At 38.2% G+C, this 72,089-nt stretch overlaps 5 protein-coding genes and 1 pseudogene across 5 annotated transcripts in view; 4 read left to right on the top strand and 2 right to left on the bottom strand.

Annotated features, from left to right (window-relative positions):
• The first annotated feature begins 5,550 nt into the window (after nucleotides 1-5,550).
• Nucleotides 5,551-6,969, top strand: LOC132710011 (vomeronasal type-2 receptor 26-like). The gene has a single exon (XM_060685322.2). It carries the CDS (start codon nucleotides 5,551-5,553, stop codon nucleotides 6,460-6,462), a length of 912 nt encoding a protein of 303 aa, XP_060541305.2. The 3' UTR covers nucleotides 6,463-6,969.
• Nucleotides 6,970-15,209: 8,240 nt separating this feature from the next.
• On the top strand, nucleotides 15,210-16,121 carry LOC132710009 (vomeronasal type-2 receptor 26-like). The gene has a single exon (XM_087893381.1). It carries the CDS (start codon nucleotides 15,210-15,212, stop codon nucleotides 16,119-16,121), a length of 912 nt encoding a protein of 303 aa, XP_087749507.1.
• Nucleotides 16,122-27,974: 11,853 nt separating this feature from the next.
• LOC148113780 (uncharacterized) lies at nucleotides 27,975-29,585 on the bottom strand (annotated as a pseudogene).
• Nucleotides 29,586-39,329: 9,744 nt separating this feature from the next.
• On the top strand, nucleotides 39,330-40,260 carry LOC132710027 (vomeronasal type-2 receptor 26-like). Its single transcript, XM_060685342.2, has one exon. The coding sequence runs from the start codon at nucleotides 39,349-39,351 to the stop codon at nucleotides 40,258-40,260; it is 912 nt and encodes a 303-aa protein (XP_060541325.2). The 5' UTR covers nucleotides 39,330-39,348.
• A 3,759-nt stretch (nucleotides 40,261-44,019) lies between these two features.
• On the top strand, nucleotides 44,020-60,678 carry LOC132710026 (vomeronasal type-2 receptor 26-like). Its single transcript, XM_060685341.2, has 6 exons — nucleotides 44,020-44,219; nucleotides 46,418-46,595; nucleotides 49,749-50,609; nucleotides 51,133-51,360; nucleotides 55,028-55,154; nucleotides 55,861-60,678. Exons 1-6 carry the CDS (start codon nucleotides 44,020-44,022, stop codon nucleotides 56,754-56,756), a joined length of 2,490 nt encoding a protein of 829 aa, XP_060541324.2. The 3' UTR covers nucleotides 56,757-60,678.
• Nucleotides 60,679-69,387: 8,709 nt separating this feature from the next.
• LOC132710025 (vomeronasal type-2 receptor 26-like) overlaps nucleotides 69,388-72,089 on the bottom strand; it is a 22,730-nt gene continuing 20,028 nt past the window's right edge. The window contains exons 5-6 of the mRNA XM_060685340.2: nucleotides 70,994-71,120; nucleotides 69,388-70,294 (exon numbers count right to left, since the gene is read on the bottom strand). Coding sequence (XP_060541323.2) covers nucleotides 69,399-70,294; nucleotides 70,994-71,120 — 1,023 coding nt within the window. The 3' untranslated portion in view covers nucleotides 69,388-69,398. The remainder of the gene's footprint in view (nucleotides 70,295-70,993; nucleotides 71,121-72,089) is intronic.

Here is a 72,089-nt window from a genome sequence, read left to right as displayed (position 1 = left end):
CAAATGCAATGACCAGACCAACACAGTAGTTTTCATTGGAGGACGACATATTAAAACATGTCTCAACATGGCAATCACTCTGTGCAACTACAAATTTCCCCAGGTGAGACAAAAAATGGATCAATATGAGAGGACACCAGCTATTTATTATATTCAGAACGTGGGTCACTGAAATGAAAATTAGAGCAAAACCATGAATAAGACCATCTTGAAAGGACTGTCCCCTTTTGCTTGATGAGCAACATTGTAGATGTCATATAAGACTAATTTTTAAGCACCCTCTTTTTGTATCCCACAAAAGATTGGATTAAGTAAACACACATGCATTGGTTTTTATTATTATTAATATTATTTTGGTAGATATCCTTTATTTCTATGTTCTTCTGACTTTCTCCCTTTAGATCTCATATGGATCAGCTCCATTGGTAAATACTGAAACAGCAATGTTTGTCAAATGGATGTTCCCAGATGAAACCCATCAATTTAAAGCAATACTTCACTTATTGTTGCATTTTGAATGGACCTGGGTTGGGTTAGTTTTTCTGACTGAGGAAGAAAGAGAAAGATTCATTCAGAAGAGACTTTCCATGTTTTCAGAGAGAGGAATCTGCTTTCACTTTATAGAATGTCTTCCCCAGATGATATATGGTAATGCAGCTGCTGAGTGGATGGAAAATGCAGATAAAATATTCTAAGTGATCATGGAAAGCACCGTCGTTGCAGTTATCTTAAGTGCTGAAAATGCAGGCATGGTGATTTTGAGAATAATGTTCAATTTTTCCAATTATGATAATATTCCAAAGGAGAGAAAGGCCAAAGTTTGGATCATGACAGGCCAGATGGAATTCACATCCATTCAAATGCAAAGCCCATTGCCCATTGATTTTCTCCATGATGCACTTTCTTTTGCAATTCACTCAAAGGAGCTGACCGGATTTTAACAATTTATGCAGAATAAAGACCCAAACTTAGAAAAAGATGATGGGCTTATTAGGGATTTCTGGAAAGATGCATTTGAATGCTCCTTGTCCAGTGATATTAGAGATGAGAATGCTGAAAGGATCTGCACTGGAAAAGAGAAGCTGGAGATTCTTCCTAATTCTGTCTTTGAGACCAATATGAATGCACATAGTTACAGTGTCTATAATGCAGTCGATGCTGTGGCACATGCTCTGAAGGCCATGCGCTCTGCCAAACTCAAAGGGGGACAAAAAATGAATGAGAGTAGATGGAAGCTCTTCCTACAATCACCCTGGCAAGTAATGTTGGCTAATACAAAATTTGGGGAAATCACCAAGTACCAGAATAGGAGACTGGTTTTGTGTTTTGTTTTGTTTTGTTGTGTTGTGTTGTTTTAACAGTTATAATTCTTTATAGATAGCTTTGAAAGCTATATAGAAGTAGTTGATATTTTCATATGAAAGAAAATGAAAAAATAAAATATAAATCTAAGGTTTAGATAAAGACACAAGAATTTGTAACATATGAACTATTTTTATGTCTAAAATGGTATGTACAGGATGTTATTCAATCCATTATATTTGACAATTTTACATGTAGAAAATGAAAACTGCTTTACTACTGAATAGCATTATTACTCCTCACCAGCTTAATTTTTGAATTACTAAGATTCAAAGGTGTTAAATGTACGTATTCAAAAGGCAACTATACTTAGTGCTACTTCCAGTGAATAACAAAGTTGTCAATGAATGGCATGAAGAATATTTCAAGTTTATTTATTTTTTTCAAAAATAACACCTGGCATTACCCCTGGATGGAAGTAAAAGACATCTTGACCTAGAATTGTCTGTCTCAGAGAATTCTACCTTGCCTGCATTAAGTCTCTTTTCATGACCTTGTAATCCCTTAATTCAGGGTAGTCTGGAACAACTGAATGGACCTGAGTGTTTACTGGCCGGATGCCCTTCCTGACACCACACATTGTTCACAGCAGCTATTTTCTCTTTAGGCCCTCATAGAGAAACAGTTTTCACTGTCTAGGATTGAACTCTTAACCTTCTAAATTGGATGCAGGGGTCTTCACCACTAGGTCACCATGTCATTCTCTATCTTGCCTTTTATATGGCAGAACACTGAATTCCCCATTTCTGAAATGCTCTATCAAAGCAAAGTGATTTCCCAGATCTATCCCTTTCTTGATTTTCTGTTGGAATTCTCATCTCACAGTTTTTTAGCTGAGAGTTAAAAATGTATTTGATAAAAATATATTTTTTTACCAGTTTGAAATAGTTTGACCGAGGCAAAATAGAACAGCTTACTTTTCTTTAAGCCTAGGCCAAATTGAAAGAAACAAATTGAAATTTTCCCATCCCCTTCAAAGAGTTCCGATAACTTTCCTGTTTCTTTCCTCTTTTTTGTCATTTTTCTTTAGCTCCACCATTTTTTGCAACAAGTTTCCTTTAACAACAGTGTTGGAGATCAGATTTCTTTTGGCCCCAATGGTGAATTAGAAACTGGGCTTGATATTTTAAATTGGGTCACATTTCTAAACAAGTCCTTTCTGAAAATCCAAATTGGAAAGATCGACCCCAAGGCTCCCTCAGAAAAGTTCCTCACTATTTCTGACAAGGAAGCCATTTGGCCTCTCATATTTAACCAGGTAATGTCTCATTTCCCCCTTTTCCTGAAGTTGTTAATGCTCCAACACTGGAAGTTTTTAAGAAGAGATTAGATAACCATTTGTCTGAAGTTGTGTAGGGTTTCCTACCTAAGCAGGGGGTTGGACTAGAAGACCTCCAAGGTCCCTTCCAACTGTGATATTCTGTTCTGTTCTGTTCTATCTAATTATTGGGAATGATCAATCGATTAATGTAATAGGTATGAAATAAGAAACAGTTGAACATTCAGCAGTGAATTTACACCAGGAATAAAACTGGAAATTGCAACACCAATGTTTGGATTACATATGAAGAGTTAGCATATGTGTAAGTGATGAAAAGAACAATCCGCCAAAAATAAATTCTTTCTGTGAATTTTGGTTTTATTAACAAGCAGGCATTACCACTTTCCATCTGTAACAAAGAATGTCTTCTTGGCCATAGCAAGATAAAAGTGGAAGGAAAATTTTCCTGCTGCTATGACTGTAAACTATGTCCAGAAGGGAAAATAGCTGATCAATTGGGTAAGGAAAAGATTATATTAAATGTATCAATTGTAATAAATATAAATGGGCGTTTATTTTAATAAATAAATATTTTTAATAAATATTATGGTGATTGAAAATATTGAGCGTGACCTCATATTGAAACATTTTATTTTTTTAATAATATTTTCTTAAATTTTGAATACAAATAATACAAACATAATACATATAGCTCTAAATACAAAAATGTATCATCTGCAAATAAACTTATTTTAGTTTTCTTATGTACACCAATTCCTTCAATCAATGAATGTTCCCTAATTGCATTTGCCAAAACCTCCATCAAGAATGCAAATAAAACTGGGGATAAAGGGCAACCCTGTCTCATTTCCCGGTGTAAGGTTATTCTCTCTGTAACACCATCATTTATAACTATTCTCGCTTTATTCTCTGAATATAGTTGATTTATCACTTTTCTAATATTTTTTCCAAAACCTAACTTCTCTATTAATATCTTCAATGTAGGCCATTCCACACAATCGAAGGCCTTAAATACATCTAATGGAAATAAACCTGCCTTCAATTTTTTATATACTATTTTTTATATACAATTTTTTATATACAATTCTTTATATACTAACCTTTATTTAATACCCTTCTTACTACATCTGACATTTGTCAGCCTCTTAAAAATCCAGACTGGTCATTTTAAATATAATTTTATATTTAAAAATTTGAATATAAATATATTCAATCTATTTGCCAATATTGCTGTAACAATCTTAGCATCCTGATTAATAAGGGATATTGCTCTATATCAGTGATGGCTAACCTTTTTGCCGTCGCGTGCCAAAAGCGGGGGGAGCGCAGAGGTGTCACACGCATGCATGCCTATACCCATGATTCAATGTGCCTGCCCTCCCGTGCATGCGTGTGCAACTCCCCATGCACCCCCTGCTTTTGGCACGCGATGGCATGGTGGGCCCAGTAGGCCGATTTTACACCCTCCCCAGGCTCCAGAGCCTGGCTTTCTTTGAGTCTGGCTTTCTTTGAGCCTGGGGAGGGTGAAAATGGCCTTCCCCAACCCCCGGAGGCCCTCCAGAGGCCGAAAATAGTCCGTTTTCTGATTTCCGGTGAGACCTGAAGGCCCGTTTTTTGTCTTCTCCAGGCTCCAGAGGCTTTCTAGGAGCATGGGGAGGGCAGAAACAGCCTTCCCCACCCCCCGGAGGCCCTCTAGAGGCTGTAAATGACCCATTTCCCAACTTCCAGTGGGACTGGAAGGCCCATTTTTTGCACTCCCCAGGCTCCAGAGGCTTTCAAGGAGCCTGGGGGTGGGGACAAAAATGGCCTTCCCCACCACCCCTGGAGGACAAAAACAGCCTATTTCCCAACTTCCGATGGGCCCGTAAGGCCAAAAATTAGGCGGCTGGTGCGCACATGTGCGCTGGAGTTGATCTAATGCAATCCTCGCATGTCCACAGATATGGCTCCGCATGCCACCTATGGCATGTGTGTAATAGGTTCGCCATCACGGCTCTATATAATGCTGGGTTTCTATGAACTTTATCTGGTTTCGCTGTCAGTATTATCAAAGATTCCTTCCAGGAACTTGGAATATTTTCCCCTTCCATTATTTTATTAAACGTTAACTTCATCTTTGGTACCAATAGTCCTGTAAAATTTTTATAATATATTAGAATGGAAATAAAGGTAATATTGCTTTGGTAATTTGTCAATGGTTTATACTAATTTTTACATTCTTTTCCACCCAAATAATTGATTGATTGATTGATTGATTGATTGATTGATTGATTGATTGATTCTGGAATGTATATGGGTGCCTATCTCATATAGTAAACCTCGGTGGCTTACCAAAATCTTTAGAAACACAAGTCACCAGGTAACAGAGAAATCAGGCTCCTGAGTGAACTCCCATTCTAGCCTAATGCTTTAGGGGAACAATAAAATTTTCCTAACCTGCTACCAGGATAAAAGGGTAGAGAACTCACATAATTCATGGAAAAATATTGGAAAAAAGTGGACACTACCGACCAGATACAACTCTGAACTCCCCTAATGCAACATTTAACACAAAAGAGCTGGAACATGCCTACTTGTCAGACTTATTGAAAAAGACAAATGCCATTGAAGAAAGGTGGTCTAGCCTATAATTTGGCCAGGTGATATCCAGGGATTTAGTGGTGATAATCAGAAAATTGAATTGCATAGAGTAAACAATTAGGAACCAGTATAGCTCATGCAGAGTAATAGAACTAGGTGAGTTAAGTGCATGTCCAATGCAAACCAGTTATGCTTTTGAAATTGTCTTCAAGGGCAGCACCATATAAAGGTCATTCCAGTAATCAAACTGAGATCTCATTAAGTCTACAGATGGCTGCAAAATTGGAATATACTGAAAATGAAATGATGAGATAATGTTTCTATGAATGGTTTCTTTTTCAGACTTAGATGACTGTTTCCCTTGTCCAGAGGATCAACATCCAAACAAGGATAAGGATAGTTGCCTTCAAAAAAGTATAATTTATTTAACTTATCAAGAACCTTTGGGGATTTCTTTGGCAGTGATTGCAGTCTCCTTTTCGTTCATCTCAGCTGCAGTGCTCAGGATATTCACTAAGTATCAGGACACACCTATTGTGAAAGCCAATAATAGGAACCTCACTTACAGCCTTCTTGCTGCTCTCCTGCTCTCTTTCCTTTGCAGTTTGCTCTTCATTGGGCAACCTACTCAAGTGAAATGTCTCTTGCGACAAACTGCTTTTGGGGTCATCTTCTCTGTAGCTCTTTCTTGTATATTGGGGAAAACAATCATAGTGGTCCTTGCTTTCATGGCCACCAAACCCGGATCCAAAATGAGAAAATGGGTGGGGAAAAGGCTGGCTATCTCTATTGTCCTATCTTGCTCCCTGACACAATTCTGCATTTGTGTGGTGTGGCTCACAATTTCTCCTCCCTTTCCAGATTCTGACATGCACTCCATGGCTGAAGAAATTGTTCTACAATGCAATGAAGGTTCAACCACCATGTTTTATACAGTGCTTGGCTTTCTGGGGTTCTTGACTGCTGTCAGTTTCACTGTGGCCTTCCTAGCCAGAAATTTGCCTGACACCTTTAATGAAGCCAAATTTATCACCTTCAGCATGTTGGTCTTTTGCAGTGTCTGGGTGTCATTTGTTCCTACCTATTTGAGTACCAAGGGGAAATACATGGTGGCTGTTGAGATCTTCTCCATTTTGGCTTCAGCAGCTGGATTACTGCTCTGCATATTTTGCCCCAAATGCTATATCATTGTTCTGAGACCTAATCTGAATAAGAAGGAGCAACTAATGAAAAAATGAAACTGATTTTAACACCATATCCCTTGAATGAAACCTTATTGGTTGCTTTCAGCATGTAGGGATTCTTTTGCCCAATTTGAGGTTCTGTCTTTTTCCGTCCATCACCACATCAACAGGACATACAAAGCAATAATTCATTTCAGAACCTAGAATGTTCCATTAATCTTTTTTTAATGTTAGATAATCATTTGGAGACCTAATTAGAATAGTAAGCAATAGCTAATCAAGAGCAAGATAAAATATGCATGAATACAAAAGTGAATTGATTTAAATCCTGCATCCTATGAGCTTCACTGTTAAAATATTCCTCAGTGAAAGGAAGGCAGGGCATAAGAAAAACATTCAGAATATCTTTTCATACCTGGTCCATAGTTACCATATCCTGTGCCTTGCTTAGCTTGAAGGGTGACATCCAGCTTGAATTGCAACCAGTGTAATTAGACATAATCCATGTAGCTCCTGAAGTAGTTCTATTATATAAATTAAAAGTATGAGATTGTTTAGCAATTCTGTATTTCTGTATCCTTATTTCTTCTCTTTCTATCCCTAATCATATATGGACAATAACATCTTATTAAGGACATGCAATTCTTCACATTGTTTTTAACTCAATAATTGGTGTATGAATAGTATGCCTACCCCACATCATTCTCTCTGTCTCTCTCCTACACAGAGACACACACACACACATTTATTTTAAAAGAAGACACAACAATCCTTTAGTTCTATGGTACTTGGAGGAAAGGGGCAGTACCTGTGATATCATATCACCATTAGGTATCTCATGACATCATTCTGTAAATACTGCAAACTTTGGTTGGTGATATCACCATTGTCTGGGGGACACTCAGTTGGAAGCTCCTTTAATGTCCTTAATAAATTGCCAATTGAAATGGTACACATCTATCTATTCAGGGTCACCTGCTTTCAAACTGTTGTGTCAGCAGGAGCTGGAGCGAGTGATGGGAGCCCATGTGAACAAGAGGTAGCAATCTGATGTTGAATGTGATCCTGCTGATTATCAAACTAGTACCTAAAACATATGAGCCTCCATGCTCCATGTAGCTCGTTGAGACATAGTTGGCTAAATGGTGATAGAAGATGAGATGAGATGAGATTCTTGCTCTTTTTGGAAAGCCTAAATACACCTTAACTCATTGACTAGTACCATCACTTCAGCATTACTTTCCTCTTTCAAATGATTACTCAGCAAACATTCTTTAGTTTCTTTATGACAAATGTAAGAGCTTCAAGTACTTGGGAAGTATTATCTTGAGCTATGAATTTTGTGATACAGAAATTGAGTCCAGGATTACCAAGACTAGCTAAGCTCTGGGGCAGCTGTGTAGCATAGTGATACAGTGTCCATATTTTCACAAAACTGAAAGAGACTTCTGGTTATCCCTTCTCTCTTGTAATGATGTGAGTCCCAGGCTCTATACTGAAAACCAGTCAAACAATTGAAAAAAAAAACAAAGAGAAAAGAGAAGAGAAGAGAAGAGAAGAGAAGAGAAGAGAAGAGAAGAGAAGAGAAAAGAAGAGAAGAGAAGAGAAGACTCCCAAAAGTTATTCTGATATTTGGGTGTTGTCAAAAATGCTCCTGATTGCTACAGGATCTTGAGAAAAAGAGATAGCAGGAGGAGCATTCAGAAAATGCTCATCTGCTCTTTCAGGAACTGTAAATCCACCATAACAGGCTCAACTCGAAACTCAGAGCCTCATTTCTGATGGACTACATCTTTTACATTCCAAGATAATGTCTTTCTGGAGACTGAATAATTGTTATAGTACTCCTTTTCAAGATAGATCCTTCCTTCCTTCCTTCCTTCCTTCCTTCCTTCCTTCCTTCCTTCCTTCCTTCCTTCATTATTTCACACTTCTTTGCTTCCCATCTCCTTCAGAAATGGGTGGTGTACCATTTCATCAATAAAATGAAGCTTTAAAACCAGAACAATTTAAGATTGTTTTTAAAAACCAAAGTGTTGTATTCAGCAAAGTGTTAATAACAAAATTATTGAGAAAAATGACCCCAACAGAACTGTTTCCATTCTTTTCCTTTCTATAGTTCTATTATGCTTTCATCTCAGCACATGAACTCCCATTCCCCCATATTTATTTCACGTCTTCCAAATGTTCCTAGCCAGGGGTGGGTTCTATTTTTTTTTACTTTCTGTGGGCGTGGCTTATTTTGTGGGAGTGGCTTGATGGTCATGTGACAAATCTTTAGGATTTGGCAGAGGTACTGGTCTACCAGGCTTTTAACTGCTTGCAGAGCTGTACCGGTCTACCCATTTATCTTTGCAGGCACTGGTCTACTCATGAATTTTTGTAGGCACTGGTCTACCCATTTATTTTTGCAGGCATTGGTCTACTCATGTATTTTTGCAGGCACTGGTCTGCCCATTTATTTTTGCAGGCACTGGTCTACTCATTTGTTTTTGGAGGCACCGGTTTACCACCAATCTGCCTTTTACCACTGATCAGCTGTAGGGCCGCCCTTTGAAGCCCCAGGGCAAGAGTTTAAACAGTTTTTCCTTATAGCCCATCAGCTGGGACTCAGGAGGCAGCAATAGATTGGGGGTGGGGCTAAATAAAAGGTAAGACTAACGCATGGGGGGCATGGGGTGTGGGGGTCAGAACCGGTTCGGTGACATCATTTCGTCACTTCTACCGGCTTGACGGAACCGGGAGGAACCGGGTGGAACCCACCACTGTTCATAGCAGTGCAGCACTGTCTATTGACATATGATAAACATGTTTCTTCCTGATATTTCTCAAAGTATCATTGCAAAGAATGGTAGTGATTAGTAATGAAGAATAGTTATTGTCCCTTCTTCTCCAAATCTTAAGGGAATTCCAGCAAACACTGTAAAAATGATGAGCTTGGATTAAGACATTGCATTATATTAATATCTGCTTAGAAATACAGACATGAATGTGTGTGTTTGGGGGGAGGGAGAGGATTTGTGTTTCATCTGTGATATTTCATTAGAAGATCTCCAAAGTCCCTTCCAGTTCTGCTATTCTGTTAACTTTAGATAAAGTTCATTACCTTAACTTTAGATACACTTAATGAGTTAGTTGAATGGTAACATGGGAGGTACTATTTCATGTCTACAATGAGTACATATTACAATGAATTTGTTATATTCAGAACATTAGTTTTACTTTTTTCCCCAACTATGATGAGCATTTCTCCTCCCTTCACTTGTAGATTTAGTAGTCCTCTTCCAATTGTTCATAAATATTACCAATCTGGAGATTTAATCATTGCTGCTATTATTTCTCAGGTTTTCTTTCTTACAAACGAGATCACTTTTCAAAGGTTTCCTTCTTATGATGTCCTAGATCAGTACCTGTAAGTATCCTACTACTCTCCTCCTCCTCGTACTACAACCTCCGTTTCCGGCACATTGCCACCTAAAAGATGCATTTTCTTTCATGTTTAGGCTTAAAGGTATTGGTTGCTAGTCACTTGTTATAACCTGTTCCAGTGACCGTATGTAGTCCTTTTTTTTTTATTGTAGACCTATCCTAATACTGATGTTGAAATTGAGATCAATATTATTAGTTTTAATCATAAAGTATATGAATTTCATTGCCTTCAGGAAACTTCCTTCATTCAACAAAGTCCCTTGATGAAAGTAGAAAGTTTGACTAATCTAAATATTGCAGGAGCTCTCTGGTTAATCTTGAGCTTTTTTGCCTCTCATTTCATCCAGATATAAAATAGAAACCCTCTAGGGCATATATTAAGCTATCATACATCTAGGGTGTGAAAAGAGAAGTGGCTTTATTCTCTCAGAAAATATGGATAAGATAGAGATAATGCTCAAATCACATAGAGACATAGGAAACTGATGGCAGAAATGTTTTGTCTGTGTCATATGTTTATCCCCAGCGAGTTTTAACTCAGTTACTGATGACTGATCCACTAGCTCCTCTGGAAGTTGGTTACGGATCCACTACTCTTTCTCTGAAATAATAAAATTAGTTTTGAACTTCACTCTTGTCACTGTAAGATTATATCCCCATGTTCTTATGTTGTATTTAATATTGAGAATATTGTCTTCTAGAACTTTATTCACACTCTTTAATTCATTTAAAAGTTTCAGTCATGTACCCCCTTTCCTTCTGCCCTCTAGGATGAATATATTTGTTTCCTCTAATATTTCCTGATATATTTTCTCTCTGTTCTTGTAGCCTTTTTGTTGCCCATCTCTGGACTCTCTCAACCTTATCGATACATTTTTTTTAAGGTGAGGTCTCCAAAACTGAACACAATATTTCAAATATGGTCTGATTAAATGTTACCTTAGCTGAACGTTAAGTTGCCACAAGTAGGTCAGTGTTTCCTAGTTGATACAATCTAGGGCCATTTGTTAGTGACCAAATTGCAGGTGTCCAGAAGAAAAAATAAGCACTAATTTATATTATATTTATGTATAATTTATATGTATACATTACAACAGCTGTCCAATTCTGAAATAGAAAAATATTGACAGATTCTAACTCTCGCTGAAGGTTCATCACTCATAATTACCAGCACACTTTGGCTCTGGCATTTGCTGTAAAGGAGATCAATGAACATTCTGGGATTTTACCCAATGTTAGCCTTGGTTTCCATATCGCTACTCACTATCCTGTGGAAATTACAATTTATCATTTAGCAATGGAATTTCTATCTACAAAGGATAAATTTATACCCAACTACAAATGCAAGGACCAGACCAACACAGTAGCTGTCATTGGAGGACCCCGTAGTAACACCTGTCTCAACATGGCAATAACTCTATGCAACTACAAAGTTCCCCAGGTGAGACAAAAAATGGATCAATATGAGTTGCTCGCCAGCTATTTATTATATTCAAAACATAGGTCACTAAAATGAAAATTTGAGAAAAACCATGAATAAGAACATCTTGAAAGGACTGTCCCTTTTTGCTTGATGACCAACATGGCAGATGTCATCTAAGACTAATTTTAAGCACCCTATTTTTGTATCCCACTCAAACCAAGATATTGGATTAAATAAATACACATTAATTGGTTTTTATTATCATTTTTATTTTGGAAGCTATCCTTCATTCCTATGTTCTTCTGACTTTCTCCATTTAGATCTCATATGGATCTGCTCCATTGATTAATACTGAAACAGCAATGTTTGTCAAATGGATGTTCCCAGATGAAACCTATCAATTGAAAGGAATATTGCACTTATTGTTGCATTTTGGATGGACCTGGGTTGGGTTAGTTTCTCTGTTTGAAGGAGAAAGAGAAAGATTCATTCAGAAGAGACTTTCCATCTTTTCAGAGAGAGGAATCTGCTTTGATTTTATAGAATGTCTTCCCCAGATGAGGTATGGTAATGCAGCTGCTGAGTGGATAGAAAACGCAGGTAAAATATTCAAAGTGATCATGGAGAGTACAGTCATTGCAGTTATGTTAAGTGCTGAAAATGCAGGCTTGTTGCCTTTGAGACTCATGATCTATTTTTTCAATTATGATAATATTCCAAAGGAGAGAACGGCCAAAATTTGGATCATGTCAGCCCAGATGGAATTCACATCCATTCTAATTCATAGACAGTTGCCCATTGATTTTCTCCATGGTGCACTTTCTTTTGCAATTCACTCAAAGGAGCTGACCGGATTTCAACAATTTATGCAGAATAAAGACCCAAACTTAGAAAAAGATGATGGGCTTATTAGGGATTTCTGGAAAGATGCATTTGAATGCTCCTTGTCCAGTGATATTAGAGATGAGAATGCTGAAAGGATCTGCACTGGAAAAGAGAAGCTGGAGATTCTTCCTAATTCTGTCTTTGAGACCAATATGAATGCACATAGTTACAGTGTTTATAATGCAGTCTATGCTGTGGCACATGCTCTGAAGGCCATGCGCTCTGCCAAACTCAAAGGGGGACAAAAAATGAATGAGAGGAGATGGAAGCTCTTCCTCCAATCACCCTGGCAAGTAATGTTGGCTAATACAAAATTTGGGGAAATCACCAAGTACCAGACTAGGAGACTGGTTTTGTGTTTTGTGTTGTTTTGTTGCGTTCTGTTGTTTTAACAGTTAGAATTCTTTATAGATAGCTTTGAAAGCTATATAGAAGTAGTTGATATTTTCATATGAAAGAAAATGAAAAAATAAAATATAAATCTAAGGCTTAGATAAAGACACAAGAATTTGTAACATATGAACTTTATTTTATGTCTAAAATGGTATGTACAGGATGTCATTCAATCCATTATATTTGACAATTTTACATGTAGAAAATGAAAACTGCATGAAAAATGAATGAGAGGAGATGGAAGCTCTTCCTCCAATCACCTTGGCAAGTAATGTTGTGTAATGAAAAATTCGGGGAAAATTAAGAATAAGAATAGGTTTTCGGTTTTTGTTCTGTTTTCTTTTGTTTTAACTATTATAAAGCTTTACAGATAGTTTTGAGGACTATATGGAAATACTGGAAACTTTCATATCAAAGAAAATAAAAAATAAATATAATTCTAATCCTTAAATGTAGAGACTGTTAGAAATATGTAACATTCCAACTTTCTTTTATGTCTAAAATGGTTGTGCAGGATCTTATTCAGTCCATTATATTTGACAATTTTTAATGTAGAAACTTGAAAACTACTCTGCTACTGAATAGCATTATTATTCCTCACCAGCTGAATTTTGGAGTTACTGAGTTTCAAAGATCCCAAAGGTGCTTCTTCAAAAGGCAAAGGAACTTTCTTTATCTTTCTTGAACGTGTTTTGCTTCTATTCAGAACTGAAGAAGCTTCTTGGATGAGAAGGAAAACATCTTCAAGGAAAAACAAAGAAAGTCCAGTTGCCTTTTGAAAAAAAACACCTTAGGGACAACCAATGCTTGGATGACCAAGAATCTCCTTAGATATTAAGATTCTAAGGGAATTATAATAATAAAATAATAAGAAATCTTGTGAAAATAGGAATAGTATTACTCCAAGTGAATAGCAAATTTGTCAATGAATCGCATGAAGAAAATCTCAAGTTTATTTAGGCCAAATTGAAAGAATCAAATTGAAATTTTCACATCCCTTTCAAAGATTCCTGATAAGTTTCCTGGGGTTGTTTCCCCCCTCTTTTTTTCTTCTTCCTTCAGCTCCACCGTTTCTTGCAACAAGTCTCCTTTAACAACAGTGCTGGAGTACAGGTTTCTTTTGGCCCCAATGGGCAATTAGAAACTGGATTTGATATTTTCAATTGGGTCACATTTCCAAACAAGTCCTTTCTGAAAGTCCAAATTGGAAAAATCGACCCCCTGGCTCCCCCAGAAAAACTACTCACCATTTCTGCCAAGGATGTTGTTTGGCCTCTCATGTTTAATCAGGTAGTTTCATTTTTCCCTTTTCATGGACTAATAATTTTGCTATGTTAAACTATCCATTTTACAGTACTCCTTTTTCAGTCAAGCCTGTTCAAAGACCACATTATAGATGTTTGATTTGATTTGACACCAACAAGAAATGGGACCTTAAGTAGAACATACTCAGAGGGATCTCAAGTTAAAGGTTTTCCCACATCAGCATCTGGTACATTGCCCGAAACTAATCCTTAGAATTTTCATATGCATAATTGATGAAAAGAACAATCCACTAAAAATAAATTCTTTCTGAGAATTCTGATTTTATTTACAAGCAGGCATTACCTCTTTCCATCTGTAACGAAGAGTGTCCCCTTGGCCATAGCAAGATAAAAGTGGAAGGAAAATTATCCTGTTGCTATGATTGCAAAATATGTCCAGAAGGGAAGATAGCTGACCAATTAGGTAAGGAAAGGATTATATTCAATGTATCAATGATATAATAGATATAAATGGGGGTTTATTTTTAATAAATGAATATTTTTAATAAATATTATGGTGATTGAAAATCTTGAGCTTCACTTCATATTAATGTGAATCAATGAAACAATTAAATTAATTTTATACTTCGTAATTTTGCATTGTTAATTTTTTTCCATAGTTTTTACTTGTTTTTACTTCATATTCTCTCCAAATGATTGATTGATTGATTGATTGATTGATTGATTGATTGATTGATTCTGCAATGTCTGTTATTGCCTATCACATATAATATAACCTATGTGGCTTACCACAATATTTAGAAACACGGATAATAATTTAAACAAAAGAACCTTGCCACCAGGTACCAGAAATTCAGGCTCCTGAGTCAATCCCCATTCTACCATAATACTTTAAGTGAATAACAAGGGTTTCCAAGCTTGCTACAAGGATAAAAGAATAGGAAACCCAAATAATTCAGATGGAAGAGTATTGGAAAAGGCTGAATGCTATAGACCAGACTAAACTCTAAACTCCCTGACAGCAATATTTCAGACAAGATCTGGAGCATGCCTACCTACCAGACTTATTGAGAAAGACAGATACCATTGAAGAAAGGTGATCTCACCTATCATTTCATCCAGTGACATCCAGGCATTCAATGGTGATAACCAGAAATTTGAATTGCAAAGAGTAAGCAACTTGGAGCCAGTATAGCTCATGCGGAAATAACAAAACTAGGTGAGGTAATTGCAGGTCCATCACATTGCAGATCAATTATGGATTTTGAAATGGTCTTTGAGGGTAGCACCATATAAAAGGCACTCCAGTTATCAAATTGGGATCTCATTATGTCTATAGAATACTGTAAAATTGTAACATACTGAAAATGAAATGAAGATGATTCAAAACAATAATGCTTTTATGAATGGTTTCTTTTTCAGACTTAGATGACTGTTTCCCATGTCCAGAGGATCAATATCCAAACAAGGATAAGGATAGTTGCCTTCCAAAAAGTACAATTTATTTAACTTATCAAGAACCTTTGGGGATTTCTTTGGCAGTGATTGCAGTCTCCTTTTCTGTCATCTCAGCTGTGGTGCTCAGGATATTCATTAAACATCAGGAAACACCTATTGTGAAAGCCAATAATAGGAACCTCACTTATAGCCTTCTTGCTGCTCTCCTGCTCTCTTTCCTTTGCACTTTGCTCTTCATTGGGCAACCTGACCAAGTCAAATGTCTCTTGCGACAAACGGCCTTTGGCATCCTCTTCTCTGTAGCTCTTTCTTGTATATTGGGGAAAACAATCATAGTGGTCCTTGCTTTCATGGCTACCAAGCCTGGATCCAAAATGAGAAAATGGGTGGGGAAAAGGCTGGCTATCTCTATTGTCCTATCTTGCTCTCTGACACAATTCTGCATTTGTGTAGTATGGCTCACAATTTCTCCTCCCTTCCCAGATTCTGACATGCACTCCATGGCTGAAGAAATAGTTCTACAATGTAACGAAGGTTCAACCACCATGTTTTATACAGTGCTTGGCTTTCTGGGGTTCTTGATTGCTGTCAGTTTCACTGTGGCCTTCCTAGCCAGGAATTTGCCTGACAGCTTTAATGAAGCCAAATTTATCACCTTCAGCATGTTGGTCTTTTGCAGTGTCTGGGTATCGTTTGTTCCCACCTATTTGAGTACCAAGGGGAAATACATGGTGGCTGTGGAGATCTTCTCCATTTTGGCTTCAGCAGCTGGATTACTGCTCTGCATATTTTCCCCCAAATGCTATATCATTGTTCTGAGACCTAATCTGAATAAGAAGGAGCAACTAATGAAAAAATGAAACTGATTTTAACACCATATCCCTTGAATGAAACCTTATTGGCTGCTTTTAGCATAATGGGATTTTTTTTGCCCAATTTGAGGTTCTGTCTTTTTCTGTCCATCACCACATCAATAGGACATACAAAGCAATAATTCTGAGAAGTTCACTTCAGAAGCTAGAATGTTCCCTTAATCTTTTTTTAATGTTAGATAATGATTTTGAGCCCAAATCAGAATAGTAGGCAATAGCTAATCAAGAACAGGATAAAATATGCATGAATAAAAAAATGAATTGATTTAAGAGCCTGATTTGGGAGCCTGGGTGGCTCTGCAGACAAGGCACTGTAATTTAACACCAGCTGTCTGCAATTAAAGTAAGTTCGAATCTTGCCAGGCTCAAGGTTGACTCAGCCTTCCATCCTTTCTAAGGTAGGTAAATTGAGGACCCAGTTTGTGGGGGCAATAAGCTGACTTTGTATAAAATATACAAAAGTATGAAGGCTATTGCTTAACGCACTGTAAGCCGCCCTGAGTCTCCGGAGAAGGGCGGCATATAAATACAATTAAAAATAATAATAATCCTGCAGCCCATGAGCTTCACAACATCTCTGTCAAAATATTCTTCATTCTCCTCAGTAAAAGAAAGGCAGGCCATAAGAAAGGGATTCAGAATATCTTTTCCTCCATTTTGCTGGGATTAAGTTGATCTTTCGAATAGTTTTGACAGATTTTCAAGGTTTTTTGACATTTACTTCCCTAAAAATAAAGGTCATTCCACAAATGCAAGGGATTCAGATTTTTCACCCTGCCAACTTTGGAAGTGTGACAGAAAGCAATGATATGGCTGTATGTTTCAACATCTTATCTGCTTTTTTTAGAGAAACAGAAGAACTTTTCTGAACATAATGTCAGACTCCATCTCTTATCAGCCAGACAAGGTACAAGGGAAGTCAGCCAATCAAGGTCTTGAACACATACACCCCCAGCCTCAGGACATTTTGTGAAATTTGTAGAGCCAAGCTGACACATGGTACTCTCTCCTTAAAAAGAATGGTGTCGACAGTTTAAATGAGTCCTGTCCTTTGTTGCCAATAGCTGCACCTTGTCAGAAAATTTGCACCAACCTCAGATTCATTATTTAGTGTGGGCGATCTATGTGCTTCTGGAACCTCAGTTTTTTTAAAACTTGATCCTTGGCTTATATTAGTGTGCACTAACTCAGTTTTCGACTAATCTCTCTCCTGGAAGATCTTTCTAACCCATACCTGGTCCATAGTTCTGTGCCCTGTTTAGCTTGAAGGGCGACATCCAGCAATTTGAATTGCAACTAGTGTAATTAGAAATAATCCATTTAGCTCCTGAAGTAGTTCTATTATATAAATTAAAAACATGAGATTGTTTAGCAATTCTGTATTTCTGTTTCCTTATATTGTCTCCTCTTTCTATACATAATCTTATATGGACAATGACATCTTTTTTATATTATTATTGAAAAAGTTTTACAAATACAAATTTTTCCCCTTCCCCCCCCTTTCCCTCCCTAGCCCTCCCTTGCCTTCCCCTCCCCCCATGGCTTCCCCAGGATGAAATCCAGATCCAAATCATATTATATAATACTTTACCGCCCATCTACTCTACCCCCTGTATGGTATACATTTCTTCCTGACATTCTAGTATACTATCCCCTGTAAACTATACATTTCTACACAACATTAAACTAAAAATTATCTGTTACTTCCTAGTTTAGTATTTATTCTGCACATAATCTATCCATGTCCTCCACTCCCTTACATAGATCTCTTGTGTCCAGTCTATTATATATGCTGATAACTTCACCATTTCTGCGAAACTGGCCAGCTTCAGAGTCCATTCTTCAATAGTAAACATAACATCCCTTTCAGTATTGAGCAATCAGTAACCTAGCCTATCACCATATACCATATCAATTTTGTCTCACCCACTTTCCCGCAGGTCCGCCATATATAATAATTTATAAAGTCTAAACAATCACATCAAGTCCTTCTCCCAACAGTATATTTAGTGTCTTTAGTTGTCATCTGCTCCCATTATTGAAAAGTACTTTTATATATAAAACCCCCCCGAGTGACTTTATATTTATATTCCATATGATATCTTCTGTAAAGTCTTTCATCTAGATTATTAATTCCATTGACCATGTTAGGTAACAACCAGATCAACTGCAAATGCCCTTGTTACATAGTCCTCTTGCCTCATGACTATTCCCTTCAACGTACACATAATCCATCTTTCTTAAAATCTATAATAGAAAGTTCCAATTCACTCAATTACAGGCCTTCTCCACATCCTAGAACACCAGCACTGCAGGGATCTGTTTATTCTTCTCAAGATAGTCCAATAAATCTATAATTTGCCTCTCATTGTCTTTCATATATCTGCCTTCTATAAATCCTGCTTAAACATGATTCGGTTCTTGGATAACTGGCATTGATCTGTTGGCTAATAACTTTACAAAAAAAAATTTAATCCATATTCAAAAGAGATATTGGTCTAAAATTTTCTAGTTTTGTGGAACCTGCTTCTTTTCTTGCCTTGTGCTGGTTTAAACCTCTGCTGTTGTTGTTTTTCTGGAATTTGTTTGTATGCTGTTCGAGTTATATGCTGATCTTTAACTTTGTGGGACATCAGATCAAGATCCAAAGCCACGTCTCTTGTGTTTTTAGGTGGTCCACCTATAACCTTTAAAGGATGATCCGAGAATGGGTCATCCAAAAAGCCCCCTGTAGTTCCTTGTATTTCCATTGGCTCCACCTCCATCTGCTTCCACTGGGCTTCAATCTCTTGTTCAATTTGCTTTTCTTTATCTCCCTCCTGTATTCCTGACGCTGAAAATATACATGGAGATGTTGGGCCAATTTTAAAAACACTGCGATAAAATTCTTCTGCTTTTTCAACAGTATTTAATCGGTATCTTTCTCCTTGATACGTCAATCTTATACCAACTGGAGCATCCCATCTATATGGATTTTGTTGTTTCTTTAGTTCAGTCACCAAAAATCCAAAATCTTTTCTGTCTTTTAGCATCTTAGGTGGCAACTCTTTATAAATCCCAATCTGCCTTCCATCCACTTGTAGGGTAGAAACAAAATACTTTTGCAAGATGTCACTTCTTATTCTTTTATCTGTAAAGTATATCACTACATCTCTGGGCAATTGCCTTTGCGTTGCCACGCAAGAATTCACTCTGTAAATCTTGTCAATTTTGGACAAAACCTCTTCAGGGCTAACCTTTAACATCACAGCCAAAGCATCAGCAAATGCTGATCCTTTCCAGAGAAGGATTTGTATCCTTCTCAAATCTCTGTTGTTTTCCTTTATCCCCCTCAGTTTTACAGCAAATTCCATAAATTTGAGCTGCATCATTGTCACTTCATTTTCAATCCTTTGCATTTTATTATCCACATTATAGATCTTATAATCAGCTTCCTTCATTTTAGACTCTACTTCTAGACTGATTTCTTCCATTTTTTTTTATCAATCTGGACAATTACTTCTGAGAAGCCAGTCCAGACTGTCAAAATATCTCGCTTCATCTTATCATACTTTTCTTGAATCACCTCCTTAGTTTCCTGTTGAAATTTCTCAAACTTCTGGTCCATAAGCACATCTTGTCTCATCAGAGCCGCAATAATAAATTCCTTCAAGTCTTGGTTCTGAGTCTGCAAGCTTAAAAACTGCTCTTGTGACTTATGAATAGGAGAAACCCCCCCCCCCATACAGCTTTGTTATCTGGCTTTGAAGCCATTCTGCCACGCAGACAAACTCTTTTTTAAAAAGGAAGTCTTCTCTCCCTTCTTACCAGCACAGAATCCTCTCAGAGTTAATCAAGTCTCTAAGGGAGATAGAACATAAAGACAGTTTGGGAAAAAAAGACTTTTTCCTTTTCTTCTAACCAGCGCTGTTATTTTAGATACTTTGTAGCATACTGAGACAATCAGGCATATCCACTTTCGCTTTCAGTTTTTTTTCTTTTCAAACAGCTAAAGCCGGAGGCCATTTTAAACTTTCACTCTTTCTTCACTCTTTCTTCATTCTTAAATTCAATCACAGGGCTATTATATATAATTGCAGTTTTGAGTTCCAGATCCAGATTTCACCCTGTTTATTTTAATAAATCCTTTGACTTTCGCTTGTTACGTTGGTCGCGTCGTCTGGCTCTGCTACATGCAGAGTTCCCCCGAAGTCCGGAGCCATGGCAAGCTGGATAGGGAGCCTCATCCTGTTTCCTCCCCAGAAGCAAAAAAAAAAAAAAAAAAATCTGCGGACTTCACAGGGGGCTCTACCTGACCTCACCGGCTCTTCTCACATTACCTAAAAGAAACAGAGTTTTTAGAGCTGCCTCTCAGCTTTGGAGGCGGCTCTTTACGGGCGGCGGGGCTGGCAGTCCTAAAAGACCATCTGGTGACGATGGCGGCGCCAACCGGAAGCCCCGAACAATGACATCTTATTAAGGAGATGCAGTTATTCACGTAATTTTTAACTCAACAGTTGATGTATAAATAGTATGCCTACCCCACATTTGTCTCTCTCTGTCTCTCTCCTAAGCACACACACACACATTTATTTCAAAGAAGACACAACAATCCTTTAGTCCTATGCAAATAGGTACTTGGAGGGAAGGGACAGTCCCTATCATGTAGTTAAAAGTGGAAACACTATATCAAACCCTGCACCAGTTAACATTCTAGGACCAACACTCTTTCTGCTTTATATTAACGACCTTTGTGATGATTTTGCAAGCAGCTGCATCCTCTTTGCCAATGATGTAAAACGATTTAACACCACAGACAATTCTACTACCGTACAAAATGACTTAGATTATGTATTTGAATGGTGAAGCAATTTGCAACTCCAAATCTCTGCTAACAAATGCTCAGTCCTGCACATTGGCAATAAAAATCAGAACATCAAATACAAGCTAGGCGGAAATGCTCTAAAAGATGACCCACACTCTGTCAAGGACCTAGGAGTACTCATTTCAAAAGATCTAAGTCCCAGAGCTCACTGTAACAACATTGCTAAAAAGGCATTAAGAGTTGTCAACCTTATTTTATGAAGTTTTCTCTCTGGTAATGCTGTACTTCTAACTAGGGCATACAAAACATTTGCCAGATCTATCCTTGAATACTTCTCACCTGCCTGGAACCCACACTGTATTTTACACATTAGTACATTAGAGCAGTGGTCCCCAACCCCCGGTCCGCGGACCGGTGCCGGGCCGTAGAGTACCTGGCACCGGGCCGCGCAGCGGCCGGGGGACATGAACGCTGCAGCGCAAAGGCTCCTGGGCCGTGCGCAATGGGCCGTGCGCAAAAGCTCCTGGGCCGTGCCTCCACCCCTGCGCGCGCTCAGCGGGCCGCGGCGATAAAAAGGTTGGTGACCACTGCATTAGAGAGAGTCAGAGGTATTTTACAAGAAGACTACTCAACTCCTCTGCTCGCAATAAAATGCCTTATACCACCAGGCTTGAAATTTTAGGCCTGGATAACCTTGAACTAAGCTGTCTATGTTCCGACTTAAGCTTAGTACACAAGATTATCTACCATAACATCCTACCTGCTAATGACTACTTTAACTACAATCTCAATAATCAAGGGCCATCAATAGATACAAACTAAATGTAATTTGCTCTAATCTTGATTGCAGAAAATATTACATTAGCAATAGAGTAGTAAATGTCTGGAACACTCTACCAGATCCTGTTGTTAGTTTCTATGTGTTTATGGCTATGTTTTACCTGTTTATATCCATTAATTTGTGCCATTTTTCCATGTGTCCAAGTCTGTCTATACTGAGACTTGTTTCCTTATACTTGTTGGCAAATAATTAAATAAATAAATATCATATTGGCATTGGGTATATCATGATATCATTCTGCAAATACTACAAACTTTGGTCAGTGATATCACCATTATCTGGGGGACACTCAGTTGGAGGTTCCTTTAATGTCCTCAATAGGTTGCCCACTGAAATGATACTCATCCATCTATTCACAATCACCTGCTTTCAAACTGTTGTGTCAGCAAGAGCGGGAGCGAGTGATGGGAGCCCGTGTGAACAAGCGGTAGCAACCTGATCTTGAATTGATCCTGCTGATCATCAAACTAGTACCTTAACCATATGAGCCACCATGCTCCATGTAGTTAGTTAAGACATAGTTAGCTAAATGGTGATAGAAGTATTATCTTGAGCTATGACTTTTGAGATAAAGAAATTGAGTTCAGGTTTAGCAAGACTAGCTAAGCTCTGGGACAGCTGTGTACCAAAGTGATACAATGTCCATATTGTCAGAAAATTGAAAGAGACTTGTGGTTATCCCTTCTCTCTTGTAATGCTCATCTTGTAATGATGTGAGTCCCATGTTCTATACTGAAAACCAATCAAACAATTAGAAACAAAGAGAAGAGAAGAGAAGAGAAGAGAAGAGAAGAGAAGAGAAGAGAAGAGAAGAGAAGAGAAGAGAAAAAGAAAAAGAAAACTCCCAAAAGTTATTTTGATATTTGGATGTTCTCAAAAATGCTCCTGATTACTACAGGATCTTGAGAAAAAGAGACAGCAGAAGGAGCACTCAGAATATGCTCATCTGCTCTTTGGGAAGCCATAAGTCCACCATAAAAGGCTCAACTCCCATCCCAGAGCCTCATTTCTGGTGGACTACATCTTTTACATTCCAAAATAATGTCTTTCTGGAGAGAGAATAATTGTTATAGTACTCCTTTTCAAGATAGATCCTTCCTTCCTTCCTTCCTTCCTTCCTTCCTTCCTTCCTTCCTTCCTTCCTTCCTTCCTTCCTCCCTCCCTCCCTCCCTCCCTCCCTCCCTCCCTTCCTTACTTCTTTCTTTCTTTCTTTCTTTAATTAATTCATTCATTCATTATTTCACACTTCTTTGCTTCCCATCTCCTTCAGAGAGGCACTTCTGGGTGGTGTACAATTTCATCAATAAAATGAATCTTTAAAACCAGAATAATTTAAGATTGTTTTTAAAAACCAAAGTGTTGTATTCAGCAAAGTGTTAATAACAAAATTAATGAGAAAAATGACCCTAACAGAACTATTTCCATTCTTGTCTTTTCTATAGTTCTATTTTGTTTTCTTCTCAGCACATGAACTCTCATTCCCCCATATTTATTTCCCATCTTCAAAGGTTCATAGCAGTGCAGCAGTGTCTATTGAGATATGATAAACATGTTTCTTTCTGATATTTCTCAAAGCATCATTGCAAAGAATGGTACTGATTAGTAATTAAGGATAGTTATTGTCCCTTCTTCTCCAAATCTTAAGGGAATTCCAGCAAACACTGTAAAAATGATGAGCTTGGATTAAGTCACTGCACTATATTAATATCTGCTTAGAAATGAAGACATGCATGTGGGGGTGGGGGAAGGATTTGTGTTTCATGTGTGATATTTCATTAGAAGATCTCCAAATTCCCTTCCAGTTCTGTTATTCTGTTAACTTTAGATAAAGTTCATTATTTTACCTTTAGATTATGATCCTATGGTAACATAGGATTTACTGTTTTATGTCTACAATGACTACATATTACAATGAATTTGTTATATTCAGAACATTAGTTTTACTTTTTTTCCCAACTATGATGAGCATTTCTCCTCCCAACACTTGTAAATTTAGTAGTCCTCTTCCAATTGTTCATAAATATTACCAATCTGGAGATTTAATCATTGCTGCTATTATTTATCAGGTTTTATTTCTTACAAATGAAATCACTTTTCAAAGCCTTCCTTCTTCTGACATCCTTGATCAGTACCTGTAAGTATCCAACTACTTCTCCTCCTCCTCATACCACAAACTTCTCTTCCCCCCACATTGCCACCTAAAAGCTGCATTTTCTTTAACTTTTAGGCTTAAAGGTATTCGTTGCTTGTCAGTTTTTATGACCTGTTCCTTTGACCGTATGCAGTCCTTTTTTTTTATTGTAGACCTATCCTAATACTGATGTTGAAATTGAGATGAATATTATTAGTTTTAATCATAAAGTATATGAATTTCATTCCCTTCGGACAGCTTCCTTCATTCAACAAAGTCCCTTGTTGAAAGCAAAAAGTTTGATTAATCTAAATATTGCAGAAGCTCTCTTGTTAATCTTGAGGTTTTTTGCCTTTGATTTCATCCAGATATAAAAGAGAAACCCTCTAGGGGATATTTTAGGCTATTATACATCTAGGGTGTGAAAAGCAAACTGGCTTAATTCTCTCAGAAAATACGGATAAGATATAGATAATATTGAAATCAGATAGAAACATAGGAAACTGATTGCAGATTTTTTTTTGCCTGATGTGATCCCTAGCAAGTTTTAACTCAGTTACTAATGACTAATTCACTAGCTCCTCTGGAAGTTGGTTATGGTTCCACTACTCTTTCTGTGAAATAATAAAATTAGTTTTGAACTTCACTCTTGTCACTGTGAGATTATATCCCCATGTTCTTATGTTGTATTTAATATTGAGAATATTGTCTTCTAGAACTTTATTCACACTCTTTAATTCATTTAAAAGTTTCAGAGATGTACCCCCTTTCCTTCTGCCCTCTAGGATGAATATATTCGTTTCCTCTAATATTTCCTGATATATTTTCTCTCTGCTCTTGTAGCCTTTTTGTTGCCCATCTCTGGACTCTCTCAACCTTATCGATACATTTTTTTTAAAGTGAGGTCTCCAAAACTGAACACAGTATTTCAAATATGGTCTGATTAAATGTTACCTTAGCTGAATGTTAAGTTGCCACAAGTAGGTCAGTGTTTCCTAGTTGATACAATCTAGGGGCATTTGTTAGTGACCATATTGCAGGTGTCCAGAAGAAAAAATAAGCACTAATTTATATTATATTTATGTATAATTTATATGTATAGATTACAACAGCTGTCCAATTCTGAAACAGAAAAATATTAACAGTTTCTAACTCTCGCTGAAGGTTCATCACTCATAATTACCAACACACTTTGGCTCTGGCATTTGCTGTAAAGGAGATCAATGAACATTCTGGGATTTTACCCAATGTTAGCCTTGGTTTCCATATCGCTACACACTATCCTGTGGAAATTACAACTTATCATTTAGCAATGGAATTTCTATCTACAAAGGATAAATTTATACCCAACTACAAATGCAATGACCAGACCAACACAGTAGCTGTCATTGGAGGACCCCGTAGTAACACCTGTCTCAACATGGCAATCCCTCTATTCAACTACAAAGTTCCCCAGGTGAGACAAAAAATAGATCAATATGAGTTGCTCACCAGCTAATTATTACATTCAAAAGGTGGGTCATTGAAATGGAAATTTGAGCAAAACCATGAATAAGACCATCTTGAAAGGACTGTCCCCTTTTGCTTGATGAGCAAAATTACAGATGTCATCTAAAACTAATTTTAAGCACCCTATTTTTGTATCCCACTCAAACCCAGAGATTGGATTTAATAAATACACATGCATTGGTTTTTATTATCCTTTTTATTTTGGAAGCTATCCTTCATTCCTATGTTCTTCTGACTTTCTCCATTTAGATCTCATATGGATCTGCTCCATTGATTAATACTGAAACAGCAAAGTTTGTCAAATGGATGTTCCCAGATGAAACCTATCAATTGAAAGGAATATTGCATTTATTGTTGCATTTTGGATGGACCTGGGTTGGGTTAGTTTTTCTGTTTGAGGAAGATAGAGACAGATTCATTCAGAAGAGACTTTCCATGTTTTTAGAGAGAGGAATCTGCTTTGACTTTACAGAATGTCTTCCCCAGATGAGGTATGGTAATGCAGCTGCTGAGTGGATAGAAAATGCAGGTAAAATATTCAAAGTGATCATGGAGAGTACAGTCATTGCAGTTATCTTAAGTGCTGAAAATGCAGGCTTGTTGCCTTTGAGACTCATGATCTATTTTTTCAATTATGATAATATTCCAAAGGAGAGAACGGCCAAAATTTGGATCATGTCAGCCCAGATGGAATTCACATCCATTCTAATTCATAGACAGTTGCCCATTGATTTTCTCCATGGTGCACTTTCTTTTGCCATTCACTCAAAGCAGCTGACCGGATTCCAACAATTTATGCAGAAGAGAAACCCAAACTTAAAAAAAGACGATGGGTTTATTAGGGATTTCTGGAAAGATGCATTTGAATGCTCATTCTTCAGCGATATTAGAGATGAGAATGCTGAAAGGATCTGCACTGGAGAAGAGAAGCTGGAGACGCTTCCTAATTCTGTCTTTGAGACCACCATGAATGCACATAGTTACAGCATCTACAATGCAGTCTATGCTGTGGCACATGCTCTGAAGGCCATGCGCTCTTCCAAACTGAAAGGGGGTCAAAAAATGGATGAGAGGAGATGGAAGCTCTTCCTCCAATCACCTTGGCAAGTAATGTTGTGTAATGAAAAATTTGGGGAAAAGTTATTTATTTATTTATTTATTTATTTATTTATTTATTTATTTATTTAAACTTATATACCGCCCTTCTCCCCCGGGGGACTCAGGGCAGTGGACAGCCAGAAATCAAAACACATATAGTACAAAAGTTAAGAAAAAACTAAAATAGATTAAATCAGCGGCATTACCAATTTAAATCTACAAAATCAAAAAATTCCCAATTTAAAACCCAAGAACCAATAAAATTAAAAGATTAAAAATCCCCATTAAAACCATTTAAACTAGGCCGGCTTGTTGGAATAAATAAGTCTTCAGGGCCTTGCGGAAAATGTGGAGGTCCGGGATCAGTCGTATTTCAGGAGGTAGCTCATTCCACAGGACGGGTGCCCCCACAGAGAAGGCTCTCCCCCTGGGGGCCACCAGCCAACGGCATCCTAAGGAGGCCCTCTCTGTGTGAAGGTATTGGCTGGTGGGAGGTTATCGGTAGCAGCAGGCGGTCTCACAAGTATCCTGGCCCTATGCCATGGAGCGCTTTAAAGGTGAGAACCAACACCTTGAAGTCCACTGGGAGCCAGTGCAGCTCGTGCAGGAGAGCGCCCTTTTGCTCCCATAATCACCCGTGCGGCTGCATTCTGGACCAGTTGGAGCCTCCGGGTGCACCTCAAGGGGAGCCCCATGTAGAGAGCGTTACAGTAGTCCAGGCGAGATGTGACGAGGGCATGGGTGACTGTGCATAAGGAGTCCCAATCCAGAAAGGGGCACAACTGGTGTATCAGGCGGACCTGATAGAAGGCCCCCCCCTGGCCACGGCCGTCATATGCCCTTCCAAAGACAGCCATGAGTCCAGGAGGACACCCAAGTTGTGATCCCCCTCTGTGGGGGTCAGTAACTCACCCCCAATAGCCAGCGATGGCACCAGCTGGCTATACCGGGATGCTGGCATCCACAGCCACTAGGTCTTGGAGGGGTTGAGTCGAAGCCTGTTCCTCCCCATCCAGACCCGCACGGCTTCAAGACACTGGGACATCACTTCGAGGGCATCATTGGGGTGGTCAAGGGTGGAGATGTACAGCTAAGCATCATCAGCATACAGTTGGCAACGCACCCCAAAACCATGGATGATCTCACCCAGCGGCTTCACATAAATGTTGAACAGGAGCGGTGAGAGGACCGACCCTTGCAGTACCCCACAAACAAGGCGCCTCGAGGTCGACCTCTGCCCCCCTGCCAACACAGACTGCGACCTGTCAGAGAGGAAGGAGGAGAACCACCGCAACACGGTGCCTGCCACCCCCAAGCCCTCCAGCCAACGCAGCATGATACCATGGTCGATGGTATCAAAAGCCGCTGAGAGATCTAACAGGACCAGGACAGAGGAGCAACCCCTGTCCCGAGCCCTCCAGAGATCATCCACCAATGCGACCAATGCCGTCTCCGTGCTTACCCAGGTCTGAAGCCGAACTGGCATGGATCTAGATAGACGGTTTCATCCAGGTACTTCGGGAGCTGTAGTGCAACCACACTCTCAAAAACCTTTGCAGTGAAGCGAAGGTTGGAGACCGGATGGCAATTTGCCAAAACAGCCGGGTCCAGAGAAGGCTTCTTGAGGAGGGGCCTCACCACTGCCTGTTTCAAGGTGGCAGGGAAGAAACCCTCAGTCAGAGAAGCATTTATAATCCTCTGGAGCCAGCCTCGCGTCACCTCTCGGGTGGCCAATACCAGCCAGGAAGGACACGGGTCCAATAAACATGTGGTTACGTTTAACCTCCCCAGAATCCTGTCCACGTCCTCAGAAGTCACAGGATTGAACTCATCCCAGATAACATTCTCAAGGCCGGCCTCAGTCACCTCGCCAGAATTTACCCAGTCAGAGTCCAAGCCTTCCTGAATCTGAGAGATTTTATCGTGCAGATGCTGTGTAAAATCCTCAGCCTGCCCTTGCAAGGGGTCCTCTTGCACTCCCTGATGTAGGAGGGAGCGGGTCACTCTAAACAAGGTGGCTGGGCAGTTATCTGCCGATGCAATAAGAGTGGAAAAGTAATTACACTTTGCTGCTTTTATCGCCACTAAATAGGTCCTAACATGAGACCTAACTAGTGTTCAGTCGGATTCAGATCGACTAGCCCTCCAACCACTCTCTAGGCATCTTTTCTGGCACTTCATCTCCCTCAGCTCCTCAGAGAACCAAGGAGCCGGGCAGGTTCGGCATCGGGTCAGAGGCCGCAAAGGCACGACTCGGTCCAGAGCACCAGTGGCTGTCCTATCCCAGGCAGCCACCAGGTCTTCAGCTGAGTCGTGAGCCAGAGTTACAGGCACTGGCCCAAGCTCCTTCTGCAACCTATCAGGATCCATCAGGCGCCTGGGGTGGGACCACCTCATCGGTTCCGCCTCCCTGCAGTGGGGCTCGGCGGTCAGAAAGTCTAGCCTCCAGAGAGAATGGTCCGACCACGACAGGGGTTTGATAACTATATCCCCAACATCCAGGCCATTCAACCACTGACCAGAGACAAAAACCAAGTCCAGAGTGTGTCCTCCTGTGTGAGTAGGGCCAAGAATTAGTTGTGTCAGATCCATGGCTGTCATGGAAGCCATAAACTCCCGAGCCAACCCAGACGCCTCACTGGCAGACGGCAGGTTGAAATCCCCCATGACCAAAAGCCTGGGGGTATCAACTGCCACCCCGGCAATAACGTTGAGGAACTCGGGCAGGGCCGCTGTCACGTGGCAGGGAGCCAGGTACGTGATCAGCAGGCCCACCTGCACCCCATGGCCCCACTTCACCAGGAGAGACTCATATCCAGCAATCTGAGGTACAGTGGCCTCCCTTGGATCAAGACTTTCCTTTATAACGACCGCCAACCCCCCACCCCTACCCTGGGCCCTTGGCTGATGAAATGCGCGGAAACCTGCCGGGCACATCTCTATGAGGGGAAACCCCCACTCTTGGCCCAGCCAGGTCTCTGTAATACCTGCCAGGTCCGCACCCCCCTCCTGAATAAGGTCGCAAATGAGGGGGGCTTTATTCACCATGGACCTAGCATTGCAAAACATCAGCCTAAGGCCCGGGCACTGCAACTCTGGACAGCCCGGGGAGCGAGAGGAGTCCTGGGGGCTGAGGCACACCAGCGCTTGAAGATAGTGGAAATTAAGAATAAGAATAGGTTTTTGGTTTTTGTTTTGTTTTGTTTTAACTAATATAAAGCTTTACAGATAGTTTTGAAAACTATATGGAAGTACTGGAAACTTTCATATCAAAGAAAATAAAAAATAAATATAATTCTAATCCTTAAACATAGAGACCATTAGAAATATGTAACATACTAACTTTATTTTATGTCTAAAATGGTATGTGCAGGATCTTATTCAGTCCATTATATTTGACAATTTTCAATGTAGAAACTTGAAAACTACTCTGCTACTGAATAGCATTATTATTCCTCACCAGCTAAACTTTGGAGTTACTAAGATTCAAAGATCCCAAAGGTGCTTCTTCAAAAGGCAAAGGAACTTTCTTTATCTTTCTTGAACGTGTTTTGCTTCTTTTTTATTATTTTTTTCTTTTTAATAGTTTTTATTAATAATAAAAAGAAAAAACAAAACCAACATAAATACATTGAAACAACATACAAAACGAACACACATCAATTCAGTCCAATGACTGACTCTTAGAAGATATTACAACGGTGGGTTATTTTTCATATTTCTATTTGTATCAATATCTACAGTCACCTATTTACTTAGTTATGTATGTACATATATAGTTGACTCCTTATTTACTTCTATGCATTTCCATTGAATAGTCGAAAAATCATCTTTATATTCCTATTTTTGCCTCCAGCCAGCTGTACCATCTTTGCCATACTAAATAGTAATCAGTATCATCTTTCTCTTGTATTTCTTTTGTGAGCTTATCCAATTCTGCGCATTCTGTAATTTTAGCTATTATTTTGTCTTCTGTGGGTAACTGTTCAGATTTCCAATGTTGGGCAAAGAGTATACGTGCTGCTGTGAGGATATGGATAATCAGATATTTTATTTCTTTGGTATATTGTGCTGTGATTATTCCCAATAAAAAGGTTTCCGGCCTCATTTCCAGTTTTTGTTTCGTGATTTCTTCAATCATTGTTTTAATTTGTTGCCAGTATTGTTTTGCCCTTCGGCATAGCCACCAGAGATGATAATATGTCCCTTTCTGTGATTTACATTTCCAGCACATCGGAGATGTATTTGGGAACATCTTGGCTAGGCGCGCCGGTGGGAGGTGCCATCGGTAGAACATTTTGTAAAGGTTTTCCTTGTAGGGTATAGACAATGTCATCCTGTAATTTATCTTCCACAGATTCTCCCACTTATCCAATTCAATAGTATATCCTATATTTTTGGCCCATATTATCATATTCTCTTTGACAACCTCCTCTTCTAATTTATATTTTAATAGGTACTTATAAATTTTGGTAATCATTTTCTCATCTGTACTTTGTAATATTTTATCCAATTCATTTGGTTCATTTTGGAATCCGAATTGTGCCCGATCAGTTTTATATCTTGATTCTATTTGCATGTATGGCCACCAATCAATGTCTATACCCTGATTTTGTAATTCTTGTCTTGTTTGTAATTCTCCTTCACTGTTCAGTAATTCTTTATAAGTCCTCATTTTCTCTATATCCATGGCATTGGGATAGATTAGTGCTTCCATTGTCGATAGCCATCGTGGGATCTTGATATAATGTTTCCTAATATCTTGCCATGATTTGTACAATGATTCTCTGATAATATGTTGCTGGAAATATCCGTGGTGCTTGTCCTTTCCCTCCCACAGAAAGGCGTGCCATCCGCGTTGTAATTCAAAGCCCTCTAGTGATAGCATTCTTTTATTCTTAAGGTCTATCCAGTCCCTTATCCAGTTTAGCGACGCTGCTTTATAATATAACTCCCAGTCCGGTAGGCCTAAACCTCCTTTTTCCCGAATATCTTGCATACAATTTATTTTGATTCTGGCCCTTTTCCCATTCCAGATAAATTTTGTTATTATTTTATTAAGGTCCTTAAAAAAGTTCTTTCCTGGCCAGATTGGGGTTACTTGAAAAAGGTAGAGTAATCTAGGCAGTATATTCATTTTTATGGATGCAATTTTCCCTAGGAATGACAGTTGTAATTTGTTCCACGTTTCCAGGTCTTTTCTAATTTGTTTCATTAATTTATTATAATTGTCTTCTCTAATTGTTATTGCTTTAGCAGTAAGCCAGATTCCTAGATACTTTATTCTCTTTACAATTTGTATTCCTAATTTGTCTTCTAGTTTTGTCTCCTGTATCTTTGTCAAATTCTTTGTTAATACTTTAGTTTTTTGTTTGTTAATTTTAAGCCCTGCGACTCTTCCATATTCCTCTATCTTCGCTAGAAGTTTGGTTCCTGTTGTTTCCGGTTGTTCCATTATAAATACCACGTCGTCAGCGAAGGCTTGCAATTTGTACTCTTCTTTCCGTGTTCTCAAACCTTTTATTTCGGCATCTTTCCTGACTTCGTTTAGTAATATTTCCAATGAAATTATGAACAATAGTGGGGATAAAGGGCAGCCCTGTCTCACACCCTTTTGTATATCCAGATTTTCAGTCATATCTCCATTAATCATAATTTTGGCCGTTTGGAGGGAATATACTCTTCTAATCATATGTAAAAATTTAGGACCAAAGTCCATGGTTTCTAATTGCAATATGAGGAAGTTCCAATTTAGATTATCAAAGGCCTTTTGTGCGTCTAAGAAGATTAAAGCTACTTGTTTATCAACTCTTTTCTCGTAATATTCCAGGACATTGATAATTGTTCTTATGTTATTTTTGATCTGTCTTCTTGGAACAAAACCGTTCTGATCTGTATGTATATATTTATGAATAATTGTTTTCAGTCTTTGCGTTATAACCAACATGAAGAGTTTATAATCTACATTGAGCAATGAGATCGGCCTATAATTTTTAACTTGTGTGGGGTCTGTATCTTCTTTAGGAATAAGTGTAATAATGGTTTCAGTCCAGGATTTGGGAATTTCTGCTTCTAATAATGCATCATTGAGGACTTGGAGTAACAGTTCATCAATTGCATTTTGACAGTTTTTATAAAACTCCGTTGGTATTCCGTCCGGGCCTGGGACCTTGTTGTTTTTTTGCTTTTTCCTTGCTTCCACCAGCTCAGACATCGTAATTGGTCTATTTAATGCTTCTCTGTGGGACTCCTCTAATTTTGTAATGTTTATTTTACATAAGTATTCTTTAATGTCTTCATCCCGAATCTCTTCTTTCTTGTAAAGACTTTGAAAAAAATCTTTGACTATACGTTTTTTGTCTAGGTTGGTATGGTATATTTGTCCTGTTTCGTCCTGCAATTGAAATATTGTTCTCCTTTCTTTTTCTTTTTTCAATTTATACGCTAACCAGCGCCCCGTTTTGTTTGCATGCTCAAAATGTTTCTGTTTTGCTAATTTGATTTTCTGTGCGATTTCTGTCTGGGTAATCAGATTGATTTTATGTTTAGTAAGGTTTAATTTTCCTTTTATTGTTTTGTTATGGGGCTCCTTCTGCAATTCTAATTCAAATATTCTAAGTTCTTCTAACAACTTATTCCTTGACTGTTGTTTCTCTTTATTTATTTATTTTTGCCATATACGCAATTGTAAGACCTCTTATGTATGCTTTAATTGTGTCCCAAAGGTTTTGAAGCGATGTCTGTTCCTTAGTGTTTATTTGTAGGAACATTTTAACCTCTTTCTCAATCATCTGTATATATTCCTTATCTTTTATTATTCCCGTATCCATCATCCACCTCCTTTGCTTTCGATGTCCTTTCCATATTATTTTAATGGGGTTATGATCTGCCCAGGTGTTCACTGCTATTTCGATATTTTTTACCTCCTCTCTGAGGTCTGAAGTCATCCAGGCCATGTCGATCCTAGACCATGACTGGTGTGGGTTCGAATAATATGTATACTGTTTCGTTTGCATGTTTGCCTCTCTCCATACGTCATGTAGGTGTAGTTCGTTGATCATGTCTTTAAAAGGTTCCGGTAGAGTTTTCTTTCTGGTTTTACTTTGTTTATTACTCCGATAGTCTTTTTCTATGTCCATGATTGCGTTGAAATCTCCTACCAAACAGATAGTTTCGTATTCCAGGTCTTTAATTATATTGTGTAGCTTTTTAAAAAAGTCATTTTGGTTTCCATTGGGTGCATATATGGATATTAATAATATTGTTTTGGATCCTGTTTGTATTTCTATTATTAAGAAACGTCCTTCTGTGTCTGCATATATTTGTTTTGTTTTTAGGTATTTCTTCACATATATTACGACTCCTCTCTTTTTTTGGTCTCCTAGAGCTGCATATAGTCTTCCTAATCTTTGGTTGTCCAATAGTTTTTGATGCTGTCTTTTGATATGTACCTCTTGGAGTGTTATAATATCTATTTCTAGCTTTTGAAGTTTTGTAAATGTCTGTTTTCTTTTAGCTGGTGAATTAAGTCCGTTTATATTGATTGAAATAAGTTTTAGCTCTTTTTCCATCTCTCCTTATTTATCTATCCGTTGTTTGCAGTCTTTTTGTGTTTCTAGTAATCATTTGGGTCTTTTCCCTCGCTCCCTCTCTCTCCATTCTTTCTCTTTCCAATCTTCTCCCCTCTTCTCGGTCTCTTTCTTCTTTCTCTGTCCGCTGTTCCTCTTGCCTCTTAAGTTCCTCTTCTTTTCTGCTCTCCTGCTCCTCCTCCAGCACGAAGTGTTGGTCAAAGAAGTCCTGTGCTTTTCCTACGTTATCAATTCTGTATTTTTTGTCTTCCCAGGAGATTAGTAGACCCTCCGGTATTAGCCAGCGGAACTTTATTTTAAATTTATTCAACTGTGCCGTTAGAAAGTTGTAGTTCCTTCTTTGGTCCCTTGTCCTTTTTGGTATCTGTTTGAGGGTTAAAATTTCTTTTCCCTTATACATAGCTGTATCCTCTCTCATCTTCCTATAGATCTCTTCTTTTAAAGATTTTTTTGTGAATCTGATGTGTATTTCTTTTGGTAACTTATTTCTCCGGGCGTAGTTCGTGTAAACTCTATAGATTTCGTCTATTCCACTTCGTATCTCTTCCTTGTCCCTCTGGGTCACTTCTGAAAGTATCTCGGTCATGATTTCTCCTAGGTCCTCCTCCTTTTGCTCTTCTACGTTCTGAAACCTTAAGTAGAAGGATGCCTTCTCCATCTCAAGATATGATACCGTGTCCTCTAGGTCCTTATTTGTGGCTGCTTGGTTATATTCCATCTTCTCCATTCTCTTGTTCGTATGTTCTATTCTCTCCTCCACCTTATAAATCCTCTGTTCATTTTCCTCTATTTTATGTTGTATCTTTCCTATCTTCTCATCCATGTTCCTAATGTTATCCTTTATCTCTCCCACATCCATCCTAAGTTCCTCGTGATTTTTCCTTGTCTCCTCATAGTTGTAGGCCATGGTCTCTTGCATTTTATTCATTCCTTCCTGAATCATCATTAATACGGAGTGAATGTTTTGCATACTAAGGGTGGGAGTTGCTTTATCTTTTTCCGTAGTTTCAACTGTTTTTTGTTGTGCTGGGGAGGCCATGAGTATCATCTGGCTTGATGGTATTTTCTTACTTAACTTAGAGATTGTTGTTGAACTTGTAGTTGCCATTTGTATTTCTTTTATTATCTTCTCCCAGAATTTCATATACTGATTACTATTTGGGCCGTTCTATTTCTTTTGGTATTTATGTTTGATTGGTGGCTTTCAGTAATCCCAGTAATCCCAGGGAGATAAGCAACTAAAATGAGTTTCCTTGTCACACTATCACTGTCTATATATAAGTTTATCTAAAAATTCTATTTTTCACTTTTCAATATTTTACAGAGTTCTTCAATTCATGATGGATATCTGGCCTATATTACTCTCTAAACATGGGGGTGAAATATAAGAGGAGGAAGTGAGGGAAAAGTCTAATACTTCAGCAATTCATCAGTTAGCTATCCTTATAATTAATTACTTACTATCTTATTCAAATTTATTATTAATTACTATTTATCAAATCAATTACCCTTAATTTCAATCCTAGATTCAATTAATCTGTCTAATATAATTTTTCAAAACTAAACATACAAAACAATCTGATATTTAACTGCCAAGATAAAATATAGCTCTAAGATAAGTATAAATATATATTTAGAGTAAATATGAAATTAAGTTAACAGTTATATATATAGTATATAGGGTTATATATGAAATTTCACAAACGGTACATTTAATATTAATGCTTTCTATGCTTCTTAATCACTAATTTGTTATCAGCTTATAATACAATTAATTATACTTTACAGTTGATTCTTCTTCTTCTGGATCACTCTCTTCTCTTTTTTTTTTTTTTCAAATTTGTATCCTTGTTATTTATTGTTCAGAGTCTAATGTCCCAATACTTTTAGATTGAGTGTCCAGTGTCCACCAAAGCTCCAAGACTCCCAAGTGTCCACCTTTCAGCAAAAGTAAAGGGTAAAATAGTCCAAGTCCCAATGTCTAAGTCCAAACCTCCAAATATCCAAAGTCCAAACCTCCAAATATCCAAAGTCCAAAAGTCCAAAAGTCCAAAGAAAAATATTCCGCTTAAGTTGATTTGATTTAACTCCAAAAGTCACTAGCTTCTGCTTTAAACTGAGTTTTTCTGCCGCTCTCTCTTCCGGTATCGACTGCTTGTTAATTGTCTCGTTGTCACCTCCACAAAGGGCAAAGTCTATCAAATTAATCCCTTTCTCTCCTTAAATTCCGTCTCTCCTCTGTAGCAAAATATTCAAAATCCAAGCTTCTCTGGGATCTCTTTCTCCTCCTGAGTTTCCCCTGGATTTCCTCCGCTTTCGCCGGTTGTAATTTGTGCGCTGTCACTGTCAAGATGGAAGCCGTCTCCGCTTATTTCTCAGTGGCCGCTTGTCTAGCGAAGGTTCGCTTCTTAGTTGGAGTTTTATCTTCTTCCGCCTTCGATTCTCACATTATGGATTGTAAATATACCTTTTGAGCTCTTTTTCTTCCCGATCTTTCCACCGAAGTCTTCTTTATTTGATTTTCGCTTCCCTCTTAGTCAGCTGTCAACGTTTCTGGCCAGCCGGGGTGGCTGGTTTTTCCCCGATCAGGATTAAGGGGGATTTCCTGAACCTTCGGGGGGATTGCTGCCCTCCCCGAGGTCCTCGGAGTTTCCCCTTATTTCTATTGACCTCTCCGGGGTCAATAGTGCCTAAATCAGCTCCTAAATCGGAGATATTAGGGACTTGGAGAACAGAGGTCCGTTCCTTTCATCCCTAACACGCTGACGTCACCGCCGGAAGCGAACGTGTTTTGCTTCTATTCAGAACTGAAGAAGCTTCTTGGATGAGAAGGAAAACATCTTCAAGGAAAAACAAAGTAAGTCCAGTTGCCTTTTGAAAAAAAACACCTTAGGGACAACCAATGCTTGGATGACCGAAAATCTCCTTAGACATTAAGATTGCAAGGGAATTATAATAATAAAAAAATAATAAGAAATCTTGTGAAAATAGGAATAGTATTACTCCAAGTGAATAGCAAATTTGTCAATGAATTGCATGAAGAATATCTCAAGTTTATTTAGGCCAAATTGAAAGAATCAAATTGAAATTTTCACATCCCTTTCAAAGATTCCTGATAAGTTTCCTGGGGTTTCCCCCCTCTTCTTTTTTTCTTCTTCCTTTAGCTCCACCGTTTCTTGCAACAAGTCTCCTTTAACAACAGTGCTGGAGTACAGGTTTCTTTTGGCCCCAATGGGCAATTAGAAACTGGATTTGATATTTTCAATTGGGTCACATTTCCAAACAAGTCCTTTCTGAAAGTCCAAATTGGAAAAATCGACCCCCTGGCTCTCCCAGAAAAACTACTCACCATTTCTGCCAAGGATGTTGTTTGGCCTCTCATGTTTAACCAGGTATCTCTCATTTTTCCCTTTTCATGGCCTAATAATTTTGCTGTGTTAAACTATCCATTTTACAGCACTTTTATCAAGCCTGTTCGAAGACCATAATATAGATATTTGATTTGATTTGACACCAACAAGAAATGGGACCTTAAAGAGAGCATACTCAGAGGGATCTCAAGTTAAAGGTTTTCCCACATCAGCATCTGATACATTGCCCGAAACTAATACTTAGAATTTAGAAATGTATACACATCCAAATGTGACAAAACGAGGGGGAACTGCCACCTATAAAGATATTTTGAATGAGAAAGGAGAATTAAAAGCGAGTAATACTTTAAAGGAAGAAGGAATCAAATTGGAATGGTGGGCGTATCTCCAAATTCAATCTAAATTTAGCAAAGATAAAAAGGAATGGGGCATAAAGCAAGAATCATCAGAATTAGATGAAATTTTATTTAGCAGGGAAGGCAAGACCATAAGTAAACTATATTATTAGAACAAGATATGATTGAGGAACAGGTGAAAGAAACGATGATAATTTGGTGTAAATATTTTGGGCACAATATCTATTTGGACAATTGGCAAAATTTATGGGGAAAAAATTAAAAATCACGCTAGCAACTTCCTATAAGGAAAACCTCTATTAGATATTCTATAGATGACACCTCCCCCCCCACAAGATTAGCACAAAGGTTTTCCCACATCAGCATCTGGTACATTGCCCGAAACTAATCCTTAGAATTTACATATGCATAATTGATGAAAAGTACAATCCACCAAAAATAAATTCTTTCTGAGAATTCTGATTTTATTTACGAGCAGGCATTACCTCTTTCCATCTGTAACGAAGAGTGTCCTCTTGGCCATAGCAAGATAAAAGTGGAAGGAAAATTATCCTGTTGCTATGATTGCAAAATATGTCCAGAAGGCAAGATAGCTGACCAATTAGGTAAGCAATGGATTATATTCAATGTATCAGTGATATAATAGATATAAATGGGGATTTATTTTTAAGAAATGAATATTTTTAATAAATATTATGGTGATTGAAAATCTTGAGCTTCACATCATATTAATGTGAATCAATGAAACAATTAAATTAATTTTTAGACTTCATAATTTTATATTGATAATTTTTCCATATTTTTTACTTGTTTTTACTTCCTATTCTATCCAAATGATTGACTGATTGATTCTGTAATGTATATGATTGTCTATCACATATAGCATAACCTATGTGGCTTACCACAATATTTAGAAACATGAATAATAATTTAAACAAAAAACCTTGCTACAGGGTACCAGAAAATCAAGCTCCTGAGTCAATCCCCATTCTACCATAATACTTTAAGTGAATAACAAGGGTTTCCAAGCTTGCTACAAGGATAAAAGGGTAGGAAACCCAAATAATTCAGATGGAAGAGTATTGGAAAAGGCTGAATGCTATAGATCAGATTGAATTCTAAACTCCATGACGGCTATATTTCAGACAAGATCTGGAGCATGCCTACCTACCAGACTTATTGAGAAAGACAGATACATTGAAGAAAGGTGATCTCATCTATCATTTGGCCCAGTGACATCCAGGGATCTAATGGTGATAACCAGAAAATTGAATTGCAAGGAGTAAGCAACTTGGAGCCAGTATAGCTCATGCGGAAATAAGAAAACTAGGTGAGATAATTGCAGGTCCATTGCATTGCAGATCAATTATGGTTTTTGAAATGATTTTCGAGGGCCACACCATATAAAAGGCATTCTAGTTATCAAATTAGGATCTCATTATGTCTATAGAATACTGTAAAATTGGAGCATACTGAAAATGAAATGAAGATGATTCAAACAATAATGCTTTTATGAATGGTTTCTTTTTCAGACTTAGATGACTGTTTCCCATGCCCAGAGGATCAATATCCAAGCAAGGATAAGGATAGTTGCCTTCCAAAACGTATAGTTTATTTAACTTATCAAGAACCTTTGGGGATTTCTTTGGCAGTGATTGCAGTCTCCTTTTCTGTCATCTCAGCTGTGGTGCTCGGGATATTCATTAAACATCAGGACACACCTATTGTGAAAGCCAATAATAGGAACCTCACTTATATCCTTCTTGCTGCTCTCCTGCTCTCTTTCCTTTGCAGTTTGCTCTTCATTGGGCAACCTGACCAAGTTAAATGTCTCTTGCGACAAACTGCTTTTGGAGTCATCTTCTCTGTAGCTCTTTCTTGTATATTGGGGAAAACAATCATAGTGGTCCTTGCTTTCATGGCCACCAAGCCCGGATCTAAAATGAGAAAATGGGTGGGGAAAAGGCTGGCTATCTCTATTGTCCTATCTTGCTCTCTGACACAATTCTGCATTTGTGTGGTGTGGCTCACAATTTCTCCTCCCTTCACAGATTCTGACATGCACTCCATGGCTGAAGAAATTGTTCTACAATGTAATGAAGGTTCAACCACTATGTTTTATACAGTGCTTGGCTTTCTGGGGTTGTTGACTGCTGTCAGTTTCACTGTGGCCTTCCTAGCCAGAAATTTGCCTGACAGCTTTAACGAAGCCAAATTTATCACCTTCAGCATGTTGGTTTTTTGCAGTGTCTGGGTATCATTTGTTCCCACCTATTTGAGTACCAAGGGAAAATACATGGTGGCTGTGGAGATCTTCTCCATTTTGGCTTCAGCAGCTGGATTACTGGGATGCATATTTTCGCCCAAATGTTATATCATTGTTCTGAGACCTAATCTGAATAAGAAAGAGCAACTAATGAAAAAATGAAACTGATTTTAACACCATACCCTTTGAACGTAATCTAATTGGTTGCTTTCAGCATATAGTTTTCCCTTCTGCATTTTGAGGTTCTGCCTTCTTCCTTCCATCTCCATTAATAGGACATATAAAGCAATAATACTGTGAAGTTCACTTTAGAATTTAGAAAACTTTCCTTAATCTTTTCTTTGAAATATTAGATAGTGATTCTGAGTCCTAATCAGTATAGTAGGCAATAACTAATAAAGAAGAAGATATGGTTTTGATCGACATGATATAAAAAAAAAAATGTCCAGATTCCAGAAAGAAATACAGAGAAGAGCCACAGAGATGATTAGGGGACTGAAGGCTAAAACAAGAATGATTGCTGGAATTGGATATGTCTATTTAATGAAAAAAGACTAGGAGTAACATAATAATAATTGGGTTAACAGTAAAACAGTGCTTTTCCCCCTCACTTTGTTTCACCTTTATAAAATTTTTACCACTGTACTTGGTCTTGCTTAACAGATATCCTTGAGTTTTCCTCAATGTTCTGCTTTCTAGTTTCCCAGTGCTTCTGTCCAAAACACCAATTCCACTATAGTATTGTATGTGTGTAACTGCTCAGATCACATTCTGCACAGAAAAGAAATTTCTATCAGGTAAAACCAAAGTTTATTTGGAGACTAAATATGCATTTTAGACAGAAGCATTTCTACTATTTCTATTATTGGGATATGATTCTATTCTTTCATTCTATGTCACTTTTTCCTTGATTGATTAAGTTTGGCACTAAATTCATCAGTGAAGAATAGAAGTAGAAATAGAATGCAAAACTGCATTCAGTTTTGGTCGCCACGATGTAAAAAAGATGTTGAGACTCTAGTAAGAATGCAGAGAAGAGCAACAAAGATGATTAGGGGACTGGAAGCTAAAACATATGAAGAACAGCTGCAGGGACTGGGTATGTCTAGTTTAATGAAAAGAAGGACTAGGGGAGACATGATAGCAGTCTTCCAATATCTACGGAGCTGCCAGAAAGAAGAGGAGGTCAACCTATTTCCCAAAGCACCTGAAGGCAGGATGAGTAATAATGGATGCAAACTAATCAAGGAGACAAGCAACCTAGAGCGAAGAAGAAATTTCCTACCAGTTAGAATAATCAGTGGAATGACTTGCCTTCTTAAATTGTGGGTATTCCAATACTGGGGGTTTTTTAAGGAGAGATTGGACAACCATTCATCTTAAATGATATGGGGATTGGACTAGAAGATCTCAAAGTCCCTTCCAACTTTCTTACTCTGTTATATTAAAAATATTTTAGTGATACAATGTGCATTAAGGTAAACATGAATGGGTTTAAATACTGCAGCCCATGAGCTTTGCAAAAAGCTCCCCTCCCTGCCAAAAAGAAAGAAAAAGTTTATTTTACATAATTTATGAAATTAAAGCATCTCTGGTACATGTGAAGCCAAACGTTTATCATGTTTTTGTGTTTTGAGATTCTGACAATAATAAAAAAAAAAGGGATAACATGAGGGATTTATTTTTCCCTTAAAGATATTCCAATATTCCCTCTAATCATTTTCTGAGATACAGGAGAATCCAAATTAACATCCCTTTCCACAATTCTGAAAGTTTGAGAGTCACTTTGCTTTATCAGGTATGGTGCTAGGCCAGAAACAAAGGAACTAGGTGCTCTTGCCCTCCTTTAGCAATGAAAGCCTAGGATCGTGATGGCGAACCTGTGGCATGTGTGCCAGAGGTTGCACACAGTGCCCTCTCTGTGGGCACACGAGCCGTTGCCCCAGTTCAGCTCTGCCGCGCATGCACATGTGCCTCCTGCTGGCCAGTTGGTCTTCGTGTCTCTGCTGCACATGCACGGGGGGGGGGGCAGGGCGCATGCAGAGCACATGCACGCATTGCCTTTTGGCACACAGGCTTTGGGCACTTGTCCAGAAAAGGTTAGCCATCACTGGCCTAGGACATCAGAGGTGGTATTCAGCCAGTTCGGAGTGGAGTGGAGTGGAGTGGAGGGGAGGGGAGGGGAGGGGAGGGGAGGGGAGAGGAGAGGAGAGGAGAGGAGAGGAGAGGAGAGGAGAGGAGAGGAGAGGAGAGGAGAGGAGAGGAGAGGAGAGGAAAAGATTTATTTTATTTATTAAATTTATTTGCCTATGAAGTAATAGGAGTACTAGAATAGAATAAAAAAAAGAATTAAAGAATTTCAGATGAGCATTGTTGCCCTTCCTATCTTGGTGGATTGGTGGAGACAGCAGGAAAGGGGGGGAAAGATATGATTTTGGACACAAATGCATGCCGCTTTCACAAATGTAGCTTCATATGCATGCGCACCTGCACACTCAGCCACTGCTTCCATGTGCCAGTTCCAAACGGGCTGTGGCCCAACACTAAGCCGCAGTCGGGGACCCCTGCTCTGAATGAAAGCTAAACTCCCTTTCCGATATCCTTTGTCAAGAAATCTTATTGCAGACTGCAAAATATCAATTGTGCATAAGTTGATTGGTTTGATCAAGTGTAGGCTTATGTCACTAACCAAGACAAGAAAAAAAAGCATTATATGCAGTGGTGGGTTTCTACCGGTTTGCCCAAGTTCAGCTGAACTGGTAGTAGCAGCATCAGGAGGCTCCACCCACCCGCCCGGACGTCTCTGCACATGCGCAGAAGTGTCGTGCATGCGCGTCAGTGTGCGCGCACCCACGAGCAAACCGGTAGCGACCAAAATTGAAACCCACTACTGATTATGTGTCTACAAGGAATGTAAGGATATGGATTTAAAAAATGACTTGAAATGAGAAAAAGAACCAAGTTTTTCTTTGCAGCAAATACAATGTGGAAAAATATGGGTCTCCCATATTTTAGAAAATTTTCTGTTCTGAAATTTATTTATTCACTTTATAAATGTAGCCCAATTAAAAACTTGTCTCTACTGGCCTTCCTTCCTTCCTTCCTTCCTTCCTTCCTTCCTTCCTTCCTTCCTTCCTTCCTTCCTTCCTTCCTTCTTTTTCCTTCCTTCCTTCCTTCCTTCCTTCCTTTCTTTTTCTTTCTTTCTTTCTTTCGAACCACCCACTGTTTCCATCCCAAATGACTCTGAGCCACTTAAAGACCTGCTCCCATTAACAAAGTTAAAAAGAAATGTCAATGTCATGATATAATTAGATTACAAATACAATCACCCAAGTACTGAAAGGCCTCTCAGAAGAAGAAATAGAGGAGGTGGGGAACATATAACATGATGGGTCAACTTCTCTTTGCTTCTTTAGAAAAAGTTTAAGTGGGGTAGTTCTAGCAAAATGTTTCATGTTTGGCATTTGTTGACTGGAATTGCCTTTTTTTTCTGTCTCTCTCTCTCTCTCTCTCTCTACTTCCAATATTGTTTTCAGTTATGACCCTTTTGTTCAAGTCCATCAATATCATCATTCTATTTTCCTACTCAAAGTCTCTGGGGAGCTTCGCTGAACGTCTATTGATTTCTCCTATAATTACCCATAGAGTCTTAGCTTTGTAGCTTCTTTTCAAAACCCTGGGGATGTCCAAGGGACAATCCAAAAGAACAGGTCAAGATTGGAAATTTTATTAATTGTGGGACCCGAGAGCTAGAAACGTGACAATCTGTTCCTTGAGAAAAGATATATATGGAAGCTATTCTAATTAGTGAGAGGGGTTATTATTATTATTATTTTGTCATGTTTCATTGCTGCAGACAGAACTAGTTCATATGTGGTGACACAGGTATTCTTGAAGAAGATGATATTTTTCATTGCAGTAATGGCAGGGTTACTGCCAGGGTTGACATGCCTTACTCCTCGGATTAATGCATGTGCTATGGGGAAACCTCCCCGTATGAAGCACAAGTATTTTTTGTCAGGCGATTTTATAATGGCTGGGATACTATCTCAGTTCTACATGTTATCTGATCCAGTGCATTTCAGAAGGCATCCCTCTGAAGAATTGGTTGATGAGCCCATGTAAAGATTTTCTCTTCTTAACTGTAGCATATCTCAAATCAGATATTATTCTGTAATAGGATGCTTGGACTGACATAATTAGTATTATTACTTGCTACATAAATTATTTCTTCTGTTTCTTGCCGGTTACTTCCTTCATTCTAAATACAGATTGCTACCCACTGATATTTCTCACCTGCCAAATAAATAATAAACACACTTGGTGTTTTTTGGATTAAAAATCCATATTAAAGCTTTTCTCACTTACTTACTTTTGTACAAATCACCAATGCTTTAGTATCGAATCACTCTTTGTTGCCCATTGAATGTCAACATTTCATGATTTAATGGTTGCTGTGAATATTAGGGAACGATGGTACTATATAGCACTTTAATCTTGATTTCAAAGAGCACAGATGTAGGGTCTGTCTGGCCTAATGTAAGAGCTACCTCTATACTTAGGATAAGGAAGCTGCGTGAAGGGACTCATATATAACATTTACCTTCAAGCATGCTTCAAAACAGATTTTTCACTTAGTTGCTCTATCTGATCTTTATGGAGAGGTTCATCAGCATAGCCTTATATCAATTTGAGAATATTTATTTATTTATTTATTTATTGGTTCGATTTATATGCCACCCTTCTCCGGAAACTCAGGGCGGCTTACAATGTGTTAAGGAATAGCCTTTATACTTTTGTATATACCTGCTTAGTAGGGCTTTCGCCCCCGCCCCCCAAGCGGTGTTCTTTTTATACAAAGTCAGCTTATTGCCCCTACAATCCGGGTCCTCATTTTACCTACCTCGGAGGGATGGAAGGCTGAGTCAACCTTGAGCCTGGTGAGATTTGAACTTGCAGTAATTGCAGGCAGCTGGCAGCTAAGTGCTACTTAACAGCACATTAGTCCGCTGCGCCACCAAGAATAGAGAAATATTACATTTCTCTATTCTTTCTCTCTCTCTCTCCCTCCCTCCCTCCCTCCCTCCCTCCCTCCCTGTCTCTCTCTCTCTCAAAAAACCAACCAGTGGGAAAATAGAACAGCTAAAGATAGGAAACTAGAAGCATGTCTGACAATTACAGCTAGATGATAATAAGATTATTAACGTAAAGCAATTTACATGTTTCCTTTTGAAAATTCTATACAATGAATGAATCATAACAGCCAGTCTTCATCTAGTGAAAAATTGTACTTCTATGTTTTTCCTAAGAGCATTTTCTCTTTCCTCTAAAATAACGTGTTGGACACTCTGAAATATTTCTGCAGACAATTTCCATTATTATGCAAGTGTTTTATTAGATTCCATACTCTTACATTACCTCTCCTGTAATTTACACATCGTTCATATGATTGAGTACATCTGTAGAAATGGAAAACATTTTTGAGGCATTTACATGATTTCCTGAATGGTAGTGTGTACAATCAAGTTTTGTGTATAGTGTTTAGCTGAAAATAAAGTATATGTAATGTCACATTCTGTGGGAAATGAAATATGTTTATAATGAATGAAAGAGCCATAACAGTCAGCCTTCATCAACTAAAAAAAATGTACTTTTATGTTTTTCCAAAGAGCATTTTCCCCTTTATCAAAAATCATGTTTTAATACTTTGAAATATTTTTGCAGACTATTTGAATTCAAGTATTTCATTAGATTTCATACCGTTATATTAGAACATTGTACAATTTCTGAGTGCATTTAAATAATTAATTTAGGCATTTACATTATTAATTTAAATTTGTAGTGTTCAGTTGATATATTAAAAAAGATCTGGGTGGGTCAAATAGCCTTATTGAATGCTTTGTTCTTTACATACAGTAGTTTATACACTGCTCAAACAACTAAAGGGAACACAAAACTGCTGTATGTAACGAACAAAGTGTTTGGTGGGGCTGTTTCATTCATTCAGATCTCGGGTGTCTTCTGCTTGTGTTCCCTTTATATTTTTGAGCAGTGTATATACCATTATAATGTATTATGTTATTCTAATGGTTTTATTTGCATTTGTCATAAACGTGTACACAATTTTCTTTCAAAAAAAAAAGTATGTGTAATGTCACATTCTTTGAGAAATGAAATATGTTTTGGAATATATCTCTTCTTGCAGATTTTTCCTACAGAACTATCAACATATTCTGGCATTGGCTTTAGCTGTGAAAGAGATCAATGAAAACAAACACATTTTACCCAATGTGACTCTGGGTATGCACCTCTCTAATAGTTATTTCATGGCGAGATGGACATACTTGGCTTCAATGGAGCTTCTCTCAACACGGGGCAGATTCATCCCCAATTATAAGTGTGATTCTAAGGATAGGGCAATATCTGTTATTGCAGGATCTAACTCTCACATCTATCCCTACGTGGCAAATGTTGTGAATGTCTACAAGATGCCCCAGGTAAGATTTGCCCTTGAATGAAATGTAATGGGTTGTGAGAAGAGCCTTGAGAGCCAAAGTCCAGACAATGATCTGATCAAAAGCATCTGAGCCCTAACCAGAAAAGAAATTTTGGAAAGCAACTCAGAACGGACTCTTTCTTGTTCTTTCGAATGTAAAGGGAGAGGAGAATTCTTTTAGACTTGAAAAATCAGAAAACCAAAATCATGAATACTAAACATTCTTTTATTGTAAGTTTCCGTTACAGAAGCCCACAAGTTTGAAATCAATGCTCCCCATCCTTTTACATTTTACATCCTTTTACATTGTAAACAAGTTACATTTACAAATGCAAGAAAACAATTACATAATTATTTTATGTTAAATTTTGTAATTTGGAAATAAAGTGGCCATTCAAACAGAAATGGGAAAAAAAATGTGGTGGCTAGATGAGATATTTTAGATACTGTCCTTGATACAGTCTGAATCCAAACAATTAATAGACTATGATTTCTTGACTGACTTATAAATACACTTTATAGAAGTATCGATACATTTTTGTGAATACATTTTCTTACCATGTTTTAATAATCACATTCATTCATGATTAAGAAATTCAAGGTGTTATTATTTGGGAAATCCTTATTTTGCTCTTTAAATTGCAGAATGGTTTACCTTCCTCCCTCCTGAAATCAGCCTAGCTAATGGCTTAATTAGAGATGAGCAATTCCATTCACTAGAATGTGATATCAGTAATTATAATTTAATCAGATATTAAATGTGGTAAGATTGTGGGACATTTGATATGTGGAAAAAAATGGATCTCTTTAAACCACAAAACTTTTGTTTCTCCAATTTTGAATTGGAGTTTTTGAAAATGGGAAAAGTGATCCCAAGATATAGCACCAGTTGCAATTTAGATCACAAAAAGGTTGCTACTCCACATTTTCAAAACCCTGTTCGAAAAGAGGGGAGGGAAATTCTTTGATTTGTAGTATGCATTCTCTTGGGATTGCTATAAAATAAAATGGAAAGTTAGCAGCAGATGCATGACCCAAATGTGAAATAACTGAAGTGAAAAGAGGAAATTCATTCTATGTGCTTCAGAGGTGCTTTTTTCAAAAAGCAATTGGACTTTGCTTTACCTTTCGCTTCTCATTCAAGAAGCTTCCTCACTTGATCAGAACCAAAGTTGGTTTGGCTGCAACTGCCAAAAAAGCCAACACAGTCCTAGGCTGCATCAACAGAGGCATAGAATCAAGTTCACATGAAGTCTTAGTATCACTTTATAAGGCCTTAGTTAGACCACACTTGGAATATTGCATCCAGTTTTGATTACCATGATATAAAAAAGATGTTGAGACTCTGGAAAGAGAGCAGAGAAGAGCAATTAAGATGATTATGGGACTGGAAGCTAAAACATATGAAGAACAGTTGCAGGAATTGGATATGTCTAGTCTAGTGAAAAGAAGGACTAGGGGTGACATGGTAGCAGTGTTCCAATATTTGAGGAGTTGCCACAAAGAAGAGGGAGTCAACTTATGTTCCAAAGCACCAGAAGGCAAAACAGAAACAATGGACGGAAACTAATCATGGAGAGAAGCAACCTAGAACTAAGGAGAAATTTCCTGACTGAGAACAATCGACCAGTGGAACAGTTTGTCTTCAGGGGTTGTGAGTGTTCCATCACTGGAGGCTTTTAAGAAGAAATTGGACATCCATTTTTCCTAAATGGTTTAGGGTCTCCTCTTTGAGCAGGGGGTTGGAATAGAAGACCTCCAAGGTCCCTTCCAACTCTGATGATGGTGGTGGTGGTGGTGATGATGTTGATCAGGACTGAAGAAGCTTCTTTGATGAGAAGCAAATATATGCTTCCTCAGAGAAAAGCAAAATCCACAGGATCCAATCTGGGTCAATCACGAGGGCCAGAGTTTTTGTCTTCCAAGCTTTTGGACTCATGTTAGAGCCCATCTTTGGGGAACTTCTCTCTAGCAGATTGTGTGCTGTTCTATGTGTGGTATTTATAGTGCTTGTTGTAAGTAGTTTTTAAGATCTTGATTGGGTTTGTTGATGGCTGGCTTTTACGTCATTTGCTGTCATTTGTTTGTGTTGCCCTGCCCTCACCTTCTAAGTACTTAATAGGCTGGTGGTAAATCAGCACTCCTGTTGAAGTCCAGTTGCCTTTTGAAAGTCCAGTTGCCTTTTGAAAAAACACATTTGAGACAACCATGACCTGATTGAGAATCTCCATAGACATTCACTCTGCCCTTCTAGTAACTGGTGTATAGCAACATATATCCATATTTGAATGTATACTCATATGCATTCACATTAGGATGCAGGAAGTATGAGATGGGAACTAAGCAAAGCTGGAGGATGGGTAGGGTGCACATTGAACACAAAACAGTGTTCTTATGCTGTTCATTTGAGATAAGATCTCATCTGCATCTCACCATGACTTCATTGCTTTATTATTTATTTATTTATTTACTTACTTATTTACTGTTTTCTATGAAAAGAAAGGCTAATGAAATTTTGGGATAGATTTCCTTCCTTAATCCCAACCAAACCATTTTAGCCTTTAATATTTCTGGTCCATTTTCAGTATAACTTTGCCTGAATTAATGCATTTCTGAGGTCTCTGGCTTTTTATTTATCCTACGAATATGAAAATTCTGCACACCAGTTCTTTCTGAATATGATTACCATATTTTTTGCTTCATAAGACACACCTAGGTTTCAAGGAGGAAAAGATGAAAACAAAATATGAACATGGAGCACCATCTCACTGTGAATATGGAGCATTGAATATGGAGCAGTAGTGTAGTGACGGCAGGAGGCAGAGCCTGAGAGGACCACAGATAGGTGTCCTCTCATGTGCCAGCTCCACCTATTGATTCCTGCACTGAGGAAAAGAGACAGAAGAGGCGGGGTTCAGCACTGTAAAAGGACCCCACCATCGCGGCCCAGCTGCAATTCACCATATTCACTCCATAAGATGCGCAGACATTTCCACCCACTTTTTTTTGGGGGGGGGAGGGAAATACATCTTGTGGTGTGAAAAATACAGTATATCTTGGTTATTATGGAAGATCATAAATTAAGAGCAGATATTTTTCAAAAACAATGAATATTTCATTTTGGAAAATCATGTTCCCTTTTTTCTATATTCAGCTGATATATGGATCTTCTCCAACGATAGATGACAAGATACAAACTGTTTTCTTTCATCGTTTTTTCCCAAATGGTGACCAACAGATTATGGGTATTCTCCACTTGTTGCTGCATTTAAGGTGGACATGGATTGGACTGGTTCTCCAACCTGAGGAGAGTGAAAAGAGATTCATACAAGATGCTATTACTTTGTATTCTCAGAAAGGTATCTGCTTTGACTTCATGGAAGAGATGGGCAAGGAAACATTTTCTAATGATATTGCAGAAGCACTTCAAGACTTTGGTAAAATATACACGATTATCATGAAGAGCACTACCAATGTCATTATCCTCTATTGTGAAAACCAAGTCACCGCCATTTTTAGAATGTTGCCCTATTATACAGAATTGGAAGAGATGTCCATCGAGAGAAAAGATAAAGTTTGGATATTGCCAGCCCAGATGGAGTTTACATCCCTTCCCTTTCAAAAAACTATCACTATGGAGATTTTCCATGGTGTTATAACTTTTGCAATTTCTTCCAAGGAGATTTCTGGATTCGACAAATTCCTTCAGATGAGAAATCCAACTTCTGAAGTGGAAGACCATTTAATGAGAGTGTTCTGGGAAAAGGCTTTTGAATGCTCATTTTCTAAAGATAATGCAGATGAAGACGTTGGAATGCTGTGCACTGGAGAAGAGAAGTTGGAGAATCTACCCAAGTCTGTGTTTGACACCACCATGACTGGGCAGAGTTACAGCATCTATAACGCAGTCTATGGTGTGGCACATGCTTTACAAGCCATGCTTTACCCCCAGTCCAAACACAGAGCAAGGCCAAAAGTTGGGAGAGAAACATTGTCGACTCAAAAAGCATGGCAGGTAACAAAAGGATAAATTAAACATTTCCTATTGCTCTTCTTTCTAATGCAATGAGCTCTACCACTGTAGATATGGCCAATGAAAATATCAAACTGATGATTTTTAAGTCTTGTATGACTCAATTTTCCTCATCCTTCCAAGATTTAAAAAGTTTTGCAATTGAGAATAGATAAAACTTATAATAATATGGAGGGAAAAGTTTAGATGCTGCAGTATCTGTGTGGTTGATAGAGGAACATTAATTCTATGAAAGTGCCCAATTATGTTAAAGGGATGACACATAAGTTAATACCAATGATTCTTTCTTTCTTTCTTTCTTTCTTTCTTTCTTTCTTTCTTTCTTTCTTTCTTTCTTTCTTTCTTTCTTTCTTTTCTATCTATCTATCATTTATCTGTCTATCTAACTAACTATCTATCATTTATCTATCAATCATCTACCTTTCCTTTCCCCTTCCCTCCCCTCCCCCTCATTTTCTTGTCTTTTCGCTTCCCTAATTAATTGACTACCTCTGCTTCTGTTTAGCTCCATCACTATTTGAGAACCATCTCATTTAATAACACGGCAGGACAGAAAATTTTCTTTAATGAAAATGGGGATCTAGAGACTGGATTTGACATTATCAACTGGATCACATTCCAAAACGAGACCTTTGTTAAAGTCAAAGTTGGAAAGATTGTCCCAACAACTTCTCCAGATAAGCTATTCACTATTTCTGTACAAGACATCACCTGGCCTACCATGTTTAAACAGGTATTTCCTGCTCTGATTTCATACTGTGTGTTCTTTCCCTTCCCTTCTTGTTCACAGAATTATTGATTTGAATGGATGTTACCCTTAAAGTTGTCAGACCAGAGACAACAGGGAGCTTGAAATACAAAGACTGAAATTTTAAGCCAGGCTTAAAATAATTTTCTTAAAATAATTGTCAAATTTTTATGGTTTTAGCAGAACTTAATTCAATACCTAGAGTCTTTTTTTTTTTTTTGAATTTCAAAATTGCCTTGATACACGCACACACACAAAAGACACACACAAGTTAAAGTCATTAAAGCTACATATGATGTAATTCACAACATTTCAACACGGATGGTGTGAAAAGTTTACTGCCTTAAAGTTTAAAGTGCATGCTGAGAGATTTGTATCACAAGAGGATATGTTTGGAAAATCCATGGTTTATTTTGCCAATCATGCTTCTGAATATTATCCAAGCTGCCTTTCCAGAATCTATGCAATTTGAAGTTACCTTTCATTTTAAAGGGGGACTATCTTTTCTGAAATCCTTGATGTTAATGTCATTGAAAAAAGTTGTGAAAAAAGAAGTAAAAAATCATTTGATTGACGACATATTCTAGCTAATGGTTATTATATGCTGGGTTGGCTAAAGCTGATCTGCCTCTTTGGAAGGCATGTAGACTTCTGCTTCTCCCTTTTCAGTTATGGCTGTAGTAGTTTCTGAGTGTCTTTGCTCAATCCATCAACAGTTTTGGTCTCAGCTCTTTCACGTACAACTGGCTGCTGTAGCTCTCCAACACTCCAACTCTCTTTTATCTCTTCTACTGCCACCCACCGATCTTCTTTTTAAAGTTATATTTCGTTTCTTTCCTAGGGTTAATTTCTTCTATATCTATTCTGCATTTCTACCTCTTTTTTTTCCTTTTCTTGCTGTCTGTTGTATATTCAAGCAAGCATGGAGGTAGATCTACTCTTTTATCTCTTCATTTTTAATCCAGATTTTTCATTTTGCTTTTTGCTTTCTGAACCAATCTTCCTCCTAGGACCAGCAAAAGAATGAGCCATCTACCATTTTGAGTAGATAGGAAATAATAAGTTTATCCTCACCCTGTGGCTAAGGAACTAGGAATGCTATTTCTAGTCACATTTCCTTTCCCTCTTTTAGAAGCAAAAAAATTCTCCACGTTTGCTGGTTCACTCTGACAAGTATCCTCATATGCCATCCTCAAACTCTGCTTTCCTCAGTATCTTATATACTGGGATTCTGGTCTGTCAGATTAGCTCTTTTATTATGGTGTGGGTGGGGTTCAGAAGTGGAGTGGTGACTCGAGCCTTTAAAAAAGGAATTCAGCCAAGGAATAATGAAATGGTGAATACAGAGATAAATATGATGGATGGGTGGATGGATAGATGGATGGGTGGGTGGATGGGTGGGTGGGTGGGTGATGGATGGACAGTTAGATGGATAGATGGATGGATGGATGGATGGATGGATGGATGGATGGATAGTTGGCGTGGTGGGGGGTGGGGGATGGTGGAGACTCTGCCAAATTCTGGTTTATACCACAAATGGCAGGAATAATGATAAAACTGTGGCTCCTAATTTGCATCTTTCTCCACAAGTCCTTGAAAGCCATAGTCACCCAAAGGAAAGCAGTTGATGTTAATATTCCTGGCATGGATGAGAAGGAAAAAAGAAAAGTCAGGGATCATGTTAACCATGGTCCACAGAAAATGCCTCACCATTGTTAAAGACAAAGTAGAGAAATGCATTGAAACTCAGGAGAAAAAGATATTAATCTCTCTTTCCAACTAATTTTTGTTTGAGATATTTACATTCACCTAGCCAAATATCTTCACATCTCCAATTCTTAGTGTTCCTACCTTCAGTTTTGATTCTAGCTCTCATTTCCTTCAGCACATTCACTGATTTGTTATAAATGCTCTAAAACAACACATTTTTGGACGTCTACACTACAATTTTTACAGATAGTCCTTGAGATATGACCCTAATGGAGCCTGCCCATATGACCCTATTAGGGTCATATGTCAAAAAAATTCATCAAATGGGTCAAACTCAATTTAACACATTTTAAAAATTAAATTTGTTAATTGACCACTGCCATTGTTAACTTAACCTTGTTAAATTAATATTAATTAACATTAATAACATGTTAATAATATATATATATGATTTAAAATAAAATAAACATCCTAGATCAACAACAGCCACCAAGATTAAATTAAAGGTAAGGGTAAAGGTTCCCCTCACACATATGTGCTAGTCATTCCTGACTCTAGGGGGAGGTCCTCATCTCCGTTTCAGAGCCAAAGAGCCAGCTCAGTCCGAAGATGTCTCCGTGATCATGTGGCTGGCATGACTAAACACCAAAGGCACATGGAACGCTGTTACCTTCCCACCAAATGTGGATACTATTTTTCTACTTGCATTTTTTATGTGCTTTCAAACTGCTAGGTTTGCAGAAGCTGGGACACATAACAGAAGCTTGACCCGTTATGCGGCATTAGGGATTTGAACCATTGAACTGCCAACCTTTCGATCGACAACCTCATTGTCTTAGCTGCTGAGCCACCGTGTCCCTAAAATTAAATTACCTACCACAAATAGAATGCTTATCTTACAGAAGTAATGAAACACAGCATACTTTTTAATTTTTTTGTTCCTCTCTTTTTCATTGTAATTCTCTTTTGCTACCTTTAGCTCATTCTGCAGGTTTGTATCTCTGCAGTTCTTTGCAATTTGAAAATAGGAAATTGAGCAATGTCAGGTTTCCAAAAAAATTAGTATTTGTACAAATTATCAGTAATATACACTAATCTTCAAAAAAAAGCAAGGAAACACAACACTGTAGAATGCTTGGTGCAGATGCTGGCTAGCATTTCTACAAGCAGTTTTAAGGCAAATGCAAAGAAACTTTATTTTTGCAAAGTACTGTGTTTACAAATACGATAGTTTCTGAAGTACAGTACTTAAAAAGAAGCAGAGCAGTTTCCAAAGGGCTTAGAAACAAACAGTACAGTACTATGGAGCAGGTGTGTCAAACTCGTGGCATTCACGGTGGTGTCACGTGACGTATCAGGACTTTTTCTCCTTCGCTAAACCAGGTGGGCGCAGGATCAGCACGTGACGCATCCGACTCATGGGCTGGGAGCTTGACAGCCCTGCTATAGAGGCACAAAAAAGAACATTTTAAAATACTTACAGAGGCAATTCTCCAGTCCTCAAGCCAGCAAAAAACTATCCTCCAGGAAGCCGAAAATCCTCCACGCAGCAGCAAAAACAAAAAACAAAAACAAACTCGGCACTGGCTTCAAAATCACCAAATCTTGTTTGGCCATGGGACCAGGAGAAAAAACAACCCAGTTTCAGAAAATTGCATGTCATAACCCCGAACGGCAAAGGGAAGTTACAGAGTAAAAAATGGCTGGCACTGCAGCAGTGACTGAATCCAAGTCACATGGCTACAGAGCCCTCTTTTTGGTCGCAGTTTTGAATTTCTAACAAGTACCCTTTCTGGATACATTCATTCTTGTGAGAATTTGTTAAATTGAGTGGTTGTACCTAGGGTATTACCTTTATTTAGATGTAAAATTCACCCTGAAAGAGAATTTTTTGAAAGAAAACTTGTGACTTTTAATAAATCCTGCTTTCACTTCTTGATAGGTTCAACCTCTTTCTGTATGCAATGACAATTGCTATTCAGGGACCAGGAAGAGGAAAATAGAAGGGAAGCCGTTTTGCTGTTATGACTGCATTCCATGTGCAAAAGGGAAAATTTCAAACCAGATGGGTAAGAGCTGCTTTGCGGAAAACTATTCAGATTCCTTACAGTAACTATGATTCAAAATGCTAATATTTAAACCTCTTAAGGCAAGGGTGTCAAACTCGTGGCCCATGTGCCGGATGTGTTACATGCTGGTCATACCCACATCCGGTTTAGCGAAGAGGAAAAAAGTTGTGATATGTCACATGATGACTCCGTGATGATACAATTTTGACACCCCTGTCCAAAGAGGACTTTTATTGCCATGACTGAATGAATGATATTCCTTCATAAATTTAAAAATGAACAGATATTTAGAGAATCCAAAAATAAATGTTTGGTTTGAGTTGTTCTAGATTGTTACAGATAATGGCTTCTAATTAATGCAGAACTAAGTAATTAAAAGATAAGCTCAATGAAAATCTAGTTCTTTTGTAGGATGAGGGATTTTCCCAAGAAAGATAGGAGGGGGGGGAATAAATGAAGGGAGGGGGGAGGGAAAGGGAGACAGAGAGGGAGAGGGGGCACAATATATATAAAAGAAGAACAGGGTAGAATTGTAATCACAAAACAATGTGTAATTATTACACATTCTGGCATATTTAAAGCATGGCACTAAATATACAATAAGAGATTATCATTTAATTAATGCCATTACTTAGCTCCTACATGAACCCTCAATCCCAGTACATTGGTATTTCTAGAAATTGACCATGACATTTTCTTTTTCCAGATGCAGTTGATTGCTTTCAATGTTCAGAAGAACACTATGCAAACAAGGCTCAAAATCTCTGTATTCTAAAAACTACAACCTTCCTGTCTTACAATGAGCCACTGGGAATCACTTTGGCCACTGTTAGTCTCTTCTTTTCTTTCTTGACAGTTTTGGTGTTGGGAATCTTCATTAAAGAGCAGGACACACCCATAGTCAAAGCCAACAATAGGAATCTCACCTACATTCTTCTCATTGCCCTCCTCCTTTCCTTCCTTTGCAGCTTACTCTTCATTGGGAAACCTGACCAAATGAAATGTCTCTTGCAACAAACTGCCTTTGGTATCATCTTCTCCGTAGCCCTTTCTTGCATTTTGGGGAAAACAACCATTGTTGTTATTGCTTTCATGGCCACTAAGCCAGGCTCTAAAATGAGGAAATGGGTGGGGAACAGGTTGGCCAAAGGTATTATCCTATCTTGCTCCATAGCACAATTCACCATTTGTATAGTATGGTTGGCAATTTCTCCCCCATTCCCAGATTCAGACATGCACTCCATGGCTGAAGAAATTGTCTTGGAATGTAATGAAGGTTCAGCCATCATGTTTTACCTTATCCTTGGCTTTATGGGGTTCTTGGCTTCTATCAGCTTCACAGTGGCCTTTCTAGCCAGGAGATTGCCTGACAGCTTTAATGAAGCCAAATTTATCACCTTCAGCATGTTGGTCTTTTGTAGTGTCTGGGTATCATTTGTCCCAACCTATTTGAGTACAAAGGGAAAATATATGGTGGCCGTGGAGATCTTCTCTATTTTGGCTTCGGCAGCTGGATTACTGGGCTGCATCTTTTCCCCCAAATGCTATATTATTATTTTTAGACCTGATTTGAATACGAAGGGACAGTTAATAAAGAAATGATTCAGAGTTTGCTTATTGGTGTGGAATTAGTGTTCCCCTAATTCCAACAGTAAACGTGGGACTCATTTCATGACAGAATTGTTGATTCAGTGCCATAAATGTAAGCATATAATCTCAACACAAATTTCTATTAAAGATCTCTTACACATAGTGAAGAGGATGTCAGGGTTCCAAGTAACAGCCCAGATGAAATCAAAACTCCAAGGCCAGAAGGTTCCTCAAAGTATAGATTTATTAGGCATGTCATAGTGGCACAGCCTGTGAAAACCCAACTCTGAAGCTCCCCGGATTTTCCCCCACCCAGTTCAAAATCCAAAGCTCATCTCCCCTCTACACACAACCATCACATGCCCCAATTAGGTCACAGTCCCAGACCCGAATGACTCCCATCCACACCCTGTCAGGTGCTGGTAAGAGTGTCCTTGGTTCCCAGGAGGAAGAATGTTACTTTGGTTACATGTTTCCCCAGCTGGCTCCAGGGTTGACAGAGGAACATTTATATGCAGAAGCCTATAATCAGAAAAGGATTATAAAATTCTATCAAGCAACAGTAATTCTCATTTCCTTGAGAACAATGTTAGAGTTTGCAGCAATCCAACCAGCACACAAGTAAATAATTAAGCAGAATTTATGTATAAAAGAAACTTCTTTATATACAGTAATATAAAACATGATTCATGTATACAATATCCATGCAGCAGAAGCCAGAACCAGAACTCAGAATCCAGAAATACAGAATCTATATAAACACAGAAGCAATAATGCAAGGACAAACTAACTCTTTTATACATAACAATCAAGCTCAGCCATGTCCAGGCTCCAAACTGTCTGAGTCACATAATAGTCCCCTTTGGCTGACCTGTTGCCATGTCTATTCCAATTCATGACCTCTTATACACTGACATGCCTCTCTTCATGACTGGAATAGACATAAAACCGAATAACTTAATATTCTTCAGAGACCTGTATTTGAAGACCCAAGTTCACAGTTCCCTTCAAATACCTGAGAATCCCTTTTACACCCATCCAATGCAATTGTGTGGGTGCAGCAGCAAAGTGACTCAAGATGCTTAGTGCACAGAGACTTCCGGTTTGTCTGCCTCCGACGAAAGACGGTCCTGCTTTTGGACCGCCAGCCCCGCTGTCTGTAGAGCCGCTTCGACCCAAAGAAGCGGCTTGAAAATTCCTAATTCCATAGGAAGAAAGGAAGAGAGTGGGCGAGGAGCAGGTTGAGCCCCTGTGAACCCCCAGATAACTGTTACTGGGGAGGAAACAGGCGCGGCTCCCTTTCAACTCGCTGAGACTCCGGACGGCGTGGGACGACTCTGCCAAAGCGCAGAGCAAGTCGGCAGCAGCAACTTTTCAAATTGAACAAAACAAACTCCAATAATCAGGGGGAGATAAAACTTGAACCCCCTAACTTCGAAACTGCAAGTATTACTACTTTTGTGATTTTCTGACTCAAAATAGAAGCGTAACTGAGCGGAAGCGGCTTGAAAATGGCGCCCGACTTCAGCGTTACAAGCTGAAAGTGAGAGTGGATTTGTAATTGTTATCTCAACTAGCTACAAAGTTGCGCTGTCTGTAACAAGGTGGAAAAGAAAAGAGCAAAAAAAATTTAAAATAAGTCCGAGCCTGCTTCAATTTGAATCTTATCCCCAATTTGATTAAACCTGGGGGAATTTTTCAGAGGACTTTGTGGTGGTGGAAAAGGAAAAAGGATCTCCTTTTTTAGAAAAACTAGCCTACGTGGCAGAATGGCTTCTAAGCCTAAACAGGAAGGGAAGGCGGCGGGGGGGGGGATCCCCCACACATAATTCTGAGCAGCAGTCTTCTAGCCAGCAGAGCCAGAAAAAAGAGTTTGATTTTGAAAGTTTAAAAGATTTTATTACTCAGGCTCTGGATGAGAAATTTCAAAAATCACAACAGGAAATCAAGCAGGAGATTAATGAAATTAAAGAGGTGGTGCAAGAGAAATATGACAAGGTGACTAATAAATTGATGACTGTGGTGTCTGGTTTGTCAGAGGCAATTATTAGAACGGATGCTAAATTGGAAGAATTTAAATCAGAAGTGAATGTTAAAATGAAGGACAATGATTATAAAATTTCTGATGCTGATAATAAAATGCAGAGAGTCGAAAATGAAATTACGATGATGCAGTTCAGGTCCATGGAATTTGCCATAAGGCTTAGAGGTATAAGAGAGAATGAACGACAAGATTTGAGACAGATTTGTGCTGATGCTCTGGCTGTGTTGTTAAAAATTAATCCTGAAGAGATTTTTTTACAAAATAGATAAAATTTACAGAGTGAACTCGTGGGTGGCCAGACAAAGACAATTGCCTAGAGATGTGGTAATATATTTTACAGACAGAAGAATGAGAAATGATATTCTGCAAAAGTCTTTTCTTGCTGCTGTGCAAGTGGAGGGAACTCAGACTGGAGTCTATAAAGAGTTGCCACCCAAGATGTTAAAAGATAGAAAAGATTTTGGATTTTTAGTGAATGAACTAAAAAAACAACAAATTCCATTTCGGTGGGATGCCCCAACTGGTATAATTTTGAGATACAATGGAGAGAGACATTGATTAAACACTGTTGAGAAGGCAGAACAATTTTATTCTACTGTTTTTAAAGAGAGATCACCATCCCCACATACATCTACTGTGTTGGAGATAAAGGAGAGTGACAAGGAGAAGCAACCTCAGCAAGAGATGGAAGAGCAGCTTAAGCAGTTGGAATCAGAGCCGGAGATACAGGGTGCTATAGGAGGTTTTCTGGAGGAGCCCCTGATAGAGCCCTCTCCCATTCTGACTACAAGAGATGTGGCTTTGGACCTAGTCCGGACGGCTGAAGCTAAAGACCAGCGTGTAACCCGAGCAATTTCTAAGCAACTTAAAGAAAAGCAGCAACAGGAAAGGTCCAAGTCACAACAATATAAGAAAGGAGTTAAGAGTACTATACAAGAATGTGAAGCCATGGGGGGAGCAAAGCCGAAGACTTCGGAAGATATTCAGCAATTCTGCTCATCACTTCAAAAAAGCCTTCTATCTTGGAATGTGAATGGATTAAACTCACCACAGAAAAGGAAGAAATTATTTACATACCTGAGACAATTTAATAATAATATAATCGGTTTACAAGAAACTCACATTAGAACGCAAGACCAAAAATATTTGATAAATTCAAAACTAGGAACTCATTTTATAGCTTCAAATCTGGAAAAAAAGAATGGAGTGGTTATTTATATAAATAAAAGATTGTCAGCTAAAATCATAGAAGCAGATGAAAGTGGCAGGTTTATAGCAATTGAACTGTATACAGTAAGTGGCCAAATTCTAGTGATTGGAATTTATGCTCCTAACCAACAACAAGATCATTTCTATAAAACTTTGCATTCCAAAATATTGCAATGGGACTATAGATCTATTTTAATTATGAGAGATTGGAATGGAGTAATTGACTCAAAAATAGATAAAAAGAGTTTGGCGAAGTCAAGGATTAGATTACCACAGACTTTTTTTTGATATGAAAGAAGATTTGGAATTAAAAGATATTTGGAGAATACATAACCCAAAAGATTTGGACTTTACTTTTTTTTCAGATAGACACAAATCCTTTTCTAGGATTGACTTTATTTTATTATCAGCTGATCTACTTGTTAAGACAAAAAGAACAAAGATTTTTCCAAGAACTCTAACCGACCATAGCCCAGTATGGATAGAAATGGAGATGGGAAGATTGAGAGAAGATCATGGAGATTAAATGAAAATTTGTTTAGATATGAAAAAAATATAACAGAACTCAAAAAGAAGATGAAAGAATTTTTTGAAATGAATTTGAATAAAGGTACCCCTATCGAAATTGTATGGGATGCAAGCAAAGTGTATATGAGAGGGGTACTTATTTATATGAATTCTAAACATAAATTGAATCGGCAAAAGAAAAGGTCTGAAATGGAAGCAGAAATAAAGAACAAAGAACAGTTACTTATTAAAAATCCAACAGATGAAAGAATACGTTCTGCTATAAAACTTTTGAAAGATCAATTTCAGATGCTTATGGCGGAACAAACAGCAACAAATTTACAATATGCTAAACATAATATATTTTGTAATGCTAACAAACCGGGCAGATGGTTGGTGTACACACTAAGGAAGAAGCAGAGTATACGGACTATTGACAGTATTGATATTGGAGGGAAGGAAATTTTTCAACAAAAATTAATTAAAGAAGTTTTTGTAGATTATTATACTAAACTATATGCTAAAGATGATATGCAGAATGGACTTATAGAAAAATACTTAGAAAATAAAAGAGTTACAAAAATTACCAATCAACAAAAGGACAGAATGGATTATTTTATAACAGTTGAGGAGATTATTGTCACAATTAAACAATTGAAAACGGCTAAACCTCCTGGAACGGATGGTCTAACTGCGGTGTATTATAAAACTTTGCAAGCAGAAATGGTTGAACATCTTAGAGATTTATTTTGTAATATACAACAAGGGGGTAAAATACCCCCATCATGGAAAACAGCTTACATTTCTCTGATACCAAAAGAACAAACAGGTCCTAAAAAACCTGAGAATTTTAGACCAATATCTCTTTTGAATAATGATTATAAAATATATGCAAAAGTATTAGCCAACAGGTTGATGCCAGTTATTCAAGAGGTGATTCATGGTGATCAAGCGGGATTTATAGAAGGCAGATACATGAAGGACAATGTTAGGCAAGTTATAGATCTATTGGAATATGTTGAGAAGAATAAACAGATCCCTGCAGTGCTGGTTTTCCTGGATGCGGAGAAGGCCTTTGATAGAGTGGATTGGAATTTTCTATTAAAGACTTTAAAAAAGATGGACTTTGGGGATCAATTTATACAGGCGGTTTCAGCAATTTATCAAGAACAAAAGGCACAGATTATTATTAATGGAAGTTTGACAACAAATTTTAATATTGAGAAAGGAACAAGACAGGGTTGTCCGTTATCCCCATTGTTATTTATTTTAACATTAGAAGTCTTATTGAATACAATACGGGATTCGAACACCTTGAAAGGAATAGTGATAAGGCAAGATGATTACAGAATAAGGGCATTTGCAGATGATCTGGTTGTTACCCTAACAGAGCCGACGGAATCAATAATCCAGATAAAAGACATTATCAAAGACTATGGTACAGTATCAGGATTTAAATTGAACCAGAAAAAGACTAAGATGATAGTTAAAAATATGACACAAGATCGAAAACACGAACTTGAAAGGAGGGCAGGTTTTGAGATTGTACCAAAGGTTAAATATCTAGGAGTTCAGGTTGCAGCATCAAATATGAAACTGTTTCAAAATAATTACGAGGTGTTGTGGCGAGATGTACAGAAAGATATGGAGATTTGGAAAAAACTGCAGCTTTCTTTACTTGGAAGAATAGCAGCAGTTAAGATGAACATTTTGCCAAGATTTCTTTTTTTGTTTCAAATGATTCCGGTGCTTAAAAGTGATAAACAACTGAAAGCATGGCAAACTGGATTGAATAAGTTTGTTTGGAACAAAAAAAAACCAAGAGTGAAATTGAAAATTATGCAAGATGTTCCAGAAAGGGGAGGCCTTAAACTTCCAAACCTACAATTATATTATGAAGCAGCAGCTTTGACTCAAGCAAGTGATTGGTTTGGAAGGAAAAAGACTGGAATATTGAATATAGAAAGCTTTGATCTTGAATTTGGTTGGCATGCTTACTTATTTTATGAAAACAAAGTGGATAAAGAATTTAAAAGCCATATACTTAGAGATTCTTTGATGAGAGTTTGGAAGAAGCACTGATTCAAATGGGATTACAAAATACCGCTATGGCTGGATCTTGGTCATATTATGTGGAATACAAATATAATGTCACTCGGGGGGGGGGTTATATAAAGAAGTTCTTTTTACAGATGCGGTCAGATGGCAACTGAAGACATTAGAAACATTGTTGGACGAAGGGATTAACTTAACTTGGTTACAGTATAATCAACTTCAACTGAGATGGAAAAAGGACCAAAAAACTGGTATTATGTTACATGAGGAAGAATTGGTTAGACATATAAAAGAGAAAGGTCCAATGCATATTAAAAGGCTTTATAATTTATTTTTATTTATTTTATTTTATTTTTGAATTTGTATACCGCCCTTCTCCCTGAGGACTCAGGGCAGTGAACAGCCAAATAAAAACATCAAATACAAATATTAAAATACAGTTAAAATATACATATATAAATTTGGCCCCATTAATTAAAAACAATAAACAAAACACTTAAAAAATTAGGCCAGCCCGGCTTGCTGGAAAAGGAAGGTTTTAAGGGCACGGCGGAAGGCACTGAGGTCTTGGATTCTCCTTATCTCTGGAGGCAATTGATTCCAGAGGGTAGGTGCCCCCACAGAGAAGGCCCTCCCCCTGGGGGTCACCAGCCTGCACTGTTTGGCTGATGGCACCCCGAGGAGGCCCTCTCTGTGGGAGCGCACGGGTCGATGGGAGATCGTCGGTGGCAGCAGGCGGTCTCGAAGATAGCTAGGCCCTATGCCATGGAGCGCTTTAAAGGTGATAACCAACACCTTGAAGCGCACCCGGAAGACCACTGGGAGCCAGTGCAGCTCGCGCAGGAGCGGTGTTACATGGGAGCGCCAGGCTGCTCCCATCACTACCCGCGCTGCTGCATTCTGGACCAGTTGGAGCCTCCGGGTGCTCCTCAAGGGGAGCCCCATGTAGAGAGCATTGCAGTAGTCAAGGCGAGAGGTGACGAGGGCATGAGTGACTGTGCACAGGGAATCCCGATCAAGAAAGGGCTGCAACTGGCGGATCAGGCGAACCTGACAAAAGGTCCCCCTGGTTACAGCCGTCAGATGTTCCTCCAAGGACAGCTGCCTATCCAGGAGGACTCCCAGATTGCGAGCCCTCTCTGTGGGGGCCAACGACTCGCCCCCAATAGTCAGTGATGGAGTCAACTGACTATATCAGGATGCTGGGAGCCACAGCCACTCAGTCTTGGAAGGGTTGAGCCTGAGCCTGTTCCTCCCCATCCAGATCCGCACAGCCTCCAGGCACTGGGACATCACTTCAAGGGCATCGTTGGGGTGGCCTGGGGTGGAGATGTACAGCTGGGTGTCATCAGCGTACTGGTGGTATCTCACCCCAAAGCCATGGATGATCTCGCCCAGCGGCTTCACATAAATGTTGAACAGGAGGGGCGAGAGGACCGACCCCTGAGGCACTCCACATATAAGAGGCCTTGAGGTCGACCTCTGCCCCCCTGCCAACAATAATGTTTTGTTAGAAAGGGATTCAGAAACTGAATTGGTTAAAGATTGTATGATTAAGTGGGCACAAAATTTTGCAGAACCAGTGATGTTGGAAACATGGGAAAAAATTTGGGTTCAGAATGTTAAATTTACACAGTCACAGAATTTGAGGGAAAATTTTTATAAAATGTTTTACAGATGGCATTTAGATCCTAAGAAATTGTTGTGTATGTACCCTAATGTTCAACCAAAATGTTGGAGATGTGACTGCTTAGATGCTACATATTATCATATGTGGTGGACTTGTAAGAAAATGAAGGCTTTTTGGATAAAAATTTGGTGGGTTATGCAGAATGTCTTGAAGAAAAAAATTCAGTTTTCTCCACAATTGTTTTTACTGGGTATAGCTAAGGGTTTTACATTGGGTGAAACAAAGCTGATATTGTATATGATAACTGCAGCGAGACTACTGATAGGTCAATACTGGAAAAATGAAGATATGCCCACTATTGAGAAATGGACATTGAAGATGGCCAACTTTGCAGAGATGGCGAAGATTTCAGCATATTTAAAAGATTGCTCACAGGAGACTTATGAATGGGAGTGGAAAAAGTGGATAGATTATGTGCAGAACAAATATCAAACCAGGAAGTATCAGATAGCTTTTAACTGAAAGTATTATATAAAGATAGAATATATTGGGTGTGGAGGGGTTCAAGTTTTTTATAAAAAGGGGATTTTGATTTGCATTATATTTTGTGGAAGTCCGGGGGGGAGGGGTGGGTTAGGGAGGGTTAGGGAGGTTAGGGAGGTTTGGGAGGGGGGGGAAATGGGGAGAAAATGTAATTGTAAAACTTTTTCAATAAAAAAAAAGAAATAAAAGAAATAAAAAAAAAGATGCTTACTGCACAAGCTATATCTGGTTTGGACCACTGTGGCAGATATAACAAGCTCCCTATTGCAGACTGATATATCTCTTGATCACTGGCTTCACTTTTGTCCTCACCCAAATTTCATTAGCAGAATACCTGTCAGGTAGAATCACTGTGGGGGATCGGGTTTATCTATCAACTAAATACATAAGACTGAATCTGCCTCATAAGAAGCTGGGACCTACCTAAGTTTTTAGGTCCATTCCCAATAATGAAATAATTAACCCAGTGACAGTTCAGCTTAACTTCCCCCGCATTCTAGAGAAAGTGCATCCTGTTTTCCACTGTAGTTTACTAAACCAGCCATAGGGTCCACATTAAGACCGTAGGCTCAACCACCTCCCAAACCTATGGTGGTGCAAGGGGAAACTCATTACGAAGTAAAAAAAAAAATAGACTTTAAGTTATATAGAGGTAGATTGCAATGTTTAATGCATTGGAAAGGGTACCCTTTGTCTGAGGCTACTTGGGTTAAAAGCTGGGATGTGAAAGCAGACAGGCTAGTAAAACAATTCCATGATAAATACCCTGGAAAGACAAAGGGTCCTCCTGGGGGGGGAGGGTTTAGTGTGTTGAATTAACCCCCTGTGTTACTCGTGTTGCAGGACATGATTTTCTGATCAGGGAGGGTGGCCTATCAGGCCTGGAAGCCATCTTTTGTATTTGATCTTCAGGCTTGCCACATTTACTACTGTGGAAAACTGGGAGTGGGGATTGTATGGAGCAAGAGTGATATATAATCATAATATCATTCCTTTCTCAGAGAGTGAAGGACATCTTGCATCTCCAGTTGGGACGGTGCTTGATTTGACCATGTGATGGACCTGTGGGTGCTGGGTAGGGACTTGGACTTTCCTCTGGGTGGGGAAAACCTGGAAGCTTTCAGATTCGGGTTTTCCCAGATGTGCCAATATAGCATCTCTAATAAAATGGAACTTTGAGGAACTTCAGGCCTTGGAGTCTTCTTTTGTTGGGGTGTTACTTGGAACCCTGACAAAGACACTATTATTAAAGTGACCCCTGAAGGCTACAACACAAGACTGAATTTATAGAGGGACTTATGAAGGTTATGGAAAAATTCTTTGGACTATCCAGAGGAACAGGTCAATTAGCTTTGGGATATAAAGATTCATGAATATTGAACTTTTTGAGAAGTGACTTTAGGTTTGAATATTATTATTAAATATTTTTAGATTATTGGACAAAAGAGGGACAAAATAAAACTAAACGAGAAAAGAAAAATCTAAGAAAAGAACAACTAAAGCTTTCAAACGGGCAAGAGATGATGGATAGAAAGGGAATATTTTTAAATATAATAGTGGCATAATTAAAAGTTAGAATAGGGATACAAACTAGAGAGAGGGGGATTAAGGTGAAGTAATAACAAGAGGGGAAATCAGAATTTGAATGATGGTATTATCAAGTATGCTTGAATAATATGGTGATTGGCATAAAAATATTGAAATATTGAATAATTAAATAATGGAAAATTATAACTTAACATAAATATGTGTATTATTATTAGAACCACATAAGCTTGCTAAATGTAGTAAATATGATTAATATTTTATTTGTAGTGAAAGGAATGACATTCAGAATGTGGTGATTGGCATAAAAATATCATATTGAAATATTGAATAATTAAATAATGGAAGATTATAACTTAACATAAATATGTGTATTATTATTAGAACAACATAAGCTTGCTAAATGTAATAAATATGATTAATATTTTATTTGTAGTAAAAGGAATGACATTTAGAATATGGTGATTGGCATAAAAATAACATATTGAATGGGGACTAACAGCTTCGATAAGATATGGATGGGAGGTGAGAATAAATTACTAGCTAAATTATATTCGTACTTGCTTGAATATGATAGGGAAGGAGAAATACTTAAAGATCAGACGATTGCTTGGGGGAAAAATATTGGACCGAAGATAAATTTAGACGATTGGGAAGACGTGTGGAATAATAATCTTAAATTGACAAGAGCAGTAACATATAAGGAGAACCAGTATAAAATGCTGTATAGATGGCACTTAGCGCCATCTAGGATAGCAAAAATATATCCGAACGCAAGCCCAAAGTGTTGGAAGTGCGGCCATTGTCAAGGTACCTTCTACCATATGTGGTGGACGTGTCCTGAAGCGAGGAAGTTTTGGAAAACAATACAAAAATGGATTCAAGAAGTAATAGAGGAGAATATCAATCTGTTGCCAGAAATTTATCTCCTGGGAGTACTAAAATGGGCATATGGGAACAAGAAGAAATACCTAATTATACATATCATTACAGCCGCTAGACTGTCATATGCAAAACATTGGAAAGAGAAAGGATGTCCAACCGAGGAACAGATAGTTAGTAAAATATTGGAATGCACAGAAATGTGCAGGTTAACACATGTGCTAAATGAGAATGAGGATTCGGAATTTTACACGGTATGGGAATTGTGGTACAGGTGGCTAGAAAATAAATGCAAAAGTTAACTATTAATGGGGACAATGCTTAACTATTTATCTAATCTATACTTTATAGTAATACTATAATTCATAATGTAATAATCTATAAGTATCCTATGTTTTAATTTTAAAATACCTATGTAATCTATTAGATATCATTTATATAAGCATATAGCATGATTGCACGTTGCCAAACCGAAAATGTTGAATTGTAATATATTGTTTACTTAATAAAAATCAATTAAAAATAATATATTGAAATATTGAATAATTAAATTATGAAAGATTATAACTTAACATAAATATATGTACTATTGCCAGAATTAAACATAGTAAATATGATGAATATTATTTTATTTGTACTAAAATGTAAGACACTCAGTTGCCACACTGTTCACACATTGATATGTTTGTAAAAAAAGAAAAAGAAAAAATATTGGGGGAAAAAGAATTCACATCAGCAAGTTTTCAACAATGGATGAGGGAATTAGGAATAAAACACAGAAGCAAAAATCCATACACAGCAGCTGAGAATGGCGTTGTTGAGAGATGGAATGGAGTCTTACAAACAATGAAGGACTCACTACTGGAGGATTCTGGTCTGAACTGGTCATATTGGGGTGAAGCCATGTTAACTGTTAATTATTTAATCAATAGGCTGTGGAGTTCCTCAATTAATGATATGCCATATGCTGTGCTATATGGGAGAAAGCCATCTCTGGCACATTTAAGGGTGTTTGAAAGCAATGCAAGGGGTGCATATTCCTAAAGCAATCAGGAGAAAAGATCAACCAAAAGCTAGAAAGCTCAGTTTTACAGGCTATTAGCCTGGCTCAAAGAGCTATCGCTTTAGCAATGGGAGCAAAAGAATAGTGATTTCCAGGTCTGCTAGCTTTAGAGAGCAAAATTGGAACAGAATACCATATCTCCCCAAATTCCACTCTTTTCTTGCTGGTGGAGCATCTCGTTTAGTTTTATTTTGTCCAACTTTTGTCCAATAATGACATGGCAACAGGTGAGCCAATGGGGACTGTTATGTGACTCAGACAGTTTGGAGCCTGGGAATGGCTTAGCCTGGGCATTGGAGCCTGGGAATGGCTTAGTATAAAAGAGTTGGTTTGTGCTTGCATTATTGCTTCTGTGTTTACATAGATTCTGTACTTCTGGATTCTGAGTTCTGGTTCTGGCTTCTGCTGCATGGGTATTGTATACATGCATCATGGTTTATATTACTGTATATAAAGAAGTTTCTTTTATACATGAATCCTGCTGAATTATTTACTGGTGTGCTGGTTGGATTGCTGCAAACTAACATTGTTCTCAAGGAAACGAGAATTACTGTTACTTGATATAATTTTATAATCCTTTTCTGATTATAGGCTTCTGCATATAAATGTTCCTCTGTCAACCCTGGAGCCATCTTGAAATATCTTCAGGGTTGCTACAGCGAGGTTGGATAGAGTTGTGGGAAAGGGAGTGGGGAGTAGAGCTAGTTGGGGAAACATGTAATCAAATTAACATTCTTTCTCCTGGGAACCAAGGACACTCTTACCAGTACTTGGCAGGGCATCGATGGGAGTATTTAGTGTCTGGGACTGTGACCTAATTGGGGCATGTGATAGTTGTGTGTAGAGGGGAGATGAGCTTTGGATTTTGAACTGGGTGGGGAAAACCCGGGGAGCTTCAGAGTTGGTTTTTCACAGGCTGTGCCAATATGACATGCCTAATAAATCTATACTTTGAGGAACCTTCTGGCCTTGGAGTTTTTATTTTATCTGGGCTGTTACTTGGAACCCTGACATCCTCTTCACTATGCGCAAGAGAGCTTTAGTAGAAATTTGTGTTGAGATTATATGATTACATTTATGTCACTGAATCAACAATTCTGGCATGAAATGAGTCCCACGTTTACTGTTGGAATTAGGGGAACACTTAATACATCACACCAATAAGCAAACTCTGAATCATTTCTTTATTAACTGTCCCTTCGTATTCAAATCAGGTCTAAGAATGATAATATAGCATTTGGGGAAAAAGATGCAGCCCAGTAATCCAGCTGCCGAAGCCAAAATGGAGAAGATCTCCACGGCCACCATATATTTTCCCTTTGTACTCAAATAAGTTGGGACAAATGATACCCAGACACTACAAAAGACCAACATGCTGAAGGTGATAAATTTGGCTTCATTAAAGCTGTCAGGCAACCTCCTGGCTAGAAAGGCCACTGTGAAGCTGATAGAAGCCAAGAACCCCATAAAGCCAAGGATAAGGTAAAACATGATGGCTGAACCTTCATTACATTCCAAGACAATTTCTTCAGCCATGGAGTGCATGTCTGAATCTGGGAATGGGGGAGAAATTGCCAACCATACTATACAAATGGTGAATTGTGCTATGGAGCAAGATAGGATAATACCTTTGGCCAACCTGTTCCCCACCCATTTCCTCATTTTGGAACCTGGCTTAGTGGCCATGAAAGCAATAACAACAATGGTTGTTTTCCCCAAAATGCAAGAAAGGGCTATGGAGAAGATGATACCAAAAGCAGTTTGTTGCAAGAGACATTTCATTTGGTCAGGTTTCCCAATAAAGAGTAAGCTGCAAAGGAAGGAAAGGAGGAGGGCAATGAGAAGAATGTAGGTGAGATTCCTATTGTTGGCTTTGACTATGGGTGTGTCCTGCTTTTTAATGAAGATTCCCAACACCAAAGCTGTCAAGAAAGAAAAAAAGAGACTAACAGTGGCCAAAGTGATTCCCAGTGGCTCATTGTAAGACAGGAAGGTTGTAGTTTTTAGAATACAGAGATTTTGAGCCTTGTTTGCATAGTGTTCTTCTGAACATTGAAAGCAATCAACTGCATCTGAAAAAAGAAAATGTCATGGTCAATTTCTAGAAATACCAATGTACTGGGATTGAGGGTTCATGTAGGAGCTAAGTAATGGCATTAATTAAATGATAATCTCTTATTGTATATTTAGTGCCATGCTTTAAATATGCCAGAATGTGTAATACTTACACATTGTTTTGTGATTACAATTCTACGCTGTTCTTTTTTTGTATATATTGTCCCCCCTCTCCCTTCCCCTCTCCACCTTCCTTCATTCATTCTCTCTCTCTCTCTTCTATCATTCTTGGGAAAATCCCTTGTCCTACAAAAGAAATAGATTTTCATTGGGCTTATCTTTTAATTACTTAGTTCTGCATTAATTATAAGCCATTATCTGAACAATCTAGAAAAATTCAAACCAAACATTTATTTTTGGATTCTCTAAATATCTGTTCATTTTTAAATTTATGAAGGAATATCATTCATTCAGTCATGGCAATAAAAGTCTCCTTAGGACAGGGGTGTCAAAATTGTGTCATCACAGAGTCGTCACGTGACATATCACAACTTTTTTCCTCTTTGCTAAACCAGATGTGGGTATGACCAGCATGTAACGCATCCGGGCCATGGGCCACAAGTTTGACACCCCTGCCTTAAGAGGTTTAAATATTACCATTTTGAATCACAGTTACTGTAAGGAATCTGAATAGTTTTCCGCAAAGCAGCTCTTACCCATCTGGTTTGAAATTTTCCCTTTTGCACATGGAATGCAGTCATAACAGCAAAATGGCTTCCCTTCTATTTTCCTCTTCCTGGTCCCTGAATAGCAATTGTCATTGCATACAGAAAGAGGTTGAACCTATCAAGAAGTGAAAGCAGGATTTATTAAAAGTCACAAGTTTTCTGTCAGAAAATTCTATGTCAGGGTGAATTTTACATCTAAATACAGGTAATACCCAGGTACGACCACTCAATTTAACAAATTCTCACAAGAATGAATGTATCCAGAAAGGGTACTTGTTAGAAATTCAAAACTGCGACCAAAAAGAGGGCTCTGTAGCCATGTGACTTGGATTCAGTCACTGCTGCAGTGACAGCCATTTTTTACTCTGTAACTTCCCTTTGCGTTTCGGGGTTATGACATGCAATTTTCTGAAACTGGGTTGTTTTTTCTCCTGGTCCCATGGCCAAACAAGATTTGGTGATTTTGAAGCCAGTGCCGAGGTTGTTTTTGTTTCTTTCTGTGCTGCGTGGAGGATTTTCGGCTGCCTGGAGGATTGTTTTTTTGCTGGCTTGAGGACTGAAGAATTGCTTCTGTAAGTATTTTAAAATGTTCTTTTTTTGTTACTCTATAACAGGGCTGTCAAACTCCCAGCCCACGGGCCGGATGCATCATGTGCTGGTCACTAAACCAGCCCCTGCCTGGTTTAGTGAAGGAAAAAAGTCTCAATACGTCACATGACGCCACCGTGAATGTCGCTAGTTTGACATCCCTGCTCCATAGTACTGTACTGTTTGTTTGTAAGCCTTTTGGAAACTGCTCTGCTTCTTTTTAAGTACTGTACTTTGTAAGTGCAGTACTTTGCAAAAATAAAGTTTCTTTGCATTTACCTTAAAACTGCTTGTAGAAATGCTAGCCAGCATCTACACCAAGCATTCTACAGTGTTGTGTTTCCTTGCTTTTATCTTGGAGATTAGTTTATATTACTATAGATAATTTGTAGAAATACTACATTTTTTGGAAACATGATATAGCTCAGTTTCCTATTTTCAAATTGCAAAGAAAATTGCAGACAAAAACCCTGCAGAATGAGCTGAAGTTAGCAAA

This window comes from Pantherophis guttatus, chromosome 4, assembly GCF_059756535.1.
Source record: "Pantherophis guttatus breed Tessera chromosome 4, ASM5975653v1, whole genome shotgun sequence".
NCBI classification, from domain to species: Eukaryota; Metazoa; Chordata; class Lepidosauria; order Squamata; family Colubridae; genus Pantherophis; species Pantherophis guttatus.
The sequence above is the reverse complement of the archived record's forward strand: the minus strand, read 5'-3'. Positions and strand labels throughout refer to the sequence as shown.

What these genes read in the sequence shown, in the direction of transcription:
- LOC132710026 (XM_060685341.2), top strand. Translation starts at nt 44,020, where the DNA reads ATGGCAGGGTTACTGCCAGGGTTGACATGCCTTACTCCTCGGATTAAT. An exon ending in CGACTCAAAAAGCATGGCAG is followed by an intron (nt 50,610 to 51,132) that starts GTAACAAAAGGA and finishes GCTTCTGTTTAG; the next exon opens with CTCCATCACTATTTGAGAAC. An exon ending in GGCCTACCATGTTTAAACAG is followed by an intron (nt 51,361 to 55,027) that starts GTATTTCCTGCT and finishes ACTTCTTGATAG; the next exon opens with GTTCAACCTCTTTCTGTATG.
- LOC132710009 (XM_087893381.1), top strand. Translation starts at nt 15,210, where the DNA reads ATGGTTTCTTTTTCAGACTTAGATGACTGTTTCCCATGTCCAGAGGAT.
- LOC132710027 (XM_060685342.2), top strand. Translation starts at nt 39,349, where the DNA reads ATGGTTTCTTTTTCAGACTTAGATGACTGTTTCCCATGCCCAGAGGAT.
- LOC132710011 (XM_060685322.2), top strand. Translation starts at nt 5,551, where the DNA reads ATGGTTTCTTTTTCAGACTTAGATGACTGTTTCCCTTGTCCAGAGGAT.